The following is a 72089-nucleotide window of genomic DNA, read 5'->3' on the forward strand; positions in this document are numbered from 1 at the left end:
CAGCAAGTCTGGGTGGTACAACACTGTCAACCTGTACAATCCATTGGCGTCTGAATAAAAAGGGACTCTATGGTAGGATACCCAGGAAGACCCCACTTCTAACCCAGAGACATAAAAATTCCAGGCTGGAGTTTGCCAAAACTTCCTGAGAAAGCCAAAAACATTTTTGGAAGAATGTTCCAAATGAACATTCAAATGAGACAAAAATACAGCTTTTGGGAAAAGGCATCAAGAAAGAGTTTAAAGGGAAAAAAACGAGGCCTTCAAATAAAAAAACACGGTCCCCACAGTCAAACATGGCAGAGGTTCCCTGATGTTTTAAGGTTGCTTTGGTGCCTCTGGCACTGGACTGCTGGACCGTGTGCATGGCATTATGAAAGTGGCCAACAATGAGTCCCATAGAACACCTTTGGAGAGAGCTGAAAATAACAGTTTAGAGAAGGCACCCTTCAAATCTCAGGGACCTGCAGCAGTTGGCCACAGAAGAATGGTCTAAAATTCCAGCAGAGCATTGCAAGAATCTCATTGATGGATACCGGAAGCGGTTGTTCACAGTTATTTTGTCTAAAGGTTGTGCTACCAAGTATTACGCTGAGGGTGCCAATACTTTTGTCCGACCCATTTTTGAAGTTTTGTGTAAAATGATAATGATTTTTTTTTTTTTAATTCTCTTTTGTGTTTTTTCATTGCAAGCAAAATAAATGAAGATATTACTACTAAAGCATTTGTAATTGCAATCATTTTCTGGGAGAAATTGAGCATTACTTGACAGAATTGCCAATGGGTGCCAATACTTTTGGCCAGCACTGTACCATATCCGGGCCGCACATTAATGCCGTGTCTTCTACTTTGGACCAGTTCTGGCCATAAACTGTTTGCTGATCCGGCATGTCAATTCATACTGAATTTGGCCCATTGTTCAAAAAGACACTGGGGGGGGGTCCATTTGACAAAATTGGGAAATCGAAAATTGCTGTACATCTGACCCATGTCTCCTCCAGTTATATTTTGCTATCTGGGCAGTTTCAAGTATATTAGCATTTATGTGCACGCACGTGGCCCGACTAACTGTTAATCACACAATGGCTGCACTCGTGATCAGTGTCATTTCACCATTATCAGAATGAGAAATGCGTCATTTGCATACTTAAATATTTTGTACAACCATCTTTCACATGTAAGTCATTTCGACTAGGTGTTATTGCTCTCAGTCTTAAAAACCTGTCCTGTTGAGCTGCTTAGACAACAGACAATCTTCAGTGTTTTTATAAACAGAACTGTTTCTTGTAATATAACAATGAAAAATTATTACATTTTCCACTTTGAGTTAACTTTGTTCTTGTAACGTTGTGCCTTTGTTCTCATATAGTGACTTTCATGAAATGTAACAACTTAAAATCTCTCTCAGAAACTTAAATCAAAGATCCGTGCAGCATTATGGTACCTCAAGTCTGGATGTTTTTATTTTGGGGTTAAAATACAGTGTATCGCAAAAGTGAGTACACCCCTCGCATTTCTGCAGATATTTAAGTATATCTTTTCATGGGACAACACTGACAAAATGAAACTTTGACACAATAAAAGGTTGTCTGTGTGCAGCTTATATAATACAGTTAATTTATTTTCCCCTCAAAATAACTGAAAATATAGCCATTAATATCTAAACCCCTGGCAACAAAAGTGAGTACACCCCTTAGTAAATACGTACATCCCTAAATGTCCAAATTGAGTACTGCTTGTCATTTCACCTCCAAAATGTCATGTGACCCGTTACAGGAGTGCTGTCAGCATTGCTGCAGAGATTGAAGAGGTGGGGGGGGTCAGCCTGTTAGTGTTTAGACTATACGCCGCATTCTACATCAAATTGGTGCTCAGGGCTGTCACCCCAGGAGGAAGCCTCTTCTGAAGACGCTACACAAGAAAGCTTGCAAACAGTTTGCGAAGACATGTCAACAAAGCACATGGATTACTGGAACCATGTCCTATGGTCTGATGAGATGGGCGGGCTTTCTTGTGTGCCGTCTTTAGAAGAGGCGTCCCCATGGGGTGACAGCCATGCACACCAATTTGATGTAGAGTACGGCGTATGGTCTGAGCGCTAACAGGCTGACCCCCCACCTCTTCAACCTCTGCAGCAATGCTGACAGCACTCCTGTAAAGAGTCAGATGACATTTTGGAGGGAAAATGACAAGCAGTACTCAATTTGGACATTTAGGGATGTGCATTTTTTCATAGGGGTGTACTCACTTTTGTTGCCAGGGGTTTAGATATTAATGGCTACATTTTGAGTTATTTTGAGGGGAAAATAAATAAACTCTATTATAGAAGCAGCACACAGACTACTTTTCATTGTGTCAAAGTTTCATTTTGTCAGTGTGGTCCCATGAAAAGATATACTTCAATATCCCATATTATTCATTATAATTCACTCTTAGTTCGTATTTTTTAGATTGTGGATCCAATTACCTTAAATAAAAGTGTGGAAATAGATTATTGGGGGGGGGGGGGGGGGGGGTAGTGCGGATTGAAGTAACACATTCTTCCCGGGGTGGCAGGAGGGAAAGGGGGGGTCTGGCTCCCAGATTATGCACCAATTAAACTCCATCCAAAGGACGTTAATAGGGCTTGAAAAGGATTTACACGAGCCTGTCCAGTCAAGTGCTGCGTGCTTTGTGGATGACATCATTTAGATCACCTCACATACCAGCTGACCCCCCCACCCCCCACCCCCCTTCTCCTTCCCGTTGGCTAAAGTAGCTGAGGCTCACTCGCATCAAGTCGCCTACCTGCACCGGCTCAGGCGCTACCTACGTCAACGCCCATCTCTTCTCCTATTGGAAGACAGCTAGTCAACCTCGCCCCCTGGTCCCATCTTCTCCCTCCGTTGCTCTCATCCCTGCCCCTGTTTACTGACTACAACGTGAGCGACGCTCGCCGTATATAATCCCGAGTGTGGCCGCGGAGCATCCTCAGAGGACGCGAGATGGAAAAGGAGCTGTGAGGAAGCAAAACAAGCATTTTTAGGAAGGAAAAAAACGGATTTAAGCGAGGAGTTGGAGCGACGTCACCGTCAGTGACGGTTGGATGCAGAGGACGAGGATGAAACTAGCTTGATTGATTTTGGGGGTAAACACACCGTTTACTCGTTTTATTTTTTTTATCGTTATTTGTGCAGTGAAAGAGGATTTGATTCCTCGAATATGGACGCAAGCTTTAAGCACTGAGGTAAGAAACATTTTATCTTGTTTTAGGATGTGTTTAATACTAAGAAGCGGCAGTCGTGTTAGCATATAACATAACCCCGAGGTTCTTAAAAGGTGCATGGGTTGAGGGCTTATAATTGTTCCACGGTCTTTTACTGCTGTAAAAATGCTATTAGTTTATTCATTTAAGTAGAGTCATGGTAAAAATGAAGCTCATGCTTGTTTCTTAAGCATCTTGTTAATTTTTAAACGGTTAGTACATCTAAGGTACATTTTGTTTGGACTGTCAACAAAAACAGCTCAGAAGAGTTTCATTTCAGAGCTGATATTCAGCTATTTTCCATGATTTTCTTGATTAAACCCCATTTTTTTCTCTGTAGTCACTTAATGTACGTTGAATGGTAGCATAGGCATTAAAATGAACTTCTCATGTGTCCTTTTGGTTTAGCATGAGGCATCACGGTGGAGTAGTCGTTTGTGTCGGGCCAGGACTGCAAAAATTAAATAAATACACAAATAAATAATTAAACGTGTCATTAAAACGCTTATATTTCAATATTTAGCTATTTCCCTTCCATATGAGTATTAAAAAAAAAAAAAAAAAATCTTTATTATATATTGAATATGTTATATTATTTCACCGCATTCCAAAAACATGGATGTTTTGGTCATGACTCGAAAGTGTGAATGCATGTTGTTTGTTTGTCAAATGTATAATACCAGTCTAAGGTAAGCTTCTCTACAGCTGGGATATAACTTGCATAATATAGGCCTGCCACAGGGAGGCAAAAATACTTGTTTTTTTCCCAAATGTAAATAGAAGTTTAAAAAAAAAAAAAAAAAAAAAAAACATTTTATTGAACTGTGCAATAACTCATTCCTGCCGTTGACAGCGATAGACTAGATCTAACTCATTTCAACTTCCACGATCGTCTAGCGCCGTCAATGGCAGCCAGTAAGTTAACATCCAATATCTTCAATATGATTTCCAGCATTTGTCATGCGTTGAAAGGTCCTCATGAACTCACTGCAATAAGGTTGAAGCTTTCTCTTTATCTGTGCCCCTGTGGAGAAATTTGTCTTGGTGCAAGGGACAGCTGCATTCACCAATTCACACAATCATACATCAACATCACATATAAACACCACATACATATTACATTAGTGCAGTACCCCTTGTTAATTCCATCCATCATCATCCCCATTAACTGTTCATGTTCATTAACTTAATTAAGGAATGAGTTTTAAATCTGAAATATTTACAGGTACAGATTTTAGTAGTTCATACGCTTCATACTCATAGTCTCATACACACCGGGTGGTCTGATATGTTTTTTTTTTCTGCAGCAGTAAAATAAAAGAGCCATTATAGAGCCCAATAATGTGCGATTAATGCAGGCCGGAGGCACCAGATGTGTCACCCGTGCTACCTCAATAGAATAATAAGCTTGATATTCATGTATTATTTCATTAATGATATGATTGTGGCTATGTATGACTGGTAGCTCAAATGTGGATGTAAAAATAGCCACACGGATGCCATGGCAACAGTGTGAGCTCCTCTCATAATCACACACATATGGTACACTTATATGCTACACTTATATGCTTTTAATACAACAACATTTGAATAGAGAGGACTAAATCCGTCATGCTGAGAGGATATTATTTTCCGCTGAATTGAGTTGTAACATGTCCTCTTCTCTTTCAAGGCCACCCGTTCCCCAGTTGTTCCCCCATGGCCCTCATACACGAGCCCCGCGCCCCATCTCCGTCTCTCTCTGGCTTCAACACCCCACTCTCCGATCCCCCGTCCTTTCGCCGGCTAGATGCTGAGACGCCTTGCACCCCTGAAATGGACCTGACGCCGACTCAGTGCGTCCTTCGAAACGTCCTCTCAATAGACACGGGTGGCACGGTGGAGCCCGGAAGAGGAGGTGGGGACATGCCAACTCCCGGGCCCCATCAGACGCCTGGCGAGGAACAACAAGAGCACTTTGCCAACAGCGTCCTCAAGCTGCACGAACATGACGGCAGTCCCGCCAGGACAGAGGGAGAGGGGACAGAGACTGATGGCGGCATGGTGCGGCGTGAGGCGGACAACACTAGGTTGCAGTGTCAGTCCAATGGAGGCGGCGGTGGCTTTTTGGAAGGCTTGTTCGGCTGTCTGCGACCTGTTTGGACTATGATCGGGAAGGCCTACTCCACGGAACACAAACATGACCTGGACGGTAGGTCTACTTGATGCCTTGCTTTCCCCTCCACTTCATGATTACGTACCCCCATAAAAGACAGCATTAGATACCCTTTTAATTCCAGTCTGATACTTTGCTAAGATAATTAAATGATAATACTGCCAAGATTCTTTTAATTAAACAGTTGTTAATTAGGGGTACGGAAGCTTTTTCCTATTCATATACAGTATTTTATTAAGTGCTGCAAGGGGCATACAAATTTTAGAAAAACATTATTTCATGGTCATACAAACATGGCCCGAATTACACAAGTTCAGTTTTTAAAGTTTTCAATTAAGTTTCAGTTTAATTACCACTGTAAAACCTATGGAAGGTGGAGTTTATGTATTATATTATAATATATTATGTATTTGTCTTATGTTTGTGTTCAAGATAACTCAAAAATGAAGAAAGGGATTAGCTCTTTGAGTTCTTCTCTAGTTAGAAACATTTCATGGTTAGAAACGTATGATTACTTTCCAAAGTAATGTTACACTTGTGGGATAAAATGGCCATATGATTGTTGGTTGTAACATAAATTTCATAGAAGCTATCAGCTGGCATCAGAATGTATTGTAACAAAGTTGACAGTGTACTTTCCCTACTTAACAAATGCTAACAAAATACACGCGTAATAAGCGTTCATACACAGTGTCCACTAGTTTTGCCCAAGCTACTTAATGTGAGCTATTTAATATCTATATGCTAACCTGAGTTCACAGCAACCTCCGCATCATTTACCTGGCCAGTCCCTGCCAACAGCCTTGTACTTACAGATATAAGAATCATAATCAAAATACCTGGACTAGACTAAATATTTTTATGGTATAATCATGAAAAAGCAATGTTCAATTATAGTCGATTTTATCATTATGTCATAATCGATTTACAAACTATTTGTGACGACGTCACCCACTTAGAACAATATGCTGTGAATTATTTGCCATAAAGAATTACAGAGGACACTGATATGTTTGCAAATTGTTTGACAAAAATATCGATTTTTTTTTTTTTTTTTTTTTTTTTAAATTTGGGAGAAGGTTCTTTTGCGGGGGAAGGGAACACAACCTGTGGAAAATCTTAATTCATTCTATGCCATTGATGGCAATAAATGTTTTAGTGCAATAGTAATGATTAATCGACTTCGATCAATACAGAGATATGTTAAGCACAATCTAATCTAAATCTATTAAAACTCAAAATATTGATGAATATAGATGCCCCATTATTTTAAGAATGGTTCAATTAATATGGTTGAAACGTTTCAGAAAACAAAACTGTCAAAAATAAAAAGAACTATTATAACTGCTTTAGGTTAAATTGAACTGTTAATTTGAAGTGTGTACATAACATTGTATTTATCCTTTCATGCACGAATTGTAATTTTTCTTTAGTCTAACACTTCCAGGGCACCTATTTAACTCACTGGCTGCCATTAACACTAAACCGTGAGCATGCATAGCCAGGCTTCCCGGTTTAAATGAATTGGATGTCTGTTACCGTCGATGGCATGCAGTGAGTTAAATACTATAATAAAAAAAAAACAACAACTTAGTTTAGAGTGTTATTTTGGACCTTAACCATTGTGTATTTCTGTTTCATTCATTTTAATTAAAATTAATTTAGCTTTTAACAACATTGTATTAATTTTATCAATTTATTGATAATTACAAAAATAATTTTAAAAAAATAAAATAATAATTAGTGATTTTAAAAAAATTGAATCGCTGTCCAAAGAATCAATTCTGTATCATTTCATCATGTAATTGATCATTTACACTGCTTACTATTGCTACCCATTGACTTTTAAACCATTTTGACTGTAGCAATGCTGGCAGAGATCATTCTAATGATACGGGATAGTGGTTATAAATCACTGTTCTAGCGAGCTGTAAATACAGTATAAAACTCACGAGCCGCAGCTTTCCCACCCCTGTTGTAAACCAACACTTTCCCTCAGCGCAAGAGAGAGATAGTTGCTCCATCAAAACCTCCACCAGGCTTATTTTCCTCCCTGATAGTTAGCACCCCCCCATACCAACGTCCTCCTGCTCGTGCCCACCCCCATCTTCTTTACTTCATCCAGCCCTCTAATGAATCCGGCCCCCTCTGACGCACTGTTGTTTATGTCTGCAGCCACTACAATAGCGCAGCGCTCCCGTGGGACTCCTCTGCCAAATCTGCCTCATGTATTATGCATGTCCACGCTCTGACCCCTCTGCCTCTCATCTCTATTAACCTGACATACGCACGCGCTCACACACGTGCACGCACACGCGTGCCACCGGAAATAGAAACCGTTTAATAAGCAGCAGCAATAAAGCCGTAGAAGACAAAGTTCGACTTATGAACGTAACGTGACACATCAGATTTATATCTTTCCTTTTCTTTATCACGCACTGCTATTTTATTACCCCCCTTATTTTATATTTGATCCCTTCGCCTACCCTTCCATTGTCTCCTTTTTTATCCCGAGCGGTTATCACTCCCAATCCATCTGCACCTCACGGCCCTCACCCGCAACCAAAAAAATATACAAGCGTGACGCTCAGCCAAGGTCAAATGAGACAATTTGGATCATCACACACTACCTCATGAATTTTGCCTTTAGGACCCACACTAACTGGTATGTTAACGTACAGATTTATTTCAGTAGTTGTATTATTACATTCTTTTGATTTTTTTCCTTATCTTTAAAAAAGTCATTTTCTTTCCACTCTTTGTAGATAATTTATATGACTTTTGAATTTGTTGCATTTTCCAAAATATTGCAATTTATCGATGACATGTGCAGTGTTTTAGTGCAAATGTGAGATTTATGCCACAGCTACCCCAATATTAACCCTTTCATGCAAATCTGTTGTTTTTTTTTCTTAAATGTTTTTATTCCGTTCATATAGAAGAGTGGTCTCAAACATGCGGCCCAGGGGCCAATCGTGGCTCGTGGGACAACAATTTGTGACCCCCATATGACATCAATTTGTTGTATTATTGTTGCCTACATTGATTTTGCGATGGGGATTAAGAAATGCATGAATGATTTTAATTTTAAGTATTTAATTGAAGATCTGTTTTGGGGGGAAAATCCATTTAAATAGACATACAGAACAAGTAACTACAAAAAAAAAGAAGACGCAAATAAAAAAAAGTCATGAGTATATAAACAGTATACTCTACTGTATATAGTAGTCTGTGTGCAGCTTGTATAATAGAGTTAATTTACTTTCCACTCAAAATATAGCCATTAATATCTAAACCCTTGGCAACAAAAGTGAGTACACCCCTTAGAAACTACGTACATTCCTAAATGTCCAAATTGAGTACTGCTTGTCATGTTCCCTCCAAAATGTCGTGTGACTCATTACTGGAGTGCTGTCGGCATTGCTGCAGAGATTGACAAGAAAGCCCTCCCGTCTCATCAGACTATAGGACATGATTCCAGTAATCCATGTGCTTTGTTGACATGTCTTCAGCAAACTGTTTGCGGGCTTTCTTGTGTACCGTCTTCAGAAGAGGCTTCCTCCTGGGGTGACAGCCATTCACAACAATTCGATGTAGAGTGCTGCATATGGTCTGAGCACTAACAGGCTGAACCCCCCACCTCTTCGATCTCTGCAGCAATGCTAACAGCACTCCTGTAACAAGTAACATGAAATTTTGGAGGGAAAATGACAAGCAGTACTCAATTTGGACATTTAAGAATGTAGTTTCTCAGGGGTGTACTCACCTTTGTTGCCAGAGGTTTGGATATTAATGGCTACTGTATATTTTGAGTTATTTTGAGGGGAAAATAAATTAACTCTGTTATATAAGCTGTGTGGACTACTTTTCATTGTGTCAAAGTGTCATTTTGTCAGTGTTGGCCCATGAAAAGATATACTTAAATATCTTCAGAAATGCGAGGGGTGTACTCACTTTTGTGATACACTGTAGATGCGAAATGACAGACAAATGATAGACTTGCCGGCGTTAGTAAACAGCCGCCATCTTAAAGCAGTAGACTTCTCACGAAGGCTCTTTTGTAGAGAAGTTTCCTAGCGAACCAAGTAACTTTTTATCTAAAATACTCCTAAATCGGCAAAATCTTGACTTGAATCTATCTTTAAATGATGAAACAGTTTTAAAACTTTCACTTGTCGAAAGTAGACAGAAGGGAACTAATGCAATAACGGGAGCAATTTTAACAACTTTAACGGTTGATGCACAACATTAAATGACTTCCAAACATAGCAAAGATTACAGTTTTTTTTTTTTTTTTTTTTTTTTTTTTTTCCATTTAAAAAAAAAAAAAAACATGAAAGGTAACACCAGTTACTATGCCAAGTAACTAATTACTCTTACATTCTGGTAACTGAGTTACTAACTCAATTACTTTTTGGGAGAAGTAATTTGTAACTGTAATTAATTACTTTTTAAAAGTAAGATTAACAACACTGGTCGTCATCTCCTGTTCGTTAAAAGAATTAAAGAACCTGTAAAATGGAAAATTGAGTTTTGTTTTTCCTTCAGCGTCTATTGTTTTCAATAAGTGTTTTCATTATCAATTTACCTTTTTTAACAACTACCACAACAAACACTCTGTTACCTACGATGGAAGTGAATGAGTTAAGCGATTCATAACTTTTGAATAGACGTGTACTGTCCCTAAAAGGGTCAACTCACTGGCTGCTATTGACAGTGAAAGACGTCCAATCCATTGTCTATCGGCTTCAATGGTAGTGAATACATTTAAAATGTGAAGCACAATGTTAAATTTTCAAATAATGACTACTTAAATTCTTGAACAAAACAAATCAATTGTATTGATGAAAAGGTGATTATTTTCTGACTCAGTCGGCAAATTTGAGCATGCAGCTGCATCTCAAATAAGTACAATATTGAGGCTTTCAATTTTGTTCAATTCAAAAAGTTGCTGATTGTAGTTTACAAAAACTTCCTATTCATCATTAAAATTAAATTAGAACATCAAGAAAGGTACAACTAATGTGATTTTTTTTTTATACAGCAATAAGGAGTAAAATTGGTCTTTTGGAAAGTCTTCAGGTGTTTTAATGATTCTGTATTATATATGAGTTGCACTTTATGAACTGAATTAGTTGTTTAAAAAAAAGTACTTTTCTACCGCTATTTAATTTATTGACATCCACTTCAAATTCTTCATTCCAACCAAACATTTCAATGTCAAAAGCTGGTGGCTCGTTTTATGCCAGCTTCTCTAATAAATGTGGTGAGCATTTCTATGGAAATCAGTGAAGTAATTTTAAGTAATAGCCTCTTTGGCAGAGGTGTTTAACAAAAAAAAAAAAAAAAAAGCAATAAATGGACGGGTTTAGAGTGCCAAAGCTCTGCTCTGAAGAGAAAAGCAGCAAAATAACCCTTTATTGATTTGAAAGACTGGCCTGGATTTCTTCCATTTAACACACAAAACAGACCAGTGGCAATCTATAACGCACGCCCTCAACGTAGAGACATTAAACGTCTCATTAGCAATGGAGAACATTAATCATTCATACCATTCTTATTAATATGATAAATGCGTCTGAATCTTCAGCCGACCCTTCAGGGGAACCCCATTACTTTTTTTCTGTCTATTCCCCTTCTGTATACATGTAATATCAGAGCTCTCAAATCCTCTCCCTCCCCCTTCCTGAGTCTCGCACCCCGATTTCGCGTCAGCCCCACAAAGGGTACTAAGGAGGATTTGGGAGGCTGAAAGAGAATTACACGGAGGAGATTAAGAGCTCCCGCACTGACTACAAGATAGTTATGTTTAGTTTGAACTAGTGTTGGGCTGCCAAAATATCACAATATCCCCGCTAGAGGCGTGCAAAATTCCCGATTCTCAGATTATTCGCGATTCGGCTGTGGAAGATTCGAAAACGATTCACAAACATCCAAATTCCAATTATTGAATTATACCAGGTAAAGCGGAACTAAAACACAGTCAGAGCGATCTTCGGGATGCAATGAGGAACGGACCGAGAGTAAATATCATGTTCAACTCATGCCGCTAGATTAAAAAACAATGATACCTGACGCGGCCGACAGCCGCTACAAACAACGCTCAGTTGCTAGTTGCTACAAACATACGGCCACAATAATGCCCCGGTAGATATCAAATATATATAGAACTAGATGCGAAATGACAGACGATGGCGGCGTTAGAACATGTATAGAGAGCTAGATGCGAAATGACAGACTTGCCGGCGTTAGTAAGCAGCCGCCATCTTAAAGCAGTAGACTTCTCTGGAAGGCTCTGTTGTAGCGAACCTGATAAACTTTTTATCTAAAATACTGTACTCCTAAATTGGCAAAATCTTGACTTGAATCTATCTTTAAATGATGAAGCAGTTTTAAAATTTTCACATGTTGAAAGTAGACAGAAGGGAAATTATGGAATAACTGGAGCAATTTTAACAATTTTAACGGTTGATTCACAACATTAAATTAATTGAATGTAGTTTAAAGCTGCTGATACAGAGTGGGGACTTGAGTATTTTATTTACTGATTTTACCTGTTAACTTGATACTGAAGTGCTAGTTTGGTTTAGCCTGAGTGGATTTTTGAACAATTTTGGAACTAATGTACGAAACAGTAAAAGCAGCTAATAGCTGGGGGGGTGCATCAGTAATTGATTTATAATCAAATCGTAGCCTATGAATCGTAATCGAATCGTTAGGTGCCCAAAGATTCCCACCTTTAACCCCTGCCTCCCATATCATCCTATCCCTATTATTTTTGCGATTTTTCTGGTAGTTTAAAGATCCCTGCAATGGAATCTTAAGTCAGTAGTGAGTCATTAAACTTTTTATTCATGTATAGTTAATATTAACATAAAATTAGCCTTCCTCTCGCAACAATCTCTCTCATGGTTAGTATACAGTATGAAACTGCAAAACAAGGTAAATAATAAATGAGATAAATGAAAAAATAACTATGGAAAAATATAATAAATTCATTCAATAATATAACTGTTGCTCACGAATTAGGGCCTTTTATGGTGGAATACAACATAAAAGAAAGAATATAAACTGTCCCTTCGAGAATAATACAGTAATGCACACTAGATTGTAGGACGGTAACCATGGCCATGCTTGTGTGCGCGCCTTGGTCAATAGGAGGCAGTGGCACTTTGCAGAGAGGTACTGACCGTAGCATACAGTTGCAGATGAATAAATTCGTTGATATAGCTCATTTTTGGCTATTTACAAAGAGCATATGCCTATGAGTGTTGCTATGCGTTTGTGCAAGAATATTCCTTGTTGTGAGGGTTCAAATCCGGGACACAATGCTAATATGTGCCAGTGTTTGAATGGCGTCTTCTATTTTATAATAGCATTAAGTTTACCAGAACAGGGAAAACAAAGTCTTCTTCATCATTAATTTTCCGTACTGCCTCTCCTCACGAGGTATTTTAATGCGCACTATGTGTAGTTTTCTTTGTTATGTGTGTACTTAGTTTTACAGTTGACCTCCACTAGAATGGAGTATATAAGATGAACACAACTAGGGATACTATTCGTAGTGGCTGCATTTCCGCCACGCTCGTTGGATTAAATATGTCAAGGCAGATTACCAATATCTAAAAACAAAAACAAAAAAAATAAAATAAAAAATGTCGATAATAATCTTGATCCTACCGCTCAGGCCTAGTTTGAACCGCAAAAGAACAAAAGCACTTCTTACTGTAATGTTGCCTACAAAACATGTTTTTGGCAGGATGGATGAGCTTAACTGTTTGAATTATGATGCGATAAATACACTAACTGTCAAGATCACAAGTACATCCTCTTTTCAGAAGCGTGGGAAGTCCCCTTCGAGGAAATATCGGATCTACAGTGGGTAGGCAGTGGCGCCCAGGGTGCCGTCTTCCTGGGCAAGCTGCACGGACAGGAAGTGGCCGTGAAGAAAGTTCGGAACATCAAGGAAACGGACATCAAGCACCTCCGAAAGCTCAAACACCCCAACATCATTACTTTCAAGTAAGTCGACTTTTGTTGATCATTTGAGATATTATTATTATTATTAATTGAGACAGCTCCTCAAATGTTCAGAATTGCTTGTTTTAAATCATTGGTTCCCAATGACAAGCATCTATATCGAACCTAACTTCCCACAGAGGGATCTGTACGCAAGCGCCATGTTACTGCATCCTCATGGAGTACTGTGCCCAAGGCCAACTGTATGAGGTGCTGCGAGCGGGTAGGCAGATCACGCCATCGCTCCTCATGGACTGGGCCATGGGCGTCGCCGGCGGGATGAACTACCTTCACCTCCACAAGATCATCCACAGAGACCTCAAATCGCCAAAGTGAGCACCGTAGACCATCTGGAATGGGGCAGTGCTGACAAACACTGCACTGATGTTGATTTGTGTTTCAGTATTCTTATCACGTATGACGACGCGGTGAAGATCTCTGATTTTGGCACGTCTAAGGAGTTGAGCGACAAGAGCACCAAGATGTCCTTTGCTGGTACGGTGGCCTGGATGGCCCCCGAGGTCATACGGAACGAACCCGTCTCTGAGAAGGTGGACATTTGGTATGTAGACTCTCTGAACCTTTTTAGTCATTTTTTTTTAAATATACAAAAATTAAAGCAAGGTGGTCTAATAATTTTTCATGTCAGCAAAAATATTATTAAATCCCACTTTTCTTAGAGCATAGGATGCAATTTAATGCAATTTACAGCTAAAATGTAAAGCACAGCGTAAATAGTGTGATTTATATGCGCTGATTAGTCAATTTAGGGCTCTAGGCGAGGTCAACTGGAGAGCTAAATATGGAAAGAAAATTACATATTTTGTGCACTAAAACACCAAAATACCAATTCATTTTTCGAGCATTACCCAGTGTTAAGTAGACTGATTGCAAAAACAGTCTGTATTTAATTTGATATCAAAATAATCGGTTGTAGCAGTCCTGTTACAATTTTTTTTTCCCCAAGACACTGTAGCAATACTATATTATTAAAACTAAAATTTACCAAGTCAATTTATAAAATACAATCCATCCATATAATGTACATCTATACCCTGGGAAAAGACAGCTTTATTCTTTTTAAAAATCTGACTACTGTACATCCATCCATTTTTTAAGAGCCACTGGACTTGAAGCTACTACTGTACAGCAAGAGGGATCTTATTTCAAGAAAATCTATCACAAGATCTCATTACAAGAAATTCTATAGGCTCCCTGCCATGTTTGATGGTGTGCCCTGTGCTAAACCCTCAGTTCTCCCACTACTCATCCCATCTCTCCCTCTCTGTCGTAAAAAAGAGCACTTGCTAATTTAATAATTGATTTGCCAGATGCTGCAGTGCTCAGGAGGGGCAGGAGTAACCTTCCAATCCTGCGGCTGCTTTGGCCCGGGGCCAGCAGTGCATTAGCCGAGAGGTGAAAACAGGATTAAAAAGCTTTTCCGTTCAGAATGAGAGAGCATCGTCCGTGCATACCATAGAGTGGCTCTTAAATGTATGTAAATCACTCAATCACTGGGCAATTGATTGTAAGCATGCACACTTATATCAAATGCTGCAGTAGGTGATGCAAGGCCACGTGTACATTTCATAGTTGATCATTTTCTCAATGCGACTTAAATTATACTAGTAGAGAGCATTGTCCATATTAAAGTAGGAGGACAGCTGTCTATTGGCGCCCAACGCACCCCGAGCAAATGCAGATTAGAATTCCATTTTAAGACTGGTAAATGCAAATCTAAGAGTGTCGCATTTAGAAACCATTTTGCAGTCTGTTATGTTTGATAAAATAATCAACTCCAATGTTTTATTTAGTGTGATGAATACAAACAAAACCATGCCAAACATGCAATGTGCGCAAAAACAATACAGATCTTTGTTTTTTATTAACTGCCATTGACAACGATAGACAGCCAATCCATTTGAACTGGGTTGGCTAGCAGCGAGTGGGCCAACAAAACCCATGAATGGAGGGAACTTGTTCCAGACGGTTCTTGCACAGGGTCAAAATGTGATAAGATGCCCCCAATGTGTGTGTTTTATGGAAAGTAAAATTTTTTGGGGATATTTTTCCAAGTGATTTACTAATAAACTCTCACCTCAGAAAAAGCTCACTAGATAGTATTCATCCTAAAATTGTGTTTAAACATGATTTTATTTTTAAAGTAATCCCATTGTAAGAATTGACGAATTGGTGGGTGGGGCTAATTTCCATAAATTGTTAAAATTATTTTGACTAAAGAATAGTTGTTACAGACTTTTAAAAGGCAAACTTGCCTCATTATGATCTTGAATTTACTCAGGAAGGAAAAAAATATGCCAGCAGTTTGCAATTTCTTTGCGAATTTCAATTATCTGTGCAGTATTGGAAAGCGTGTCAAAAACACAATAAGGACCGTTTCAAGTCAAATTTTCAAATGTAATTCACATAAGCCACATTCATTCTTGTCCAACTAATGTTGTTTTTGCCTGCTGCTTCCAGTAAGTCACCACTAGGGGAAGCCAAGCACACATAGCAAAACCAAAGAAAGACTGTAGAGTCCGGAGTTACAATAGTGACATCTTGAGGACGGCTGAACAATACCGTAACGGCCCGAATATAAGACGGCCCTGATTATAAGACGACCCCCTTTTTCAAGACTCAAGTTTGAAAAAAAAAAGACTTTTTGAACACCAAATTAATGTTTATACAGAAAATAGTTACAGTACATCTGAAACAAATCTGAACATTTAAATATGTAAACTATAGTGCAATCACATTCGTAAATGAATGGCTTGTGGTTTTTGAAATGTAAATAAACCAATTTATTGTGATAAAACAACAAAATTGCAATAAATGCATTAACCATCAAAGTGAAGTGAACTGTAACTGTAGTCTTAAAACAAATCTGAATAAGGAAAAACATTGCGATAAAATAATGCAAACTGGTTAAACTTGAGAGTAGCTGAGATCTGTAATGACAGAACATCGCTTCAATGATATCTGGCGCCATCTAGCGTCATGAATGGGTATAATGTCTAGACCATGAATATAAGACGACCCCCACTTTTTCAGTCTTATTTCAATGCAAAAAACACTTATATTCGGGCCAATACGGTATATCAGTTTAGGAAGAAATCAAACTTAAAAAGTAGTCAACTTAAAATCAAGGGACAAAACACTCCCCTTGTCAGGCCCTTAACTAACGTGTAGAAATACCACCTAAAACAAATGATGCAATACAATAAATGCCTGCCGAATAAGACACACTAAAACATGGGCAAAAGAATATGTGTAAATGTTTCTCCGTGAGGTTTTGAAAAATAAACATCGTTGTGAAAATGCACTCCTCTGGGAAGGAACTTCCTCATATTCAAGTTCAAAGACTGATATTTATATACAAGTTAAAAATAACTCTGTGAGAAATTCATAGCAAAGGTAATTGAAAATTCATATAATTTAAAAAATGATTGAGAAGTTAAGAAATTAATATAAACTATGTAATTTTTTTTACCCTGCCTATTAAAAGAATCGGAATCGAGAATTTTGGGGAACCGGAATCAAAACGTGAAATCGGAATCAGAACCCCAACCGTTCAAATTCAAACGATGCTCAACCCTATCGGGCACAAAAACAAAGCCCTTAGCTTTTTTTTTTTTTTTTTTTTTTTTTTAAACTCTAACGAGCTACAGTGCGCATTGTACAAGTAGTTTGATTATTCAAGCAGAGACTGAGATGAAGTGTGAGATGTCAACGTTACAAATGTAAACACACCATCTGGATGCTGCGAGTGAGTGATGCTCTTGGCTCCTTAGCTATGTTGTCACCATGGCAACAGAAGGAAGGCGCCAACAACATACTCTCTGTAGATCCCTCACCTTCCCGCGGGGGCTCATCAATGACAACAATGACTTGTAAAATATTTTGGCCATACTAGAGAAATATTTCATCATTTTTTTATTGAAGTGGTTTCAGAATTTAAAATTTCGTCATCTAAAAGGTTTAACCGGCTCAAGCTAGATAGTGTTCATTATAGATAAGCCTCACAGGAAAGCAGGATGCATTTCCTTTAAGTTTAAAGCGTGAATTCTAAGTAATGCCACCTTTCATCTGTTCCCGTCACATCTTTTAGAAAAAAAAATATGCATCATGTGTGTGCAGGTCTTTCGGCGTTGTGCTTTGGGAGATGCTGACAGGAGAGGTGCCCTACAAGGACGTGGACTCCTCCGCTATCATCTGGGGAGTGGGCAACAACAGCTTGCAGCTGCCCGTACCTGACAGCTGCCCCGACAGCTTCAAACTGCTCTTGAGGCAGAGCTGGTGAGCAGAAGGGAGATAAGACAAATAAAGTGTTTTTTAGATAATGCGAAAAGTAGTCACCCATGAAAAAAGAGGCAATTTTCCTCTTGCTGCATTGGTAATTCGTGTCTCCAAACAGGAATTGCAAACCAAGAAACAGACCCTCGTTCCGACAGATTCTCCTGCATCTTGATATTGCTTCGGCGGACATTTTGTCGACTCCGCAAGAAACCTACTTCCAATCACAAGTATGAGTCTTTTAATGCATTCCCTGTGTGAAAGCCAATTTGATGATTTAAAGCAGGGGTCCCCAAACTTTTTCTTGTGGGGGCCACAAAACTTTTCCCTTCTCTGATGAGGGGCTGGGGCCGTTATGTAACAAACAAAGTGAGATGATTGCCGGAGTGCCTAAATGTAAAAATGTATTGTTTTTCAGAAAGCCACAATCAAATAACCCTTTTTGGATTCTTCACGGAACAAATGTAAATAAAATAATAATAAATAATAATAATACCTGAAAAAGAGGGTTAATTTGACTGGGGATCCCTCTGTAGGTGTGTGGTATAAAGCTGGCGACGCTATGGAGTTGTGACTCCGATCAGAGAATCGACAGGGGACGTTTAGGATTTATTTGTTTCCTTTAATGATGATGATATTGTTCAGGGGGCCGGACCAAATGTGGAGGCGGGCCATATCCGGCCCGCAGGCCGTAGTTGGGGACCCCTGATTTAAAGGGACGGACAACACCTAGTGTAAATGACCTTCATGTGAGAGACGGTTGCTTAAATTATTTAAGTACACAAGTTGTAAATTTCTTAGACCTATGGTAACGAAAATGTTTAAACAAAATTTCATTCTTTAGTCAACAGCAGTAAAACATGGTATGGTTTCTGACCAGAAAAACAAGGAAAAATTATTTTGTGAAAAGAAATATGTCAAGTTGGGGGGTACGTGCGAGAAAAGGAGGCAAGGGGTGCTTGTGCAAAACTCCAAAAAAAATTTCCCAAAGTGCAACCAAAGTCAAAGTGCCAAATAAACTTTCTCATCCAAAGCATGGAGCAGGGCATGGAACAGACCTGACATCGACGAAAAACAGACAAAGACTTGACACAAACATGCACAGACGTGATAATGGGACTAGACACATCTGGTTTAGCACGAAAGGTAGACAGTAGAGGGATGCTGGTTGGCCAGACGAACATGGAGAAGCCAGACAACAGGTGAAATTAAAAAGGCAATCACAAAGACAAGACAAGAAAAGAGGTACATCAAGGAATTAAACCAAAATCATTAAACCAAAATCATTATAAAACCTTAAAGCAACACTTTTCAACCTTTATAGAATATCTTCATAACATTTGTGAGGATATGTCGACTGGCAACTGGTTGGCAACTGTATCGTTTTCGCCGGCATTAATTAAGTTTGAGGAGCGTGGCAGGGATCCTGCAACACAAAAAAACTACAAATGGGCTGACTGCTTTACGGCATACCTCACTACGCCTTTCCCCATTAGTTATAAAGACGGAAATCGTTGTGAACGCTTTCACGCAAATTTTGCAAAGATGGCAGAACAACAAAATAGACGAAACGTTTTGTCCGAGGAGACAAAAAAAAAAGAAAAATGGAGGCTACCAGGATAAAAGGACACTGGAGAATAAACATTAGTCCAGCTTTTACTCGCTGGCGTGACACCCCCCTCTCCCCATGGGCGGAGGGCTGTTGGGGAATACGATACAAAATCAAACGTTTATTTTCAACATCGTCATATGATATTGTTTTGCCACAACTGGATTCATTACATTATCACTATTCATCTTTCTTTTAGCCGCTGGAAAAAGAAATGTCGTCCAATCCAACTTCAGGGGACCGAGAAATCAGAATTTTACGATACTCTGCGCCGGTCCTCATGGGAAATGCAGTCTTGCTTCAGATAAAACAATACCGCTTTTATCCACCTGTGCCGCTAAAATTGAAAGTTAAAGTTCCCTAGTGTTGCTTTAACACGATGTTTTTTGTCGACAATGATCATGTTTCCAAGCCATTGAAGGCGATGCTCGTCCAATCCATTCTGACTGGGAGGGCAGGCAGCTATCTATCGCTGTTAAGGGAAGCCAATGAGTTACTAAGAAGTGAGCCAAAATTTCCCCCAAAAAACCCTAATTATTTAAATAATTTATATATTTTATTTTATTTTTTATTACCACAATTATATATACAAACATAAACAGGCTTTTTACAATACCATTTGTAACAAGAAACAATAGTTAACACGCTATATCACAATTCACAAAATCTTACTTGTTTGCCATGTTTGCATTCAGACACACACACGCACCCACTCTCTCACGATCACAGGGCTTTACAAAGAAATATTAAATCTCTCAAACAATGACACCAAATTGAGGATTTTTGCTTATTAATCAGTTTAAGAAACCTATACCAAAGAAGAAACCCATTCATCCAATGTTTAGGAAGTGACAAAATGGTCACTTATAGTCGAGACGGACTGGATGTAGATCACTGTCAATGGCAGCCAAAGAGTTAATCGGAAGTGAAACGAATTTGCCCCCAAATCAACAGATAGTGACCTGAAATTTACAGGAGGTGACCCGAAATCAGCCGGAAGTGATCCTAAACTGTCCCAAAATCAACAGGAAGTGATAAAATGGTGATTTAAAGTCCAAATTTTTTGTTATGCCTATTGTCCTTAATGGCAGTGAATGAGTTAAATACGTTGTCAAATATTTCTTTCTACACTTTAGTGGTACAAAAAAAATGGCAGGGTATCAGTATCTAGCTATACCGTATAATACACGTTCCCCTATTTTGTTTATTAGGATTCCTCTGTCCGACTAGCGAGTTCGACGTAAGATGATTTTGCAGGCTGAAGGCCCGCCAAGTTGTCACTCATGTAGTTGTTCTTGTGGACATAAAAATTTTCATAAAGTCCAACTCCTTCATCGTATGTGAACCGATCAATTTGTAATTTGGTAACTATGTAGCATGAGCTAGTATCAATCGGTCTTCGAAGCCCGATTTTATTTTTTAGTACCAGGGCTGATTAATTAATTGCAGATTTATTTTTTCTGTAGCTTACGAGTTAGCCAGTAGAGGGCATGTGCGCTTTTTGTCACAGCCTTCAGCCTGTAGTGTGCTGTAGCAGACTCGTGTGTACTCCCAAAGCAGCTCCTCAGCTAATAACATAGCGCTCAATCCAAACAAAATCATATTAATGAGAAGTATCTATTTTCTACAATTTTTGTTAGCCTCCTTATTAGTTTAAAATCCATGTGGTAACCCCAGAAATAGCATTTCAGCTAATTAGAACACATCCCACCTAATTCCACCAACAAATAGCAGCTCAATTAAAAGTGACTTGCTGATTTTTTTTCCAGTGGAGCTCCCTTTAATAATTTGCCGTCAAAGGCGTGACATTTTTTTCCAGTCTGGTGCGGCTTGAGCGGGGCCCCCCTCGGCTCTCATGGGACCCCCGCTAATGATTGAGCTTTTCCTTTGAGCCCTCCATCACATCAGTGTTGTTTCTTTGTGTTTGTCACGTCACACTCACTGATTCCCGGCCAACCTCCGTCATTTTGAGCCACTCGAGCGTGTCGGAGAGATGCATGCACGTTCCCCGGATTCCCATTTCCTTTAAAGGTCACGCCGCAATACCTCCATCAAGCACTTCCAACGTATTCTTAATTCCTGTCCGTACCCCCCCTCGTACTGCCACGGTTTTTCTCCTCTCTGCCCCACAATGGATTTTTCTGGTGACGTCGGGAAGAAGAATTTGCTGCTGCTGGAGTGTATTGATTTCTTTAATGGTGTGGAGCAGAGACCGTGCAAAGAAAGGGCCTGGCGATATTGAAGAGTGCACATGCAGTCCATTAGCTTAATAAGAAGAGCATCACTCTTGCACAAAAGCGCACACACGCACGACCTCCACACTATGACAGGTATCAAATAATGGCTGTCACGACTGACTATGCATGTGTTCGCGGCGTGTCAGTTCATGTTCATGTTTGCTCCCTGAGTATTGATCGTCATTAATCGCACGAATGGCTTTTGCAGATGATTCCGAAGAGCCCAATGTTGTTGTAATGCGTCAAGCAGTTTAAGTGTTGCGTTCAGAAAAGATCGTTGTGTTTTAATTGTTTTTTTTTGTGTGTGTGTGGTTGTTTGCTTTTAGGCCGAGTGGAGAGATGAGGTCAGGCATCACTTTGAGAAGATCAAGTCAGAGGGCACGTGTCTTCACCGGTTGGATGAGGAGCTCATCAAACGCCGCAGGGAGGAACTGAGGTCAGATCAACCACAAGATGGAAATACAAGCAAAAATTCAAAAATTCCTGGAATTTGAATTGGAATACTTCCCATGGATCGTAACGTAAATTTAAATGAGGTATAGACAGAGATATATTTAAATATAATTTTATATAATATATATAAAAAGGCACTAAGATTCTATATACCTATATATAGGTATATAGAATCTTAGTGCCTTTTTGCCCAGCAGTATTGTTTCTGCCAGCCCTTTTTTAATTTTCATCTTAGTCTACATTAATACTTATTAGTCTTAGTCATATTTTAGTCATATTTTAGTCATCTCAAAATGTGTTTGTCTTCGTCTAGTTTTTGTCAACAAAAACTCAAGACTAATTTCATTTAGTTTTAGTCGATGTACACTAAAAAAATTTTCATATGTAATTTTTTTTTTTTAATTCATCCAAAAATAAATAAGTAAATAAAGGTTTCCAACTATTTCGAATGAATATTGACAGGAAAGCACATATTGTAACGTCTACAAGGACAACGCCAACTTGGTGTTAATTCACACACACAGCAGGAAAACAGTACATTATTTTCAAACAATTATACCCACCTGGACGCCATGAAATTTAAGAAAAAAAAAAGTCTGAGATTTTAAGAGGATGCTCGCTGTTAGCATTAGCCTACTGCTAACACAAACGCGAATGCTATGCTAACACTACAAGTTACACTTAGTGTGTGACGATCACTACAATTGCATATTCTCTCTTTCCAAGATGGGGGGGGGGGCAGCACGTCACATGAGTGACACAAAAAGACTGCTACGATGCAGGCTAACTTCACATAAAATGTCACACATTGCGAACAAATGACAGAAACTATCAGGCATTTTCGTCTTGTCAGACAAAAATTGGTATTAGTCTCCGTATGTTGTGGTCTCCCAAAACACGTTTGCAGCTTGTTATCATCTCGTCATAATCATGAAAAAAATTGTTCATTGATGAAATATTTTCGTTATAGTCATCGTTAAGGGAAAACAAGTGTTCCCTCGTCATGCTTTAAGAATGCAGTTTAAGTCAATTTAAAGAAGAAAACTAAAACCATAAAAAATTAATAATTCGATGTAAAAAAATTGCAGTATAATCTTGTTTTCTGAGATACACATTTTAAAAAACAAATATTGCGCAATGCAAAAATATTGCATAGTAATATTTTTAACTAAGGGTTTATATAACTAGCACTTAAAAATAGCCCAAAAGTAACAATGTTTAGCAAAATAATAGCTTTCATGCCTTTGTTTAGACAACTGCAGACACAGGATGCCAACAATAGGTGCAATGTGACATGCTGTACTGCACTGCTGCCAAAGTGTTTGAATATGTGAACCAGTAAACTTTGACAAACTATTGTTGACAACGATAAAGAAAAATGTATATAACTATGCAAATGACTGAAACCCAGTGTTGTTTTTGGCAGCCTTTTAAATTTTCATCATAGTCATAGTCTTTTGGACGAAAACTTTTTCGTCTTAAAGCCTGAGTTATGCCGCGAGTCATATTTTAGTCATTTAAAAATCTTCATGTAGTTTTAGTCGACAATTACTAATAATGTTTTCGTCTATAAACTTCAAAAAAAATTTCATTAATGAATTAATAAATAAAAGGTTTCCAACTATTTTGTATGGACGTTGACAGACGAGCACAGTCAGCACACAATTGTGGAGTTTACAAGGACATCACCATCTTTGTTATGATAATACACACTATTTTAAAAGTTTTCCAAGACTTTACGAAGACACTCACCGATCACCGCGCTAAACGCTAATGCTAACGCGAACGTTGTGCTAACGTGAATGCTATGCTAATGCTGCAAGTTAGTTTAGTGTGTGATGATCACACAGCATAGACCTTAAAAAGGCTAAAGCAACATGGCATAGCCAATATAAGAAAACAAAACTTACCAAGAAGCACCCAACACATGTGTTTCACAAAAGGAGCCTGGAATGGGCACACGCTTACTTTCCGGCCGGTGAGTAAAGCCATGTGTGTAGGGCGAGGGGTGAGAGGAGACTGCTAAGATGCGTGCTAACTACATATACAATATGAAAATATCACATATTGTGAATTTATAACGGAAACTATGGCGAATTTTTATCTCGTTCTCGTCTCGTCAGACAACTGGCAACCATCTCGTTATATTTTAGTCTTCAAGACACGTTTTTAGCTCATCATTGTGACGTCATCATCATGAAAAAATTGTTTGTTGACGAAAAATTTTCGTTATCGTCCCTTTGACGAAAACAACACTGCTGAAAACCTAAGCTGGAATTGAGTTAAACTTTTTAAACTACTCTACTTTAAACTAAAGAAGGAATCTGTATAAAATGCCACTGATATAGGAATACAAAAAAATGCTGATTGCGCGAAAACTAAAGTATACATTAGAGGGGAAAAAACGATGGCAGACTTGAAATCAGTGACTTAAAATTAGTAACTGATGCCACAGAAAATGTTGAAAAAATTGTTGGCCAGTTTTATTGTACAATCATGATACTAACATCGACTGCCATTATAAAAGATAGAAAACAAGTCTTTTAATAATTATTATAGAGTGATCAAAAAGTAATAAAAATGACAAATAAGATTTTAATCTAAAAATTGTTTTTTTAAAATTGCCATTAAACATTAAATAACAGCTGAATGTTATAAAACACCTTTTAAAGATTATATTAAAGAGACTAATTAAGATATATATTTGAAAATTATTATGAATTAAAATGCTATTTCAATAAAGAAAAACGGCCTCCACCCCGAAATTTAAACAAAAAAAACCCAAAAAATTTTTAAATCTTACGTTCATATAAAAGGCAGAATTGTTGCTGTTCTTGTCAAGTCAATCATGAAGATAATCACTGACAACAGTGTTAACTATTAACATGTCAATTTGTAATTCAATTTCTGTCCATTTTCTCTCCGCACAGACATGCGCTTGACATCCGGGAGCACTACGAGAGGAAACTGGAGCGAGCCAACAATCTCTACATGGAGCTCAACGCCATCATGCTGCAGTTGGAACTCAAGGAGAAAGAGCTGCTCAAGTACGAAAGCTCAGCTCGCTTCCAGACGACACTGACGTCAGCGCGTTGAACGACCCGCGCCGTCTCCTATTGCTGTCAAGTGAATATTTACTATTTGTGTAACGTCAGGAGGGAGCAGTCGCTGGACAAGAAGTACCCGGGCTGCTTCAAGCACCACAGCTCCAGACAATCGGCCTCCTCCAACTCCATGGAGAAACTCATGAAGAAACGCAACGTGCCTCAGAAGCTGCCCGCGCACAGCAAGAGGTCAGTTAAGTACGTATCTTTGCGCCATTATTTTAGTTCTAATGTCAAATTGTAACCAGCGTAATGATAATTACTTGATTAACATTTACAGGTTATCCCTTAAAGTAGCATTTCAAGAAGTCAAATACTGTTGAAAAATAAGTGAAGCTAAAATAAAGATACGTTGTAGAGAACACTAAAGTTTGCAGAGTGATACTGACACCTTGTGGTATTTTACAGGTGTTGTGGGTTAATGTGGTCATATCAATAAAAGTTGAACAGAAAAAAAAAAACGATCAGCTTTACATCCAAGAAATTTTCTCATTAAATATGATTTTTTTTCTCAACAGTATACTAGTATTCATTTTAATGAAATATACTGCTTTCTTTTAAGGAAATTAAATCTCGGGGCTTTGTTTTGCTGTATTACATTTTATTGTCATAAGGTTTTTTAATACAATATACTTTTTAAAATTTACAACTTTAGTCTCACTAAAATTAAGCTTTATTAGCTTGACTTTTTACCCCAAAAATGAAACTTTTTCCCCCTTGAAGTCTAATCTCAAAAATATACTTTATCCTTGTAATGTACAGTGATCCCTCGCTTCTTCGCGCTTCAAACTTTACGCTCTCAGTCTATAGCAGATTTTTTTCCAATGAAAAACATAAATAAATAAATACAGATGAGCTGTCCCGATCCTATCAAGTAGTCTCACTCTCCCTCCTGCTGCTCTTTTCTTGGTCAGGAAGTGCACTGGAGATGCTTATTAAAGTTAACGATGATTGACAGACGTTAAGGTTTGGTCTTGCCAGAGATGCTCGGAAGCGGAAACTTCAAAGCGCCACATGCGTCAATCATCGTTTAGCTTGTTAAACAGTTGCTGTGGCAACTCATTATGTGTAGGTTAGCCTATTTCCAATGCTAATACATTAAAGGCCAAAAAAAATTGGGGGGGTCACTACTTTGCGGTTTTTCACTTATCGAGACGGCTTCTGGTCCCAATTAACCACGAAAAATGAGGGATCACTGTATTGCGAGTTTAAATTTTCCAAAAAATTTTTGGGGGGCAAAGAAAATAGTAACAAAATTTAGTCTCATAGTTTTGATTTGGCACAGTTTCTCTAACAAATATGCAATTTGATTTTAATCTTCCAAAATTAAGTTTCTAATCCAAAAAAAGCAATTTTTGCTAGAAAAATGCGGGAATATTTGTATGCTATTATGACTTGAATCTTGAAACTTTTTATCTAACCTTGAAAAATAAAGTATGGCTATTTATCTAAAAAAATTTTACTCAGGATTTTTATGTGCTTTTAGCTTTTGTTGAATGAAGTGTGTCCTTTTTGTTCCCTGGAGGCCGGACATACTGAAGTCAGAAGTGATCCTTCCCAAACTGGACTCGTCCATGACTCAGGTGACCATCCCCACCAAGGGCTCCACATCGCCGGGCCGCTCTCGCCGAGGCAAGCCTCGCTACAGGAAGGCGGGCAAAGGCGGCGGAAACGAGTTGGCTCAGCTCAAGGCCACACTGTCCTCGTCATTGGCCGCCATCAGTGCTGGCACCGGCAAGCAGCGCCTGGACCCCGGCGCCGCACTCAGGGGCCTGCGTCACGACTTGCTGCTCAAGAAGATGTCGTCCTCCAGCCCTGACCTCATCTCCACCACGCTGGAAGCGGAGGAGCGCCGCAAGGGCCGGCCCGGACCCGGCCTGGACCGGGCGGGCAGCCGGAGCGCCTCGGCCGGGCTAGAGGAAGACGGCCCGGACCCTGGCCCCGACACTGGCGGGGAAGAACTGGCGGAAACGCCCCCGCGCAGTGACACGCCCAGCGAAGACGCCGCCTCCGTCCCGTTCGTTAGCAGCCCCGACTCGCCCTGCGGCAGGGGGGCGGCGGCTGCGAGGCCCCCGTCCACCGGATCGCCCCGCGTTCCACAGGACGGCGAGGAAAAGGAGGAGGGTGTCGTCATCACGCGTTCGCCTAGAAGTCAGCGACTCACGCCGTCGGCGCTGCTCTACAGGGCGGCCGTCACGCGTAGTCAGGTAATGCACATACTCACTGACAGATGACAAATAATCCATTGGAACGAGTAGGTCTAGCAGTGAATGATCATGTTTCTGTGCCATTAACAATGATACAAGTCCAAATCTATTCTGGCAGCGATCATTTGCTTTTTGATCATCACTTTTGAGGCTTTTAACCCTCTATAGGGCAGTAATTAAAAAGAAATCTATTTATAGTGTTATTGGGGGCCATAACCAAATTTTATTTCTGTTTTTATTCATTTTAATATTATTATTTAGTTTTATTAGCATTTTGTTCATTAGTATTATTTATCATTGTGTATATTAAATTCTTTTTTTTTTTAAGATAATTTATAATGTATATGTACTATATGTATACATATATATGTATACATATATATTTTAAAAAATACATATATATATATATGTATATATACACATATATACACACTACATAATGAGTAGTGTACATAATAAAAAAATCCCTTATGATACACTACGGTTCAAAAGTTTGGATTCGCTCTGACCCCAAACTTTTGAACCGTAGTGTACACACACAAGTCATTTAAAATAATATATGCAATTTGTATCATAACCAAAATCATAATGTAAAATATTATAATACAATATTAATAATAAAGAATAATGAATAAAGTGTATGATAAATATTGTCTTATATATACAGTATATTTCAATAAGTATTTATTTATATTTTACATAAAACAAACGGGAAAAACATTTGTTTTTTTTATGTTTCTTATTCAAGTTTACTCAAAACAAAATTTAAATAAAAAACAAAAATGGGGGGTAGTTTTTATGGCATTTTTATTTCTTACTTTTTTTTTTTTTTTTTTTTTATGTAAAAAAAACCACACAAAAAAAACAGTGAAAGCAGCTGATTATCGTGGGCCAAAATCTGCTTTTGCTATGGAAAGTAATGATAGTTACATCATATTCAATCCCAACTTTTTATAGCACAGCTTCTGGTTCAAATTCACATTTAAAGCTAAAATGTAAAGCCCTGTGTAATGTCACAGCAAACACGAGCCGATTAGTTACACAAAACTAATCCACTTTCAAAATAATTGTTTGTGGCAACCCTACTACCTCAATTTAACGTTGACACAGATTAGTCTTTATACTTGAACTGAGTGGGCTAAATCCAATTTGGGCATTTTGGAGTCGAGTTGTTGTAAGTACAACTTGGAATGACCAGACATTTTGTTCACCTTTTTCTCCACAGAGGCGCGGCGTGTCCTCCGAAGAGGAAGAAGGCGAGGTGGACAGCGAAGTGGAGCTGCCAACAAGATGGTGAGCCATTTTGAACACGTCTGATGCTTGAGTTAGGAACAAAGTCCTTCTGACCTCAAGTGTTGATAGCATTGCCCTCTTTCACGTTTTTTTTCTTTATCAGGAGGCCGGCAAGTATGAGCAAGTGCCAGTCGCTGTCCACGTTCAGCTCGGAGAACCTTTCCGTGTCGGACGGCGAGGAAGGCAACACCACAGAACGCTCGCACAGCGGCACTCCCGATGCAGTCAGCACCAACACGGACGAGCGTCTGGACGACAAGAGTGACGACCTCCTCTCACAAGGATCCGAAATACCCGCCGACCCCTCCGACCCGGCTCGCCGCGCCGCCTCCGACGGTCTCTCTGAGAAGGAAGCCGCCGTGCGACGCGTCCGGACGCAGCTAGCCGGACACGAGCTCAACGACGACGTAAGTTTACTGCTCGTTTAACAATTAACAGGAAACTCACTCATCAGCAGTTTTGGATGTAACGCATCACTTTAATATTACAGGGTATTCGCAGGATCTTAACCCTCATATTGTTGGGGTCAGAATTGACCCTTTTTTAAAATTTCATATGCAAAAATCAACGGTACTTTTCACATACCCAAACTTTTAACGGGTCAGTCTTGACCCGAAAACAATATACTACAAAGGTTTAGTATTTTCAGGCCAAGTTAATTTACAGATCAAATTAAATTTACAAGCAAAAATATGGGCTGATTTCTAACACAAGACTAAAAGTCTAAAAAAAAGTCTTAAATCCAGTACAGTAGTACCTCACATACAAAGTTAATTCCTTCCAGGACCTTGTTTGAAAGTCGAAATGGTCGTATGTCGAGCGGGATTTTCCCATAAGAATACATTATAATTCCATTAATTCGTTCCACAGCCTGAAAACCTACGTATACTAAATTCTTAATAAATACTGATGTTACTATTGCAAATATCAATTACAAAGACCAAAACAAATTTTGAATAAAAATTTGAATAATAATAGTAATAATAATAATAAGACCTGTAATAATAGTAATAATAATAATAATAAGACTTGTAATAATTTAACAAACCGGGTTCTTATGTGGCCGAAAGTGTTTTTGTGGTGTACCTGAATACTTACCGAGGCTGACTTGACGGAGTGAGTCTTACTTTCACTTTGTTTACGTGCTGCGGGGGACACTAGGCTGTTGTGCTGCACAAGTTGATGGAATAAATGATTAGAAACCTGACGAAGCTGGCGATTCCTTAGGCGATGTCACCACGATAATAATTGCCTCCTTAACTTATAAAGACTGGCAAACGGAGGAGGAACGCCTTGAAAGACCATCTACGGCTGTATTGTTGAGCCATATTACGGATGCGCATCCCACGCTCATATTTTTCCATCATATCCATTTTCATGTCAATAGTAAGCATCACCTTTTCATTTTTTTCACCACCTGCACTAACATTCTTGGACCCAAGGGCGGACTGGTAATCTGTAGCTTCTGGAAGATCACAGAACGGTCGCCGGCCGTCCAGAGCACAGGCGGCCGCCATACATACATCACTGTTTTTATCCCCCCTATCCTCTATGATTATCTACAGTTCGCATCCAATCCGACAGGTGGCAGCAATGCGCCTGGCTATTAACCGCCAATCTGATTGGAGGAGAACGAAGAAAGCACAGAGTAGCCTATTTTGGTAAAGCCTTACTCCTTGTGGAAGCAAAATAGCGACGAGCATGGATAAACAATATGGATGGTGGTGGCAAAAAAAGAAAAGAGAAGGGTGGCGCAGAGAAGGTTAGAGAAAAAAAACTGAAGAAATTCGAGAGCGAAGCATTGAAATGTCATAATATGACACACATGTTCGCAAGAAGCAGTCTGGGTACAACGGCCACGCCGGCTAGCAACAGCCTAGCCCCCGGCGATGGTGAGAGTGGGAGCGGCAGCCACTCACGTGCAGCCGGTGCAGGGAGAGACAACAGACGAGGGAGAGGGTAATGATGAGCTGGTGGAAGTTCCCCAGACAAGCGCAGGGCAAGTAAGTAGGGATGAAGAGGGTTACTTGCTAGGTATATTGGCAATTGTTATCCACAGGTAGCTACATTTTAAATGAAATAAATGGCAATTAAAGGGTTAATGCTAGCTAGTCCATGTCCCCGTTTGCAATCGTGTCAAGTTACAGTATGCTACTCCTACTATCCCTCTCCTAAGAAAAAATATTTTAGCTGTAAAACGACGTATGCACACGCAGCAGCAATATTAATTCAGAAGAAATATAACAAAATATTAATAAAATGAATGGTCTTACATGATAGTTTGGGTAGTTAAATTGATATGATATATATTTTTAATCATTTATATATTGTTTTGTTTACTTGTTAGTAGGGCTGTAGCTATCGATTATTTTAGTGGTCGATTAATCGATGAACTAGTTCGTTCGAATGATCGAGTAATCGGATGAGGAACACGAAAAATTATAATACCTGAGCCTCAAATGGTATAAAAAGATAAATAAGGATCTATGTACAATAAACGAACTGTTGGCTAACTTACATAGAAGAGGTCCACTAGCTTAAATGCTATAAAACGTTTAAAAAAAAAAAAAAAATTATACATTGCTCTTAACAAATGGTTCAGACACATACTGTATTCCCACAAAAAAAAAACGGTTTAATATACCCATGAACTAAATTACGAATGCATTAAAAAAAACATTTGCACAAAAAAAACTTGGCTTATGTTGGTTTTAACATGGAGCAGCTGGATTCAGCTGAGTGAAATGAGGCAGACAAGAGGGCAGTGTATCCACCCAAATTAATAAAACTGAATGCAAACACTGTCAAAACAAACCATGACGACGCCACTTTTATTAAACGAATACTCGAAGCAGCAAAATTTAATTCGAATCTTTTTTTCTAATCGATTACTCGGGTTAATCGATTAATCGTTGCAGCACTACTGGTTAGTACTTTCCAATGAAGGTTATGTATACAGTATTTGTCTTGAAATGTTTATTGTATTTTCATTGAAATTGAAATTGTTAATTTCTCAGTGAGTATTCAAGTTAAAATGTATAATAATGCAATGTGTAGTTTGCATAGCCGCTTCATTTTTCTCTCAAAGTGCACGAAATTGATGCATTTTACAATAAAATGTGAAAAAAAAAAAAAAAAAAAAATTCTCCCGGACCCCGTAGGGCTGAGTCAAAGTCCAGGGCTGCTTTTTAGTCCCAGTCCGCCCCTGCTTGGAACCCATGTTGATTTCTGTCACAACAAAATCTGGTGTGTGTCAGTCTTGCGGGAAAACAAAGTAACTGCGGTGCTGTCATAGATCATCGTATTTTGAGCATGTCGTCTGATGTAGAAAAAGATGGCGAGTCAAATTTGACCTCGGATGTCGAAAAGATCATGTGTCGAAGCAATCGTATGTCAAGGTACCACTGTATTGTCATTATTATTACTATTATTATTCTGATTTTTAATCATAATTTATTTGTTTTGCTCTGTGTAATTGCTATTTGTAATAGTACCTGCAGCATTTTATTAAGGATTTAGTGAAGGTTTTCGGGCTGTGGAACGAATTAATGGAATTATAATGTATTCTTATGGGAAAATCCTGCTCGACATAATGACCATTTCTACTTACAAACAAGGTCTTGGAAGGAATTAACTTCGTATATAGAGGTACCACTGTAATTCTGGGCCTCCAATTTTCCTTTAAATGTTTCTGCTTCTGCTTCTGAAAAAAGTCATAATATTAGTTTTACAAGCTCGTTACTTGCATGACATTGCTAGTACAGCTATCACCACAATTTTTTTCTTTTTTTTAAACAATATTTTCCAGTGTATATTGGACGACCGAGTATAATGGCCAAACAAAGAAAGGGGGGAAAAATGGGACTACAAGAATAAAGTCGTAATATTACAAGATTAAAGTCATAATACTGCGAGAAAAAAATTGTTATTTTACACGAGATTAAAGTAATAGATGTCGTAATATTATTTTATATTATTATTATTTGAAATCTTAGCTAAAAGTAAATTAGCCATACTGCATACATATTATTTAATGTAAGATACGTAATAGAACTTTTTTTTCATAATATTACAACGCATGATTCTATTTTAATACTTCGTCGTAGCTCCCAATTCATTAATTCATTTTAACGAAAGCGATTCAGGGCTTCGTAAAGTAGCATAGTAACATAGCAGGTAATTTAGCTAAATTAGCCGTACTGCAGCTGTGAGCAGCTACGCACTTTACATACATGTACCTTCGTTGGGTGCACGACAAAGCATTAGTATAAATTCTTCTAGTGATTATAGTTTGATGTTAATGAAGCAAAATAATAAGGATTTCCTTATTTGTTAAACCGATTGTAAAACACAAGATGCGCTCAATATTGTTGGTTTCAACGGAGGCGGCAACGCGCTACGTAAAGTACGTAGCTGATTATTCAGCTACATTAGCCCGACATTAGCCCCTAATACTCTGTCGTACAACCCGCATAAAGGCAACTTCAATTTAAAAAAAATGTCGTTATATGGACTTACGATCCGCCAGCTTGTTGTCTCCTGTCGTCTTCCAAAATTATACCTGAGTGACAGCGCTTCAGGTGTTCATTCACGGCCGACTTGCTGCCGTGGTATGCAAGCTTGGCATTGAAGAGACTGCACACGACAGTGTACCCTCCTTTGTTTCGTTGAGAGAAGTCCATGCTTTGGTCACTCTGGTATGCTTTTTTGGCCTTGTGCCGATTTCGAAGCTGGAATCCCAAGCGTTCGCCATTCTCAACTTTCCATGCATATATTTTTTTAACCCTTTATTAACAGTCGACGGGATGCAGTGTTTCCCCTAGGATTTTTTGAAGCTGTGGTGGTGGGCTGCATCGGAGTCGGACAGCCTCACCATGTCGTGCCACAGCGAATTTTTTTTTCTTCATTTTTTCCCCCAAGAAGAACCATAACAAAGATATATTTGAAATATTTCATTAGCCAGGCTAATGTTGTACCTCTCAGCTACAGTACATGTATGTAAAATGCGTAGCTGATTACAGCTACGTTACCCGATGTACTAATGCGACTTTTTTTCTCGTGGCAATAGTACGACTTACATCTCATAGTGACTCAGGGTTGGCAACCCAAACTGTTGAAAGAGCCATATTTGACCCCCAAAAAAACACAAAAAAAACTGATACAGTATGTCTGGAGCCACAAAAAATTAAAAGCCTTTTACAAGCCTTATAATTATCGATACTAGCTATATTAGCCTACTATAGAAATACGTAATTAGCCTTCATGATTAAATGTTTGTTTTCCCTGCAGTGGATCCTATAGAGAATGACGCACCACGTGACTACTCTGTTGTACTATGCCACCACAAGTTTAACTTCATTACAATATTAATGAATTGAAAGAATGTTTGTGTCATGTTTGTCCTCCTAGAAATCCTATTAAAACAAAAAAATATATTTCCCTCCCCCATCTTTTTCCATTTTAAAAAAAAAAAAAAAAAAAAAAAGCTCCGAAGCATCGCTAAAGAGCCGCATGCGGCCCGAGAGCCGCGGGTTGCAGACCACCGTCGTAGTCCTCCTTTTTCCTTTTATTTGACCCTCATAAGTACTACATTACCACAACAATAACAGTCCTTCTGTCAACTGACCCATTTAGAGCACTGGGGGAATTCTAATAGCCGTGTAAAGAGTTTTACTTGATTCGGTGAGAAGGTGAATAGTTTTTTCCCCGTTGTTCGTAAACTAAATTTCCACACAAAGGCACGTCGAGGTACCATTAACTTAGCAAGGAGAGGTATGAGAGTCATTTTTCGAGTGTCCCAGAGCTCGCGAAATTTGGGTGGGGGGGCGCATTTATCAAAGTTTCGTCAGCCGTAATTGTCTGAAGTTGGCGCGCCGGTGTTGTGCCGAAAAATAGCCACTCCACGTGAAATGTCCCCCCTGACGGGAGCGCCCACACGTCACTCGTACAAACAGCCTTTTCTTACCAATCGATGGACACAGAAACGACGTTCTTGTACCGTGAATATGTATCATTTTACTCTGCTTGAACTGATAAATCGTTTACTGTGACCAACGCTCTGAAAATAGAGCAAGGCTTTATTTTGGGCCCCGCCTCTCCGCAGTCTCTCAGCGCAAGTTGGTCAAAGTTTGCTTTCCGTCCAAGACGGCCGTCCACCGCTCACTTTCGCCGAAAAGTCCGATCCAAATTATTGTAATGCCCCGGATATGGGCAAGAAGGAGAGAAGTCTGTATTTGCTTACCCACTTTATTGTGGTAACAATAATAAAGAAAAACATGCGACCGCTATCTCTCGCTATCTCGCTCGTTCTCCCATTCTTCCTACTCGTTCCCCTTGCGTCTCTTAAGGGGGGGCCTGCATAGTTACGAACATTAGGCTACAATACACAATGAATAGGTGTCCGCTGAACTCCTCCCACTCGGCTGCCGCTAGTTTGAAGCGGCCTTAAAAAATTTTTTTTTTATTTAAATAAATAAATAAAATACATCTCATTTGCCAGGCGTGGCGGCTTTCATTTTAGTGTGGCGGTGCGCCACAATCTGTTGAATATAGGGGAATCCCTGGGATGGTGTGCTCATCGACGCATTTACATCATCTATTACGTCGACTAGTCGGGACATCGCTAGTATACTTATAATATTTATATAGACAAATGATACCATTTACAGTAGCAGTAGAGAGTTGGGGTTAGGGACAAACGTTTACGTCTTCCTGGGGGGAAGCGTAACAAAAAATAATTGAGAAGCACTGAACTAACCCAAACACCGCTCATCACCAAGTATTACTTTTGTGCTTTTAGGTTCTCTATGATGACTCAGACTGCGACAGCGCCGAGCTGGACCAACCGGGCTGCGTGGAGCCCAGCCAGAACTGGTGAAATGAAAAAACGGCCCAAACCGGATCAAAGATAGGCTTTGTCGATCACCTCGTCAACACGCACTGGTGTGCACTACAAATGTGGACTTGAGCAAATTGAACAAAGTATATGTGGTTTCTCACTGTGTCACGTTATCACGACAAAATCCCATCAGGTTTTTTTTGTTCTAATCATGCACTCTTGCATCTATTTATTCATGTATTTATTTATTTATTTATTGCGTTCAAAAATGTTTACATAGTGTCATCGTGGATTACGTTGCCATTTTCTACGTGTACAGAAAGAAAACACACTCGTGTAAAAAGAACAAAAAATTTTAACGCGTGATATTGTATCGTTTGGGAAAAAAAGGTGCTGACGTTTCTACTTGTTGACCACATGAAGCTTTTTTTTTTTTCTCGTTTTGTCAGATGAATGTAATCCTTGCTTGCGCATCCCAATGCGTGGGAATAAAAGCGGAAGAGTTTTGTGAACAAAGAAGAAGCAATATGTCCGTTTGTCTTTAGCAGCATTTACTGGACTATTTCTCTGGATGTATATACTTTTTTTCTAAATTGTTTAAAAAATAAGCATGCTTCTGATATATAGATATTGCATATTTAAGGTTTCGGTGGCAGTTTTGTAAGGAGGACCATTGAATGCGTAAAATAAAGATGGCAGATTTTTGGCAAAATGAGATGTACATTTTTATTTCTGGTCAAGCCGAAATAGGTTTTAGATCAGTCAATCATTTTCTTCCTCAAAATCATTGTTCTTTTGATTAAATTCTTTTGATTAGATTCTTCTTGGCTGCTAGACATGCATGCCTCCCACTCAAAATAAATTGGATGCCTAGCATCATCAACGGGACTGAAAGATGAACATTCACAGCCAGTCCTCTCAGTTAAAATGAATTGGATCGCTTAATCAAAAATATTAAGTCATTCTTTCAATAAAGTTTATTGAAAGAATGACTTTATATTTTTTGAATAAAGGATTAAATCGATCAATGGAGAGGTTCCCGTAGCGATGCTGACCTCTGGTGGTCGAGATAAGAAACGATTATTTGTGCCTAATACAAAGCAAAAGTCAAAATAATACGCGCTCGGATCTATAAATATGCAAATCACGATTTTATTCTGAACTCTTATAACAGAAAATGACACAACTCATAGGTGCTGCCTTTATGGGACGAATATGATGTCAGTTATACCCAGGTAACCTACAGACTGCCGATCAGTGAATGTCTGAACACCAGAGAAGGCAACAGGTATATCAGATTTAGGCTGCGAGGCAAAACAAAATTGCGGATTAAGTTCCTCACTCAAATGGTGATGTGTTGGAAAGACAGAGCAGGCTGCAGGCTAACATCTTGAACCGAGCCGACCATTAGATTTGGCGTTTTCATTGAGAGATTAAACAGTATGTCAATCGGAACAAAGCGACCAAGATATCCATATGGATGTGTCATTTATCACAGTGTTTTTCAGCCAGTGTGTTGCGGCACACTAGTGTGCCATGAGAGATCGTCAGGTGTGCCGCGAGAAATTATCCAATATCGCATTGTTTCTTTTTTTTACGTTATCAGGCGGAGGTGCAGTAGGAAGGAGGGAGTAGGAAGAAAGTTCTTGGTCGTGTGCAGATGACTGAGGTATTGCTCGTGTCGCGTTCAAGAACCGCTCGGATTTCTAGACACCAGCCACCTTGCTGTCCGCGACAATGTGGACCCCAGCACGTCTACTGTATTTGATTAGACCTGTCAAGTGTCTATATACACACAAGTGCCCCTTCTATTTTATCCATATGTGATGACCGCCAATCCTCCCCCTGTGTTTTATTCCTACACATTGAGGACAGCAAGGTGGCTGATGGCTAGAAATCCGAGCAGTTCTTGAACGTTCTTGAGTTCAGTTCTTGAGCTCTCCAACAGCGCCAAGGTGCCACGCAAGCTTAAAAGTCATCTCCAAACGAAACACCCATCGCTTCAAAACAAGTTGATGGACTATTTTGTTCGCCTTTGTGAAAAAGAGAAACAGGCAATTTTTTTTTTTTTTTTCTTAGAAAAACTACAAAGGTAAATTAGAAAGCTCTCAAAGCCAGTTACCTTGTTACTGAACTTGTTGCTTAATTTAAAAAGTCCCATTTGGCAGAGAAATTAATACTACCTGCCTACAAAGTAATTTTCAGCAAGATGCACGGCCCTGATGCAGTTCAAGACATAGTTAAAGTCCCCCTGTCTTATAATTCTGAGCTTTTCAAGCCGAACTGCTATAAAAAATAAAACCAGAGTGAGACTGAGAGCTGTTGAAGAAGATTATCGGCTTTGTGTTCATCTAAACAGACTCAAGTTTCGCACTGTGTAAATATAAATACAGAGAAATTATTTTTTTTCATTAAATACACTGTACAGAAAGTAATTTTGGAACATTTTTGATCTGTGGTGTGCTGTGAGATTTTTTCCAATGTAAAAACGTGTCGTGACACAGAAAAGGTTGAAAAACACTGATTTATCATACTGACCAGTGTTGTTTTTGGCAGCCATTTTAATTGTTGTATTAATCTTAGTCTTTTGGACAAAAATACTTATTAGTCTTAGTCATAATTAAGTCATTTCCAAATGTTTTCATCTCCATCAAGTTTTAGTCAACGAAATGTCAAACAGTCGACAAGTACTCAAAATTTTTTCGTCTTTAAAATTCAAAGGTTTTTGTCCAAAAATGAATAAAGGTTTCCAACCATTTCGTATCTACATACTACATAGACAGATGAGCACATATTGTAGCGTCTACAAGGACAATACCAACTTTGGGGTTAGGCATGTGCCGGTATGAGATTCTGACGGTATGATAATTTTAAACCAAAATATCACAGTGTTACAATTACAGTTCTAAAATGTGCTACTTTGAGATATCTGGGGTTTAAAAAAAGAAAAAAAAATCCATTGAACAGGATTTTTATTTTTCAAAACATACCAGCAAACTGGAACATAAATATAATGTTAAATTAAAATAAATGGGAAAAAAAAATCCAAATAAAATAAATGCAGTCCTTTAGATGAGCCTAAACCCACAGCCACAGTTCAACAGTATTACCATCAGAACAAATACAATTGAATTATTTTCCATAAAAAGCACATGTGTATGACTTGTATCATGTTTACATTATACACACACTCTCTTTCTCAACACAGACAGTTGCCAGAGAGAAAAAAACACCACGTTTTACCACCGGTAGCCACACTAAACACTAGGAGTGGGAACCTCGTGTTACCTCACGATACGATACGATTTGCGATACAGACCTCACGATAACGATGATCTGATGATATGGTGATACAACGATTATCGATAGACTGGTCAGGAAATCATTCTAGGATATTCTACAAACAACTAATACAAAGAAAAACAAGCTTCTGCTGTGAATTGGAATGATGCATTTTTGGGACATAAAAAATAGCAAATACCGCTGGGAGAAGTGTTCCGAGCATGTCCCACCGGCGGGAGGCCCCGGGGACGATCCAGGACACGCTGAATAGACTATGTCTCTCGGCTGGCCTGGGAACGCCTTGGGATCCCGCTTGAAGAGCTGGTTGAAGTGGCTGGGGTGAGGAAAGTCTTGGCTTCCCCCTTAAAGCTGCTGCCCTTCCGACCCGACCCTGGATTAAGCGAAAGTGGATGGATGGATGGATGGATGGATGGATGGATGGATGGATGGATGGATGGATGGATGGATGGATGGATGGATGGATGGATGGATGGATGGATGGATGGATGGATGGATGGATGGATGGATGGATGGATGGATGGATGGATGGAAATACCATTGGGACGATATGACAGAAAATTTAGTGGTTTGAAACCTTGACGTTTTCATACCACGGTATACCTTAAAACCGGTAATCGGCACATGTCTATTTGGGATGATAATACACACTCAGCAGGAAAAGCTGTGCATTATTTTCACTTAAACCTATCTAGAAGCCACGAACTGTATGTAAAAATGGTCTTGCATTGTGTATATTTCCTGGAAGTGGAAACCACAACTGGGGGGACATGTGCATATCAGTGGCTGAGACAGGTTAAGCCTCTCAGGGCAGCCGATCGTGAGACTCGCTCTCCTGAAAGTGGCGACAATTTGACTGGCGAAAAAGTCATAAAAGTCAAACCGACTTGACAGAACCGATGTGACTTGGGGTGCCACGCAGTTCAGTTTCTTGATTTCATTTTCCACCACACATTTTTTATACACTCCTGTTCACTCGGCATTGAGGTCGGAGGGGCCAGTCCCTCCGCTGGCTGAGCTCATCTCCATACAATCCACGATGGCAGGACCACCAAAGGGCAATGAATTGAAGCATATTAATGCGACGAACGTTTGAAGTGTCCAAAATCAATAGGTGAATGCACCATCAGCTCATCACAGCTCGTTCATGTCAAGCAAGCTGGCCGAGTCCACATTTAAGATGGCGGATTGGCGGGAAGTCAGATGTACTCATCAAAAGAGCCAGATATGGCTCGCGAGACTTAGGTTCCTGACCCCTGCTCTAGACTTCTTGACCAGAGGGTCATTGTCTTGCTGAAAGACCCAGTGACGACCCATCTTCAGCTTTCGGGCAGAGGGCAACACATTCTGATTTAAAATGTCCTGGTATTTCAAAGCATTCATGATGCCATGCACCCTAACAAGGTTCCCAGGGCCTCTGGAAGCGAAACAGCCCAACAACATCACTGACCCACCCCCATACTTCACAGTGGGTATGAGGTGCTTTTCAGCATGCGCATCTTTCGTGGCACACCAGACCCACTTATAGTGTTTGTTGCCAAAAAGCTCAATCTTGGTCTCACACAAAAATACACACGGTCCCAGTTGAAGCCTGGGACCGTGTGCTTTGGTCAGATGAGACCAAGATTGAGCTTTTCAGCAAGACAATGACCCTAAACATATGGCCAAATCTACACAGAAATGGTTCACCAGACACAAAATCAAGCTCATACCATGGCCATCTCAGTCCCCAGACCTTGTTTTGTTGGCAAAAGGGGGTTGTACAAAGTATAAACACCAGGGGTGCTAATAATTGTGACACACATTATTTGATGTCGAATAATTTTTTCTTTATGTGGGATTTTTTTCCCCACTGAATGAATGCACTTGTACTGAAGGTTGGATTATTCTCTTTTTTTCTATTAAGGTCCCATATTATTTGAATTTAAAAAAATATTAGAAGCTAAAAAACACATCTTTTCCAGGGGTGCCAATAATTATGGAGGGCACTGCATTATAATGGAATTTTGGCTTCACATTATCGGTTATCGACTGGAAGGTGGAGGAAATGACTGGTTATCAGTATCGGCAGAAAAATGCATTATCGTGCAAAACTAATATTTTCGTTACCATCATTGTTAACGAAAACAACACTGATACTAACAAATTTATACTACAGAGACCAGACTATAATAAGTCACTGACAACATTTCTGACATTAGTGCACTCTTCGCTAATCAATGTCAGCACACTGTTAGCGCGCAGCACGTAAGCGTCGATCGACTCAAACATAGGTGTAAAGAAGCAAAACGAAAATAGGCACACACTCTTTAATCACATTTTTACCGGTTTTGTGGCCATAGACATCAGATTCATTTGGACTGGGACTGATCGCAGTCAGCCCCTACCAGTCCGGTCAAATGCAAACAATTCAAAATTAGTATTACGACAGCAAGAAGGAAGCGGATTGCTCATCAACTATTTGGGATTGTTCCTCTTTTCATTCGTCACGTCATGTTCCTGTAATGTTTCCTATTATAATTCTTATAATTCTTGTCATTTTTGGTCTTTTGGTTGTGATTTGCAGTTTTAGGGAGAAATATTGGAACTGTGAAATATGTTGAGGACGGTTCTCCATATCGAGGATTGTTCAACAAGTTCTGGAAAAAAAAAAAAAAAAAAAAGATTAAACACACAACTAATAGATATGATGAAATCCAACTGGGGTGACGTTTTTCAGTGGGTTTTGCATATACGTTATCAAAAGAGGAAATGAAAAGAATCTTAAACTGGACTTATCCAGTCCAAATGATCATGCAGGGATTGATTCTTATTTTTCTGCTTCAATTTGAAGGTAATCTACTTTCGTCTTTATTATTCCTTTATTATAATTTCAAGGTGAAAGTTTATAATGTCAGGGTCGGAAGGGCTTTGGTAGCCAAAATGTTTGAAGTCTTTTGGGTGGTTTGAATTCTGGGGCGTAAGTTTGGTCTCAACATTAATAGGGACGATATAACAGCATAACCTGCATGTACTTTTTGCTGGGGACTGGACATTAATAAGACTAAACAGATTTGGGTGAATGGGGTTTAGGGCTTCATTTCTCTGGACAAATAATTGGCACCCTCAGCCTAACACTTGGAAGCACAACCTTTAGACGAAATAACTGCGAACAACCGCTTCTGGTATCCATCAATGAGTTTCTTACAATGTTCTGCTGGAATTTTAGACCATTCTTCTTTGGCCAACTGCTCCAGGTCTCTGAGATTTAAGGGCGGGGGCTTCTTCAAACTGCCATTTTCAGATCTCTCCACAGGTTTTCTATGGGACTCAGGTCTGGACTCATTACTGGCCACTTTAGAAGTCTCCAGCGCTTTCTCTCAAACCATTTCCTAGTGCTTTTTGAAGTGTGTTTTGGGTCATTGTCCTGCTGGAAGACCCATGATCTCTGAGGAAGACCCGACTTTCTCACACTGGGCCCTACATTATACTGCAAAAATTGTTGGTAGTCTTCAGACTTCATACCATGCACACGATCAAGCAGTCCAGTGCCAGAGGCAGCAAAACAACCCCAAAACATCAGGGAACCGCCGCCATGTTTGATGTGGGGACTGTGTTCTTTTCATTGAAGTCCTCATTTTTTTTCCTGTAAACTCAATGTTGATGCTTTGTCCCAAAAACCTCTACGTTTGTCTCATCTGACCAGAGAACATTCTTCCAAAACATTTTGGGCTTTCTCATGTACGTTATGGCAAACTCAAGCCTGGATTTTTTATGTCTCTGGGTCAGAGGTGGGTCTTCCTCGGTATCCTACCATAGAGTCCATCTTCATTCAGACGCCGATGGATTACGGGTTGACACTGTTGTACCCTCGGACTGCAGGACAGCTTGAACTTGTTTGGATGTTTGTCGAGGTTCTTTAGCCACCATCCGCACAATCTTTTGTTGAAATCTCTCATCAATTTTTCTTTTCAGTCCACATCTAGAGAGATTAGCCAGAGTGCCATGGGCTTTACACTTATTGATGACAATGCGCACGGTAGACGCAGGAACATTCAGGTCTTTTGAGATGGACTTGTAGCCTTGAGATTGCCCATGTTTCCTCACAATTTTGCTTGTCAAGTCCTCAGACAGTTCTTTGGTCTTCTTTCTTTTCTCCATGCTCAATGTGGTTCACGCCAGGACACAGTACAGAGGTTGAGTCAACTTTAATCCATTTTAACTGGCTGCAAGTGTGATTTAGTTACTGCCATCACCTGTTGTGTGCCGCAGGTAAGTAACAGGTGCTGTTAATTACACAAATTAGAGAAACATCACATGATTTTTCAAAGGGTGCCAATACTTTTGTCTGGCCCATTTTTGGAGTTATTATGATTCCATTTTTTTTTCAATTCTCTTTTCGTATTTTTTCATTGCAAGCAAAATAAATGAAGATATTACTACCAAAGCATTTGTAATTGCAATCATTTTCTGGGAGAAATTGAGCATTAACTGACAGAATTGCAGGGGTGCCAATAATTTTGGCCAGCACTGTATATAACTGAACTCATTGTATAATGCAAATAAGGTCCCCTAAAAGACAATTTGAGCATCCTGAAAAGTTGCTAGTGGTATGTCCCTACTAGGGGTGTGACAAAATATCGAAATGGTGATATATCGTGAGACTTTGTATCACAAATGTTTATCGATATGCTCCTGCCAAGAATCGAGATATCGTTTTAAAAAAGTGTCAATGTCTAAAAAATACATAAATAAAAAGAAACCAACAAGTTGCTACCAAAATCTTCCACCATAATAGTGTCTCAGTTAACGCTAAGGCTGCATTGACAATGCACGACGCCGAATCCATTTAGACTGGAAACTAGGGTTGTTCCGATCATGTTTTTTTGCTCCCGATCCGATCCCGATCGTTTTAGTTTGAGTATCTGCCGATCCCGCTATTTCCCAATCCGATTGCTTTTTTTTTTTTGCTCCCGATTCAATTCCAATCATTCCGGATAATTTTTCCCAATCATATACATTTTGGCAATGCATTAAGAAAAAAATGAATAAAACTCGGACGAATATATACATTCAACATACAGTACATAAGTACTGTATTTGTTTATTATGACAATAAATCCTCAAGATGGCATTTACATTATTAACATTCTTTCTGTGATAGGGATCCACGGATAGAAAGACTTGTAATTCTTAAAGGATAAATGTGACTTTGTATATTGTGACTAAATATTGCCATCTAGTGTATTTGTTGAGCTTTCAGTAAATGATACTGTAGCAATGTAACTGTTCTGCCCAAATGCATGATGGGAAGTGCAACCATGACTGTGCGTAGTGACACCAATTGATATATCTTCTCTGCGTTGAGAAATAACATATGGTGTTAAGAAAAAGATCAACTACTACCTTTCTTCTCCACATTGCTTCCCACGATATTTTTTATTGTTGAGAGGGGGCTTTTAAGGCTTTAGTCAATTAAATAAAGGCTCCAAAGACTGCCTAAATTCACTCAACTTACACTGCCTTTTAGCTCTTTACATAGATAAAACGGCGCCTTTATAGATTGAACGCGACAATGCGTGAGTGGGTCGTGCAGCGCATCGTTAATTGCATTAAATATTTTAACGTGATTAATTTTTAAAAAATTAATTACCGCCGTTAACACGATAAATTTAACAGTCCTACCTTAAGCCAAAACTAAAGACTCTGGATGAGTGTAAGACATTTTGTCTGTAACGTGGAATACAATTAGAAAATGATTTAATTAAAAAATATATATATATTTTAAAAAATCATGTCCGATATTTTTTTGGCCGATTCCGATACTTTGAAAATGACATGATCGGACCCGATCGATCGGCTACCGGAAACGAAAAGAGCATTCACAGTCATTCTGTCCGATTTTCAGGGCATTTACAGATCATTTCCTGTTGAGTTTGAGTCACTGCCTACTCTTTTGGGTTATTACCAGGTCACTTCCTGTTCTGTACCTCAAAATAAACAGGAAGTGGCACGTAAAATACCCCAAAATCAACAGGAAGTAACTGAAAATCAACAGGTAAATGACCTTAAATAGCCCAAAATTGCCTCATTGCCTGGCATTGGCCGCCACCGACGGTCATTCCAATTTACAGCAGAAGCTTGTTTTTCTGTTTATTAGTTGTTTGTAGAATATTCTAGAATGATTTCCTGACCAATGACCACTCCTAGTCCCTACTGTCCCTATGCAAGCCTACCGTCAATTGCAGCCAATGAGTGCTCTGTAAAAAAAAAAAAAAAGTCATAATTTTTGCATGGAAAGGTTAAAAGAATATCAACCGAATGAAGGTTATTAAGTAAAGCTAAATATTATCAGAAATACCATCCCAGTGAGCTAAGCTATATTGCTCGTGATATGCTAACAGCATTAGCAGCTAGCTACAGCTATGACACCAATGTGTGTGTAACGATCCTTGTTTCCCTACGCTGGTGTCTCGCAGCCATTAGCGGAAAAGACGTGTTTGTGTACGCCGGAGTGGGCAACGTGGTCACCGTGCCCTGCAAGCTGTCATCCTGCTCCAATATAAACTGGTGGTACAGTAAGTACCACTACAGTCGATATGTAAAGGAAGTGAAAGACGGCTATGTGCTAACCAGCTCAATAAGAAGTCATCGCCTGAGCCTGAAGGACGGCTGCTCGCTGCTCATCAAACCGGTGATGGCCGAAGATGCTGGTTACTTTACATGTGAACCAGATGAACCGAGCCAAAGGATTTTCTTGATAGTGATGACACGTGAGTAGCTAGCCATAACTTATTCAGAGACAGAGATGTGGTGTGATCCTTCCTTGTCACAGGGAAGAATGTCAAAGGCTGCTCTACTCTCAACACGCACTGTTAACCTGTTATTGTGGTTGCTTTCCAAACATTTGGTCTCACCCGTTGACTTCCAGCTTCTTCCTTGCAGTGACGAGGTCACCTCCTCGGTGGGACTCAGGTGCGACGGGAGAAGGTGAAGCATACCTCAGGTGTTCTTTCAGCTGCCCGTATTATCAAGATTGTCCTTCCGGGAAGTTCCGCTGGTTGGACGAGGAAGGCAGGCAACTTTACCCAGAACGCAAGAGAAAGGAGCAGTCCCGCTACGAGTCGTTTTTGAAAGTACGTCCTACCAACCGGCACAGCACGTACACCTGCCAATATGTGAACCAGACCATAATAATAGTCCATGCCCAGTATTCGCCCATTGCCGTGGCAGTGAACGGCAGCAGCCCTGAAGTAACACCACCCAGCCACATGCAACTCATCAACATTGTTCGATTGATCGCCGCCGTTTTGATGCTCGTCATCATTAGCGCACTCGCCATTGAAGTCAGGGTGAAGTCCAGAAGAAACGCAGGCCAGCCTATTGACAGCTGATAATGAGGGCAGTTGCTTCCTACCCCAGATTGCAAGATTTCTGTTGAAGGCAATCTTTTGAAAATGAAGAATGTTAGAAAAAAGATGAAAATTGAGATTCAAATTGTTGCGAAATGTCTAAAACTGGGAGAAGGCAGTCCCACTAACCAAAGCGGAAAGGACATTTGGACTGAATCACCAAAACGATATAAAGGAGTGCATGATTGTTGAACTGCTGATGAAAATGGACACCAGTAAAATGTACAGCTTGTTCTGTATTTTTAACCTTAATTCATGTATTATTTTGTCTTCTATTTCTTTGTCTTTTAGGTTTTGGTCTTCTACTTCTTCAGATTTTTTAAAGAATCCCTTTTGTGAGTAAAAGGCTAGAGAATGGTGCTCTATGTGAAGGACTCAGGGTTTCTGCAGATTTCAACAAGCCAAATTTACTTTTTAAAGACCATATTGAATACAATTTAAGACCTATTTCCCATCAATATCGGGGGGAAAATACAAAAGACTTGAAGGAAAATCACTTTCAAATTGCAATAGAAAATGCTCTACCTAACTGAAAACAGTAGGATTTTTTCTGTTGTGAATCAAGACCTGTAACTCTACAGCCACTGGCCACTTACCCATGGATGCAAGTACAGTGGTACCTCTACATACGAAGTTAATTTCAGTTAATTTCTTTTTTGTAAGTCGAAATGGTCGTATATCGAGCTGGATTTTCCCATAAGAATACGTTATAATTAGAGATGTGATGCCGATCGATCGGGTCCGATCATGTCATTTTTTTTTTTTTTAATTAAATCGTTTTCTAATTGTATTTAACGTTACAGACATAAAATATTACACTCATCCAGAGTCTTTAGTTTAGGCTTAAGGTAGGGTTGTCAAATTTATCCCGTTAACGGCGGTAATAAAAATTTTTTTAATTAATCACGTTAAAATATTTAATGCAATTAACGCATGCGCTGCACGACTCACTCACGCATTGTTGCGTTCAATCTATAAAGGCGCCGTTTTACCTATGTAAAGAGCTAAAAGGCAGTGTAAAATGAGTAGAGTGAATTTTGGCAGCCTTTGGAGCCTTTTTTTTAATTGGCTAAAGCCTTAAAATCCCTCCTCAACAGTTAAAAATATCATGGGAAGCAATGTGGGGAAGAAAGGTAGTAATTGATCTTTTTCTTAACGCCCTATGTAATTTCCCAACGCAGAGAAGATATATCAATTGGTACCACTACACACAGTCAGGGTTGCACTTCCCATCATGCATTTGGGCAGAACAGTTACATGGCTACAGTATCATTCACTGAAAGCTCAACAAATACACTAGATGGCAATATTTAGTCACAATATACAAAGTCACATTTATCCTTTAAGAATCACAAGTCTTTCTATCCGTGGATCCCTATCACAGAAAGAATGTTAATAATGTAAATGCCATCTTGAGGATTTATTGTGATAATACACAAATACAGTACTTATGTACTGTACGTTGAATGTATATATTCGTCCGAGTTTTGTTCATTTTTTTCTTAATGCATTGCCAAAATGTATATGATTGGGAAAAATTATCAGGTATGAATGGAATTGAATCGGGAGCAAAAAAAAAAGCAGTCGGATCGGGAAATAGCGGGATCGGCAGATACTCAAACTAAAACGATCGGGATCGGATCGGGAGCAAAAAAACATGATCGGAACAACCCTAGTTATAATACCATTAATGCATTCCATAGCCCAAAAAAACCTACACTAAATCCTTAATACATACTGCTGGTACTATTACAAATAGCCAGATCTGGCTCTTTTGACGGCTGCATATGGTTCGCAGACAAATCTTTAATTGTTCAAAAAAAAAAGTTTCAATATACTCCTTTGAGCATTGCGCGGAACAACAAAGTTCAACGGTCATATGCTAGTGTTGTGCAGCAATGAGCAGACATGACTTTTGCTCATATGTTAACTTTTTTAATGCTCCGACAACACTCGCACAATTCGCACTAGATATCGTGCATGTGGAAGAAGCCTTACGAGGTGTTAGGGTGCCTGGGGGCTGCCCTGCGGACAAGTTATCCGTCCCAGTTGCTCAGCGTGCAGGAGTGCCAAAGTGGAGCCACTCTTCGAAGTTTGCATGCCACCCGGGTGTGTCCCGTACGTTCTTCCTCGTTTCCCAGAGGTTTTGGTGGCCGGGCATGCACAACGATGTCACGGACTATGTCTCTGCTTGTTCCATCTGCACTCGGGGCAAGCCAGTCCATCGTGCTCCAGCTAGCTTACTCCATCCATTGCCTGTTCCAACTCGTCACCAGTAGGTGGATGGCAATGTAGTGTAAAGCGCTTTGAAAGGTGGAAAGGCGGTATACAGGTATAACACCATTTACTATGACCCATAAAGTAACCACATTAAGCCAAAGAAATACATTATCTATATAAACTGTTATTGTAATAATACTGTATAATAAGCCATTACATAATAACATTGAGCCAAAGAAAGACAAAAAAAAGTCAAGTGAGAGAAAAAAAAAAAAAAAGAAATGACGCATAATTCGTCCAAAGAGTATGAGTGCCCTCTAGTGGAGAAAATAGTTCCTAGTTTGAATTGTGAATGGTAAATGGTGTTATACTTATATAGCTCTTTTCCACCTTTCAAGTAGTTCCTTCATAGTTACTATTATAAAAGTAAAAGGATAATTTCTCGGGTATTCCGTGGTCAATCGATGCCAAATAAAAACTGGAAATGAGGTTTGAATCCGCTCTTTCAAATGTCGAATGCTTCATTTTTTATGGTGCTTTAAAGACCCCACGTGATTGAACAGGCTGGCATGCTCACTGAACAGCAAACTTGTGTCAGATTGGTGTAATGGAGTCATGTGATTATTGTTGCGATGTCTGATTGGTGAAATCGGTAGAGCTACTCTTGTCATTGCTGGCAAAAAAATTAATCTAATATTAAGAGGAAACGACTCTTGTGTAGCCCAAAGTAGCGGAGTAAGAGTAGCGTTATTCCTTCACAAATCTACTTAAATAAAAGTAAAAATATGGCTTAGTAAAACTACTCTTAGAAGTGTATTTTTCTCAAAAGTTACTCAAGTAAATGTAACGAAGTGCATGTAACGTGTTACAACCCACCTCTGTCCACGTATAATATGAAAATGTCAAGCATTGTGAACATATGACAGAAACGATGTCGCATTTTTGACTCGTCGTCTCATCAGACGAAAACTGTCATTTGTCTCATTATGTTTTAGTCTCCCGAGCCCCATTTTTAGCTCATTATCATCACGAAAAAAATGTTTGTCGACGAAATATTTTCGTTATCGTCATTGTTGACGAAAGCAACACTGATACTGACATATTTATACGACAGAGTCCAGAATTACAAATCAATGACAAATATTCTGACATTTGTGCACTCTTCGCTAATCAACGTGAGCACACTGTTAGCGCGCTAATAGACTCAAACACAGGTATAAAGAAGCAAAGCAAAAATAGGTACATGCTCTTTAATCACATTTTCACATGTTTTGTGGCCACAGACATCAGATTCATTTGGATTGGGACTGATCACAGTCAGCCCCCACCAGTCCGGTCAAATGCGAACAATTTAAAATTTGTGTATTGCAACAGCAAGAAGGAAGCGGATTTCTCATCAACTATTTGGGATTGTTCCTCTTTTTATTGGTCGCGTCATGTTCCTGGCATTTTTCCTATTATAATTCTTGTCATTTTTGGTCTTCTGATTGTGATTCGGGATTTAAGGGAGAAAGATTGGAATTGTAAAATGGTTGAGGACGGTGCTCTATATATCGAGGATTGTTCAACAAGTTCTTTAAAAAAAAAAGATTGAACGTACAAAAATAGATATGATGAAATCCAACTGGGCTGACGTTTTTCAGTGGGTTTTGCATATTACTATGTCACCAAAAGAGGAAATGAAAAGAATCTAACGCTGGACTTATTCGGTCAAGATGATCATGCAGGGATTGATTCTTATTTTTCTGCTTCAATTTGAAGGTAATCTACTTTTGTCTATATCATTCCTTTATTATAATTTCAAGGTGAAAGTTTATAATGTCAGTGTCGGAAGGACTTTGGTAGTCAACTGATTGAAGTCCTTTGGGTGGTTGTAATCCAAGGGCGTAGGGCACATTCAGCAAGGAAAATGGGTAAAAGTAAGTCTGAACATCATGAAAAAAATATTCACTTAATAATGGTAGGGTCAATTTTATCCTGTACAACATATGGGAAGACAATCTAAATGACCTATTTAACTGAACTTTTTATATAATGCAAATATGGTCGCTTAAAAGTTGGTGGGGACAATTTGAGCATCCTGAAAAGTTGCTAGTGTTATGTCCCTACCAGAGGTGGGTAGAGTAGCCAAACATTTTACTTAAGTACTGTTGTTATAATGATAGTGTAAACAGTGGCGGACTTGGCAATTTTGGGGCCTAAGGCGAACATATCCAGGGGCCCTCTTAATGGGTCAGGGGTTAAAAAGGTGAGAAGGTTGTGGAGGAAATATGTTCTGGTACACTAGGGCTGTCCTAAACGACAAATTTTCTCCTGATTAGTCAGCCGACTAGTTTTACGATTAATCGACTAATCTAATAATTTTCTTTTTTTTACTCATTTAGCAATGACATTTTTGTTGACGCTTACTAATTCACAGAACTATTTTGGAGCACTTAAATTCTTTAATAAAGTACAAATAATCATGTAAATAACAATAATTAATCACAAATAAACAATGAGGTGAAATGCTGACAGCATTTACTAGTGCAAAAGTATGGAAAGTAAACAGAACACTGACTTTGCCTTTCCAACATTATTCAAAACAATTCTTTTAAAAAAATTCTAGCAATATTATTATAGTATACTATACTATTAGTACTAGTATACTATTATATATATATCGGGATGGCGATCGATTGGGTCCGATCACGCCATTTTCAAAGTATCGGAATCGGCAAAAAATATCGGCCATGCCTTTTTAAAATTTTTAATTAAAAAAAAATATTTTTTTAACATAATTAATTTTTTTTTTTTTTTTTTTTTTTTATTACATCGTTTTCTAATTTTATTTAACTTTACAGACATAATATGTTACACTCATCCAGAGTCTTTCGTTTAGGCTTAAGGTAGGGTTATCAAATTTATCCCGATAACGGCGGTAGTTAATTTTTTATAAAATGTATCACGTTAAAATATTTAACGCAATTAATGCATGCGCTGCACGACTCACTCACGCATTGTCGCGCTCAATCTGTAATGGCGCCGTTTTACCTATATAAAGAGATAAAAGGCCGCGTAAAATGAGTAGAGTGAATTTTGGCAGGCTTTGGAGCCTTTCTTTACTTGGCTAAAGCCTTACAATCCCTCTCCCTACGATTAGAAATATCATGGGAAGCAATGTGGGGAAGCAAGGTAGCAATTGATCTTTTTCTTAACACCTTATATTATTTCCCAACGCAGAGAAGATGTATCAATTGGTAGCACTACGCACAGTCATGGTTCCACTTCCCATCATGCATTTGGGCATGGCTACAGTATAATTTATTGAAAGCTCAACAAATACACAAGATGGCAATATTTAGTCACAATATACAAAGTCACAAGTCTTTTTATCCGTGGATCCCTCTCACAGAAAGAATGTTAATAATGTAAATGCCATCTTGAGGATTTATTGTCATAATAAACAAATACAGTACTTATGTACTGTATGTTGAATGTATATATTCGTCCGAGTTTTCTTCATTTTTTTTCTTAATGCATTGCCAAAATGTATATGATCGGGAAAAATTATCGGGAATGATTGGAATTGAATCGGGAGCAAAAAAAAGCAATCGGATCGGGAGATATCGGGATTGGCAGATACTCAAACTAAAACGATCGGGATTGGATCGGGAGCAAAAAAACAACAAACCTAATTATAATTATTCATTGCCAAACATATTTGTCATGAAGAGTGTCATTTGAAAGCTATTCTTAGTGTAGAATCTGTATTATGTAGTATTTACTCAACATATTATAATATTAATTCTGAGGTATGTGGGATAACTCCAGAAATCATTATTTATATGACGAACTTGATGTGCTTTTGCTGTTAACCAGCTGTTGAGTGTTATTGTATGACTGATTGGAACTGTACTACATTGTTTCGCCACAGGGTGTGCTGCCGTGTATTTTATGTTCGGTGTGAAGAAGAAGAAAAAAGTTAAAAGAGCCATTAAAGGCCTGTTCTCAACTTCTCCCTCACTGCACTTTGGCTCTCATGGAGAGCATGTTCACTCATGTGTTCGAAATAAACGATAGCCGACGTGCAAAGTAGCAAGTGAGCTGTAAAAATAGCAAGCTTAGTGGCGTTAAAACCGCGGGAGAGCTAAGTGAAGCTGACGAACAGCTAAGCGATGCTAAACGGCGCTAAATGAGGCTAAGCGACTGATACTCAGTCCGTCGTCGTGGAACAGTCCATTGGAGTGCGTGTGTGGGGGGTAGAGATAATATAAATGCAGCATTCAAATGGCTTTCTTTTTTGTTTTGTTATTTGTTTGTTTGGTATGCTGACATAATTATACATGACAAATAGTTGGGGGTGCTGCTGGCTCCGGTGGCCCAAGCCGTTGCTGGTTGGGGCAAGGGCAGCTGGTTGGGGGCCTAAGGCGATCGTCTACTTCGCCTGAATAGTAGATCCGCCTATGAGTGTACAATAACCCATTACATAACTACATTGAGCCAAAGAAATACAAAAAAATAAATAAATACAATAAACAAAAAAAAAATCATTCAATTCCGGCGAGAGAAAACAAAAGACAGAAATGAAACAATATTCGTCCAAAGCGCATGAGTGCCCTGTAGTGTAGAAAATAGTATCTAGTTTGAATAAAGAATAGTTCCTTCATCGTTACTATTCTGAAATTAAAAGGATCATACCTCCCGTTTTCCATGGTCAATCAGTGCCAAATAAAAACTGCGAGAGGTTTAACGCTGCACTTTAAAGTCATGTTGAGGGCAGCGCTCAATGTCAAATAGAGTGTGGTACCTCGACATACGATCGCTTCGACACACGATCTGTTCGACATCCAACCTCAAATTTGACTCGCAATTTGTTTCTACATCCAACGACATGCTCGAAATACGACGATTTATGACAGCGCCCTAGTTTTTTGTTTTGACGGATTTTCTTGTGAGAGAAATCAACAAGGACTCCAAGGTTAATGCAGGTGGTGAAAAAAGGAAAATAGTGACGCTTACCATTGAAATGAAGATGGAAATGATAAATATGAGCATGGTGTGCGCATCCATAAACTGGCTCAACAATACGGCCGTGGAATGTCTGCGATCTCAACGGTCCTCCTCCAACTTCCGTTCGCAGTCTTTATATGTTAAGGTGATAATTATTATTGCTGTAACATCGCCAAAGAAATCGCCAGCTTCGTCAGTTTTTTAAAAAACATTTACAGTAATTTTCGGACTGTAAGCCGCTACTTTTTTCCCTCATTTTGAATCCTGCGGCTTATAGTCCAGTGCGGCTTATTTCTTGATTTGTTTCAGTCAATAGGTAACACTTTATTTGAGTATGGCGTCATAAAATTGCCATACGACCGTCATAATTATCACATGATTATGACACTATCATGGCCGTTAATGAATGCTTATGACAGATGTCATTTAGTATCATCTGGCAAATTATGTCATCAACACTCCATTTATGTCCAACTCGGATCTTTTGCATCAATTCAAAAGAGAGATAACTTTCTGGATGACACAAAATGACATCTGTCATGATGTCAATGCTCATGGCAGTGTCATGTCATAATTATGATGGTCTTATGACAGTTTTATCGCGCCACTGTCAAAGTTTTACCAAATACTAGAGCTAGCAATTAATGAAACAACTGGAACAGTAACTGAAGAAATAATTAGCACAGAACATGAATTTTTATTATTTACATTTGTAGTGCTACAATGCATGCTAGGAGGCCCATTGGATGACAATAGTGTTGACAGCAGGTGGGAGCAGAGGTTGACTGTCTCCCCCCAAGGGAGCAGTGATGGCCAAATGAAGCTTCTTGAAGCAATGAAGCTTTGCAGCCATTTGGTTCAAAGCTTTATGGTGGTTCATTTGGTCTTATGACAGTCTAATGATGCCGCTGTCAAATAAAGTTTTACCAATTCATATCTTTTGGTGTAAATATCTCATAATACAGTGAGGACAGCTGCAGCTTATTGTCCAGTGCGGCTTATCTATGAACAAATGCTGTTTTCATGTCAAATTTGGTGGGTGGCGGCTTATAGTCAGGTGCGCCTTATAGTCCAGAAATTACTGTATATCAAAACGTGTGCAACACAACACGCCTACTATCCGCCACAGCTGACACCGACAACAGAACATGAAAAGTGTCAGTAAAAACTAATGCACATCTCTCTCTCTCTGTAATGTCAGCCACGCGGTGCGTTCCGGTACATCACGGAAAACACATCCGCCACATTAGAACCAGATTCGTTACATTGTTACAGAAATTATTATTGTTATTATTATTTTTATTTATAATTTGTTTTGTTCTGTGTAACTGCTATTTGTAATAGTACCAGCAGTATTTATTAAGGATTTAGTGTAGGTTTTCAGGCTGTGGAACGAATTAATGGAATTATAATGTATTTTTATGGAAAAATCCTGCTTGACATACAACCATTTCGACTTACAAACAAGGTCCAGGAACAAATTAACTTCATATGTAGAGTAGGGCTGTCAAACGATTAAAATTTTTAATCGAGTTAATTACAGCTTAAAAATAAATTAATCGTAATTAATCGCAATTCAAACCCTCGATAAAATATGCCATATTTTTCTGTAAATTATTGTTGGAATGAAAAGATAAGACACAAGACGGATATATACATTCAACATACGGTACATAAGTGCTGTATTTGTTTATTATAACAAAAAATCAACAAGATGCCATTAACATTATTAACATTCTCTTAAAGCGATCCATGGATAGAAAAACTTGTAGTTCTCAAAAGATAAATGTTAGTACAAGTTATAGAAAATTTATATTTAAACCCCTCTTAATGTTTTCGTTTTATTAAAATTTGTAAAATTTTCAATCAAAAAATGAACTAATAGCTTGCCATTGTTGATGTCATTACACCATGATCACTCCGCCACCCTTAAAATCTTTTGGACCCAAGGGCCAGCAGAGGACGCCAAACAACAAAAAACAGGTAACAAGTAACAAGCGGACATTACACTGCTGTCATTTAAATCCGAGCGACGCATGTGCGTTAATTGCGTCAAATATTTTAAAGTGATTAATTTAAAAAATTAATTACCGCCCGTTAACGCGATAATTTTGACAGCCCTAATGTAGAGGTACCACTGTACTTTATTTTTTTACAGTGCTTGAAAGACGCCACGTGATTGAACAGGCTGGCGTGATCATAGAACAACAAGCTTGCGTTTGATGGGTGTAATGGAGTCATGTGATTATTGTTGCGAAGTCTCATTTATGAAATTAGTAGCGCTACTCTTGGTATCGCTGGCAAACAGAATAATCTAATATGTAGAAAAAAGAGGAAAAATGTTACGTTAAGTAGCGGAGTAAAAGTAGCATTTTTTTCTTCACAAATTACTCAAGTACAGTAAAAGTAAAGCTTAATAAAACTACTCTTAGAAGAACATTTTTCTCAAAAAGTTACCCGAGTAAATGTAACGGAGTACATGTAACACATAACTACCCACCTCTGGTCCCTACTGTCCTTATGCAAACCTACGCCCTTGCTTTAATTTGTTATTTGGCACAAATCAAAATGCCGTCAATTGCAGCCAAAGAGTGATCTGTGAAAAATTTTAAAAATCATAATTCATGCATGAAAGCGTTAAAAGAATATTAACTGAAAGAGAGTTATTACATCAGAGATACTATACCAGTGATCTTAGCTATATTGCTCGTGATATGCTAACAGCATTAGCAGCGAGCTACAGCTATGACACCATTGTGTGTGTAACGGTTCTTCTTTCCCTACGCTGGTATCTTGCAGTCATTAGCGGAAACGACGTGTTTGTGTACGCCGGAGTGGGCGACGTGGCCACTCTACCCTGCAAGCTGTGGTCCTGCTCCAATGTAAGCTGGTGGTACAGTAAGTACAGCTACGGTGGATATCTAAAAGAAGTGCAAGACGGCCATGTGCTAACCAGCTCAACAAGAAGTCATCGCCTGGGCCTGAAGGACGGCTGCTCGCTGCTCATCAAACCGGTGATGGCCGAAGATTATGGTTACTTTACATGTGAACTGGATGAACCGAGTCTAAGGGTTTTCTTGATAGTGATGACACGTGAGTAGCTAGCTATAACTTACTCAATGACAGAGATGTGATTTGACCCCTCTTTGTCAAAGGGAAGAACGTCAAAGGCTACTCTACTCTCAATGACGTACCGCACGCTACACGTCACTTCCGCTCATTAATATTCATGACATTAGTTACTGTTGCTAAGGGGGGGGGACAAGTTCCCATTGTCCCATTGTCCGCAAGAGTAAATTAATGGAAATAGTGTACGAATGAGATGTTAACAGAGCTAAACCTACCAATTCTGTCCGAAAATGATGTCCCTGGTGCCAAATTCACTGGCAAAGATGTAGAACATGCATTTTTATCGACACTTTTTTTCTTACGCCACTTTTTTGTTTCAACCATCTATCCTTTACCACCATATGCCCTGTCTATCTTATATATTTTATCCTCTGTCTTACGTCTCTGACCGTTCTTTTGGTCAATTTACATTGCTATTTTTGTATAGCGATTGCAAATGCTACTCGGTGACAGCCAACAAACACTTTTAATTTTTGCATTAATAACAAATCTTAATTCTATAATTTACACTTCCCCCTTACTAAAGTTGTTTTTTTTTTTTTACAACAGAAAAGGTAACCGTGGCAGTCAGATACCATATTAATCCTTTTCAGGTCATTCATTGTCAGACAGAAGCAGCACGGCAAAACGCCACGCTAAAAGATATGTAAAAAATATCAAAATGGCATACCTCTTTGTCCTCTGAAGGACCATGCCAACCCAACAAAATGTTTACTCCATGGCTTCACCTTTTTGACGTTAAACGTCCGTGCAAGTTGATCCAGTCTTCATTTTTTTCCTCCGAGTTTTTGGTTTCAGAAAATGTATGAAGAAAACATCCTTCATATGTCGTAATGTCTATAGTCGTTTCTACAAGTTCCATATCAGCAGTGCTTGATCGGCATGTTCGTTATTAAAGGATTACCGGAAAAAACTAGCAGAAATATAATGGTTTGTATGCAAGGGCGTGTCTATAATGTCCCACTTCCGCTTTACGATGCAACATCACGGTCTAAAAATAGCATTCGTGCGGTGCGCTATTGAGTCGGGGGTAACACCCTGTTAACCTGTCATTGCGGTCACTTTCCGAACATTTGGTCTCACCCGGTGATTTCTTGCTTCTTCCTTGTAGTGACGTGGTCAACTCCTCGGCAGGACTCGGATGAGGCGGGAGATGGTGAAGCATACCTCAGGTGTTCTTTGAGCTGCCCGTATTATCAAGATTGTCCTTATGGGAGCTTACGGTGGTGGGACGAGAAAGGCAGGACACTTTACCCAGATCGTGAGAGAAAGGTGGAGTCCCGCTATGAGTCCACTTTAAAAGTACTTCCTACCAACCGTCACAGCACATACACCTGCCAATATGTGAAACACAACATAGTGGTAGTCCAGGCCCAGTACTCGCCCATTGCCATGGCAGTGAACGCAAGCGGTCCCAAGGCGACGCCGCCCGGCCACACGCAACTGGTCAACATCGTCCGGGTGATCGCCGCCGTTTTGATGCTCGTCGTCATTAGCGCACTCGCTATTGAAGTCAGGGTGAAGTCCAGAAGAAACGCGGGCCGGACTACCGACAGCCAATAATGAGGGCAGTCGTTTCCTACCCCAGATTTACAGCAGGATTTAGGAATGGCTTGATTGATTCGTTTTCAAACGCCTTTTTTGCAATTGCTCTTTTTGTGTTTAGCAAGCTTTCTGTTGATGGAAATCTTTTGAAAATGAAGAATGTTAGAAAAAGGATGAAACCGGGATTCTAATTGTTGCGAAATGTCTAAAACTGGGAGAAGGCAGTCCCACAAACCAAAGCTGAAAGGACATTTGGACAGAGTCACCAAAATGATATAACGAAGTACATGATTGTTAAACTGCAGATGAAAATTACACCAGTAAAATGTACTGATTGTACTGTATTTTTCACCTTAATTCATGTAATATTTTGTCTTCCAATTCTTTGTCGTTTAGGTTTTGGTCTTCTACTTCTTCAGATTCTTTTAAGAACCCTTCTTGTGTGTCTGGGTTTTAGTGGGGAACAGGGATGTATGCAAGGATGTGTGAGGGGGCATCATATGTACTGAGTGCTTATAGTAACAGCATTTTCATTATTGAATTGGGTTCTTAGCTGTGTCCAACCCCAATCTAGAGAAGTGTACTTAGTCAGGCCTCTACCTTTAGACCTGTCCAACTTGGAAGTCCCACCTGAGGACTAACCTCCTGCTGGTATAGTTTTGTCAAGAGTCGAGAATCTGCATTGGACAAGGTGTCAAGAGTCAAGAATCTGCATTGGACAAGGTGATGATGCTGGATCTTTTGTTTGGTGCTGTTCCAGTGAGATTTACAAAGACAACTGTCTGAAGAAAACATCAAAATTCCCTCAGTGCTTGATGATATGGGGCTGCATTTCAGGCAAAGGCACTGGGGACATGGCTGTGGTTAAATCTTCAATTAATTCACAGGTTTACAATGAAATTCTAGACAGCTTTCTTATCCCTTCAATTGAAAATGTTTGTCATTTTCCAAGATGACAATGCATAATGCCACAGAGGTAAAACAGTTTCAGTATTCCTTGGAGAAAGACTCATCCATTCATTGTCATGGCCTGCAAACAGCCCAGATCTCAACCCTATTGAAAACCTGTGGTGGAATTTGAAAAAAATGGTCCACAGCAAGGCTCCGACCTGCAAGGATGATCTGGCAACTGCAATCGAAGAGAGTTGGCACCAAATGGATGAAGAATACTCATCAAGTCCATGCCTCAGAGACTGCAAGCTGTCATAAAAGCCAGAGGTGGTGCTACTAAATACTAGAGATGTTTTGATTGTTATTTCTTTGTTTCTCATGATTCCATTTTTTTCCCCTCAGAATGGAGTGATTCCATATATATTTCGCTGCACTTGCTCTATAAAAGTAACATTTACTGACCACCACAATGTTTTTTTTATTCATTTCTTTTAGTGTTTCTGAATGCTAGAGAGACAAACTTTTGAACTAATTCATTATTTTTTCAAACTTTTTATCAGAATTTGTTCTACATGATAAAATGTCTGAGTGAGTGCTCATCCAAGACTGGTGATTCCATACTTTTTGCTAGGGGTTGTCTATAGTCTTCGTGTCCCCTTTTCGGCAGATTTTTTTTTCTCCACTACTGCAGATTAATATAGCAATTTGTAATGTATTCATTTTGTGAGTATATTAAAAATGCGCTTTCTGAACTTGTAAAATTTTGATGTGAGGGGGCAAAACATTTATTTGAGGGAGCACTGCCCACTATTGCCCCTGCGTAGAACCAGCGTCGGAGGGGAAGTTGGTTGGAATTGTAAAAGGCTGGCGGAGGTGCTCTATGTGAAGGATTCAGGGTCTCTGCAGGTTTCAACAAGCCAAATGTAAGACTTTTTTACGACCATATTGAATACAATGTAAGAATTTCGGGGGAAAAAAATACAAAAAAAAAAAAAAGAATACAAAAGACTCAAAGTAATATTGGAAGCCCAGATACTTGCTAAGTATATGAATTTATTCACAGCTCTTTAACATTGCAATACAAAATGCTTAACCTAACTGAAAATACTACAAATTTCTCTGTTGTGAAGCAAGACTTGTAACTCTACAGTCAATGGCCACTTACCCATGGATGCAAGTAGCCTAATTTTCGGACTATAAAGCGCAACTGACTATAAGCCGCCACCTACTGGCATTTGTTTATAGATAAGCCGCACCGGACTATAGACCCCAATCGCGTGACGTCACAACTCCGCCCCCCTAATTGGTGCCGCCATATTGCCCGTCAGCTCATCGTGTTTACATATTACCGCTACGTACATTCCTCCTATTACTGCGTGTTTTTTTTGCTTGTCTAAGGAATCACCGCCTAGTAAACGAACCCAAAAATCTTCCAACGGTGACGCTCAGCTGACCAAATGTCGGTTTATATTCGGGCCGGTGCCAATTTTGGGTACCCAACTCCTCATCGTGACATGAACTGGAGTATGATTGGAAATTTTGTGGTCTCAGGATGAGCTCTGACGCACGGGACGGGACCGGACGGGAGGAAACATCAGTTTGGGCATCAAATATGGATCTGGCGACTGGATTGACCGAAGCTTTTCCAAATAACGGCTTTTATGCAACTCATCCAATGAGTTTATAGCGTCTGAAAGCACCGGGGCTTCCATAATTAGCAAGTAAACCCACCTTTAGAATCTACGATCAATGACAATACCGACACACAATGACGGACAATATGGCGGCACAATACAACAATCACGTCTATAGACCCTACTCACGTGACGTCACAGTCACGCCCCCGCGCCATGTTGTCCGTCTACTCGTCATGTTAATGCATTAGCGCTTCGTAAATTCCTCCTATTATGGCGTGTTTTTTCTGCTCGTTAACATTAACAATCAAAATGGTGAAGTCGTGTGTGGCGGTCGGTTGCAAAAACAGAGAAGATAGACGGAGAGACTTGGAAGTTTTACCGTATTCCGAGAGACCCGGAGAGGAGAGCGAGATGGACTGCTGCAATTCGACGAGAAAACTGGGCTCCAAACGACTACCACAGATTATGTAGTAGTCATTTCATATCTGGTAAGATGTATTTAATATATATTTAGAGGGTTTTGGGCTGACAACCACAATTAAGATCATTGCTAGGCTAATTGCTGACAACATACACTCAGACGTTGTGAATGAACTACCTGAAAATATATAAGGGGATAATAAGACAGTTGTCATACAATAATTTACAATTTCACTATTGAGGTCAAAAGCCAAAAAATAAATTCAACTAGGGACAATCTGGAGTAGTGCTATCGCACTTCATATTTATTACATATTATATATGTATGTAGTGAGAGTGCTATCGCTAAACCATATAAACATTAAAAGCCCTAACTCCATTGACAAATGACATTAAATACATTAGACTTGACAGTGGATGTTAGCAACAACAAAAGATTTTGAATTGAAAATTTCGTAACTCACCTTCCCGAGCACAAAATAGATTCCTGCCGAATTTTCGTGGACGAGGACCTGTTTCACCCAACCAGCAACGAAGTATTTATAAGCCTCCAAGCCAAGTTTTTCAAACTTTCGTGAGAATAGGCTGATTTTGTGTGGACAAGATAGTTGTAAATATCAGGATAGCAGATGTCAGGCAAAGACGGCGAAGACAGCGGGTCGAAAAACATCGATTTAGGCATCAAATATGGATCTGGCGAATGGATAAACTGAAGCTTTTCCACATAACGCCTTTTATGCAACGCATCCAATGAGTTTACAGCGTCAGATAACACCGGGGCTTCCGTGAATTGCTCTATAACTTGCACGACGAATTGAAAACAATGAGGTCTAAAAAATACGGACAATATGGCGGCCGGATACAGCGACACGTCATTTTGTGACGTAGGTGAATATGGGATATTTACACCAAATGATATTAACAGTTAACACTTTGACAGCGCGGTCATAAGACTAAAAAAGTCTAAAAACCGTCATAATTATGACATGACACTGTCATGATTCATGAGCAAACTATCTCACTATTGAATGGACATAAAAAATCCTAGCTGGACATAAACAGAGTTAGTGACAAAATTGGAAAGGTGGTCTTGGCTTGTCACAGTCTAAATAAAACTAAATTTGCATGAAATGAAATTCAAAAACAAATCGCTGCTTTTGATGGGTTCATATAAATAAGTTAGGAAAAAACACCATTAACAGGTGCATATAAAAAATGAGAAGATATTCAAAAACAAATTTAAACTTGTAAATGCCCAATACAATTTTAGTGAGAGGGTGGCAGCGAATGAATGTTCATTCACTGCCAGCAAACCAACTTCAAAAGGATTGGATGTCTATTGCTGTCAATGAATTAATGTAGGGCGCACTCATGAACACACTGGATTGTATTGCATTCAGGTACAACTCCAAAATGTAGGACAAAAGGCTTGACGATGTATGGATACTCTAAATGGACAACTGTTTTAAAAACATTCACTTGTGACCACATATACCGTAGCTTAAAGAGCATACGACGGGAGAAAAAATAAATAGCATTATTATGTGAATTAGAATCATATTTTGAGCCGATTTGACTATATACAACAATTTAGCAAAGCGCAGATGACGAGAAATTATTCTTTTAATCTGCCGTTTAGCCACGCCTACCATAATAGGGCTTTAGCGTCCCCAACAGGTGGATGACGTCAGCGGGACAATGGGCTCTTCGGTTTTACTTTTCAGCCCATTGAGGGGGAATTATTCGGAACGAGGAAAACGCAAAGAAGAGACCCGCAAAATTTCATTGTTTCAGTCTCTCTACTCCAATATTTTTACTGGATATTCTTTTTATCCGAGTATTTTTCCCCAATAGCTAAATAAGTGGCTTGAGAAGGACCAGTCAGCCCGTCGAGGGGAAACTATTGACAACGAGGAAAACGCGACGAAGAGAGCTGCAAAATGTCATTGTTTCAGTCTCGTTACTTCAATATTTTTACAGGATATTCTTTTTATCCAAGTATTTTCCCCAATTGCTAAATAAATGGCATGGTCATGACAAATAAGTCTAGTGCTAAATAGAATATGAAATAATAAAAATGCACTTATTCAGGACGACATGGCAAAATTACTCCATAATGGTCAAAACTGTCGACTTCACCTTTACTGTCGCACCTCCCGAACGATATGACACCTAAATCGGACATATGTCATTTCCCTTTCCCGGCTTCGGAGAATGTAAACAAAACAAGAGGCGTGACAGCTAGCCGACATGCTAACCCGAACCGAGTGATGATTCAAAGTCTTCAAAGCGGAAAATCACACAGAACTAGCTCGGATGTTTTGACATGACGACTGGGTTGTCGAATGTCTTCGCCGGAGAGCAATTTACAGCTCGTTCCCCGGAGGAGGGTGGCTGCAGTTGTTGTTGTGCAGCTAACATGCAGCTAATGTGCACGAGGAGAGCTTTATACATGCCTATCAATGATCAAACGTAAGTAGTCCTTAAAGAAAGTTTGTAGCGTTTACTTTGTAATCGCTGTATCCGCGGCTATTTTTGACTCAGAGTTGCCATTTCTGATCGGTCGGAAAATTTGACAGAACACCGGGCACATGAGCACAATAAGCCAAATATAGTGCTCTCCCGGCGGATGGATGTGCGACAAGCCGCCGGTGTTGTACCGAAAAATAGCCGCCCCGCATGCATGGCAGCCACAAAATGCAAGCCACCTACATATTAAAATGATCCCAGTATTTGACATAATACAAAACACAATGTTTGCTCACTTCCTCTTAAGCCCAATGGTCCCACAGTAGTAGGGCTTGTTTTGGCCAATATCCACGGTGAATGGGAACCATTTGAAACTCCAAAAAGGCGCACACGCCTCTCCCTCATACAGCAAAATTTTTCTGCAGCCGTTTGGCTGGCGTGATGCGAAAAATAAACGTATTAATCCGCAAAATCAGCTGAATCCTTAGTCTTCATACACAACAGTACGGCTGTACAGCGAAGAGGACGCCTTCACCCGTACACGTCACAGCGCCCTCCTCCTCAATGCAAGACCGAAGCCAGAAGTCACTCATTTTCATGGCGCGGGATTCAAAAAACTAAATATAGTGATCGCTTCCACACACATCCAAGCGGTCCATATCATTCATGAGCATAAAATACCGTGTGAATTATGAAATAAACATGTTTTTTCCTGTCACATGCACTTTAAATTTTTGGCTCCCATTGATGGTGAAAGACGTCCAATCCATTTGCGGAAGCGATGGGCTGATTGCTTCCAGCCCCTGAGCTCCCAGTTGAAATGGATTTGACGCCTTTTGCGGTCAAAAGGTTTTAAATACTGTATATATATTTTTTTTAAATCCTCCCTCCAACTACAACCCATACTCTGTACCTAGGCTGGCCTGGCAGTGAATAAATTAAGCTAATGTTAAATTTAGAATAGATGCCCACTGAAGTGACCACTGTACCCGACAGGGTTATGGGCCATTTACATGCTGACACTGCAACACAAAGACAACGGTTGTGTTGTGGAATGGCCTCGTTTTACACGGTGACGACAAAAACTGAAGGCAAAGGCGTAAACTTTTGATTCCGGCCTCCAAAGCAGAATGATTCGATTGAAGGGCTTGCTCCGCAACCATATAAATGGAGCGCTCTCACTCCAATGACTTCAGCACTCGCACACGTCACTTTGGGCATGCGCACAACCGTTACTAAACATTCAAAACGGTAAAAATGGCATAACGTTAGCTTTACTTCACAGTTTTTATATTTTTAATGTATTTGATGTTCGCATTTTTGTGCCTTTTGGAGCAAAAGAAAAAAAAACGTGGACGCCATTACTTGGAGTGGGCAGGTATGTAGTCTTCCGGGCTGAGGTGGTTGTTGTCAAGGAAGTGCATGCATGCTGTCGCCTTGTAAAACTGCACTGCCCCCTAGGGCCTGGCATGAATACTACATTGTTACCACACAGAATTGCGACATAGTTCAAATGGAGACGGAACGATATAAATGCAAACAGTAAATTTGTTGTATTCTTGGAGCGTCACCATGTAAACGGCCCTGACCAAGTAACATGAATCTTTTGTGTTGGGAGCTTGTCATTCAGGGGTGCAAAATGATCAAAACTCTTACAGCACCCTCTGGTATGTATGTACTACAAAACTGAACGATAACTTGATTCAAATTCTCTAATATGTGATGATCACTACAAATCACAAGAAGCTGAACCTGTGTTTAGAACATTTCACATCTTTATTACAATTCTTTTTAAACAAATTTGTGGCACCCAAGATCTACAGTCTCAGAGAAAGAATAACGTGCACAAAATGTCTTTTTTCCTGCAAATGATAATCATTGTAAAAATCGAGAAGTGAGCAAAGCAAAGAGCAGGAAACTAGTGTTAGCTCGCAACCCCTTCTTCGTTTTCATTAGGTTTTCTTCTAAACGGTCTCATGCCACTGCTTGCGAGCATCCCTCCCCCCCTCCCGTCCTTTGGTGGTTAAAAAAAATATTTTTCCATTTAAAAACAAATATTCCAACTTAATTTTTTTCGTATATAGCAGTTTATACAACCCAAAAAAAAAAGCTTTCCCCGCTCAAAAAACCCTGACAAAAAATGACTTCCCAGCCCGGTAAAACAAAAATGATCCCAAGGAGGGGAATGACACCAAATGGGAACACAAACATGCCTATCACGCAACAGTGATTGTTTGTGCGTGTGTATAGCTACTCTCTGGTGTGTAACAAAATACATTTTTAGGGGAATAAAAGAGTGGCTATTCTTTTTGATCCTTTGTCTTTTTTCCCCAAAAAGATCACTACACTGTACACAACTAAATCTAAATTTTCATCTGCGGCTGCACTGTAACATGAAAGCTGGAAAAAAAAAGGTTCAAAACAAAAATATATACTTAAAAGAAAAAAAAACATCCGATTTAAACCCCCATCTCAAAAAAAAACAGGGTATTAAAATCCTAGTTCAGGGGTGGACTAAAAATAAAAAATAAATAATCACTGAGGCGGTGGGTGAAGTGATGCTAATGAGAAAGGAAGGACGAGGTGTTACATAGGTGGAATATAGCTTTCTGTTGTTGTTGGTGAGATGTAGTGCAGACTGGAAGTCTCATCAGTTGGCTGCCAGTCCAGTGGCCTCCGAGGAAAGCCTGAAGCGGGACAAATACACAAAGAAGACACACAAAATGCTTGGTTGGACAGCAACACATTTTTTTCCCTGCCAGGATTTCTTGTCGCCAATCACAGTTGAGAACGAAGGAGTTGAAAGGTGTACAGTGTCAATGTCATAGGATTACAGTTGCGTGTTGACAACGTCATCGGGTAGGGAGTAGAGCTGGGAATCTTTGGGCACCTAACGATTCGATTACGATTACGATTCAGAGGCTCCGATTCAATTATAAAACGATTATTGATGCACCCCCTCCTTTTTTTTTTCTTTTTAATGTTTTGTACATTAGTTCCAAAATTGTTCAAAAATACTCTCAGTCTAAACCACACTACTATTTCAGTATCAAGTTAACATATAGCAGTAAGCAAATATACAAAAATAACATTAAATAAAAAACTCCAGTCCCCATTCTGTATCAGCAGCTTTAAACTACATTCAATTAATTTAATGTTGTGAATCAACCGTTAAATTTTTTTAAATTGCTCCCGTTATTCCATAATTTCCCTTTTGTCTACTTTCGACATGTGAAAGTTTTCAAACTATTTTAAAGCTAGATTCAAGTCAACATTTTACCGATTTAGGAGTATTTTAGATAAAAAGTTAATTAGGTTTGCTTGGAAGGTTCGCTACAACAGCCTTGCAGGGAAGTGTACTGCTTTAAGATGGCGGCCGTTGATAACGCCCGCATCTAGCTTTTTGTAGATGTGCTGCTAACACTACCAAATCTATAATGCATCTAGTCCTATATAAATGATATCCACCGTAACATTATGTGGATGTACTTTGAAGCAGCTTTTCGGCAGCAGTTAGGTATGTTGTTGTGTTTTTTTAATCTCGTTGCATGAGTTGAGCTAGAGCCGTGAGTTGAGCATTGGCATTACCCGAGGGGCCGGGTAATGGGAAGCATGATGTTTAGCTACTCTCGCTCCGTTCCGTCCCGAAGACCGCGCGGCGCACTGAGTGTTGTGTACTTCCGCTTTACTTCGCATATTTCAATAATCGGAATTTGGATGTTTGTGAATCGTTCTCGAATCTTCCACGGCCGAATCGCGAATAATCTAAGAATCGGAAATTTTGCACACCTCTAGTAGGGAGTATGCCAAATGTCGATAAGCGCATACGGTAAAACAAAACCCAGAAAAAAGGATGGGAAACAGTGTGGGAACAAAGTAAAATGAGCAAAATATCACTTCAACTGCACGAGTTTTGAGGTTTCTGAAAAATCTTGGGAACAGTCAAGCCTAAGAAACGAGTGCGTATTTGTGAAAGTGAAATTAAATATGGTCACATTTCAACTCAAAATCATGATATTTCTACAGAGCTTTACAAGCCTGGCGGGCCACTGGTGTGGCTTTTGCAAGGTTTTTTGAAGGAAACCCCTTATGTTTGAAAATTGGGTGCACTCATTTTTCATTATACTGAAAAGTGTGGTTGGTTTAAAAAAAAAAAAAAAAAAAATCGCTGAAAAATATCTTGAAAACTGTCAGTTTTTAGATGATGACAGGGTTGTGGTGAAAGGTTTGGTAAAGTCCGTCAGTGTGGATGAAGGTGAGTGGATTAGATTAATGCAAATTGTTGCTAAGGATAGGAATAGACATCCAAAACATTTAAAATGGGTGGGCAAAGTGACATCTGGCATATAGTGGTTTTATTGAGGGGAGTGTGGGTTTTACTTTAATATGAGCCACCTAGAAATATAATGGGCTAACGCCACTTGTTATTTTCAAAAAACCTGAGAACTATAAAAGGCCTACTCCAATTTTTAAGTGGTGTGCATTGTTGTTGAGAGCATGTCTATTTTTCGGATGAATACTGGCAAAGCTGGGCCAACTCCCATTAAACCAGTAAGATTCACCACCCTTCATTAAACATTTCAATTAACGAATGTTTGCCAAAAACTAACATGAAGGAAACCACTTATTTTTTGTCAAAACAAGTATTGGGCCAAATATGATGGAATGAACTCTTTCCCATGCCAACAATCGATCACTTTTACTTTCTTCCCCCATGTAATACTCGTCAGCTCCCATTTTACACTGGTTGAATTATATTCATGCAAAATATTTAGAGATGCACCGAGTATTTTCGGCCAAAATGTGACTAAAAATCTGGTTTTGGTGCAAGCAAATAGCTCGGTCGCGTGCACTTCTCTTGCTACCCGAGGCAACATGTCTAGTGAATGCGGGTGTGTTGGCTTGGCGGAGTTCTTCACACTTACATCGGAACAGCACATATCACATGGGAGTCTTGGCTGCATATACGTAGTACTTCAAAAAGGACTAGCTTCCTTCGTCATTCACTTTCCATCAGTAGATCTACTCCATTTCCCCCTTTGAACAGCTAACTAGAGTAGGTCTGTCAAAATTATCGCGTTAACGGGCGGTAATTTTTTGAATTAATCACGTTAAATTATTTGACGCAATTAATGCACATGCCCCGCTAAAACAGATTAAAATGACAGCACAGTGTAATGTCCGCTTGTTACTCGTTTTTGGCGTTTTGTCGCCCTCTGCTGGCCCTTGGGTCCAACTGATTTTATGGGTTTCAGCACCATGAGTGAGCATGGTGTAATTATTGACATCAACAATGGCGAGCTACTAGTTTATTTTTTGATTGAAATTTTTACAAATTTTAATAAAACGAAAACATTAAGAGGGGTTTAAATATAAAATTTCTATAACTTGTACTAACATTTATCTTTTAAGAATTACAAGTCTTTCTATCCATGGATCGCTTTAAGAGAATGTTAATGTTAATGCCATCTTGTTGATTTATTGTTATAATAAACAAATACAGTACTTATGTACCATATGTTCAATGTATATGTCTTGTGTCTTATCTTTCTATTCCAACAATTATTTACAGAAAAATATGGCATATTTTATAGATGGTTTGAATTGCGATTAATTACGATTAATTAATTTTTAAGCTGTAATTAACTCGATTACAATTTTTAATCATTTGACAGCCCAAAACTAGAGATGAATACCTACGATGCAGCTCTAATTATGCCACTCACTCTTTGAAATCAAAAAGTCGCGAGACCAGAGTGAAACCCTCAAAAATAAACTATTGGGAGTGCGTTAGCACACGTTTCACCGAGGTTTATTCAGAGCCAGTGTATTTTGTAGCGACTTCAACTTGACCCGTGTTGGAAAATTAAAAAAAACTACTACTTGGATGTAGAAATAAAGAAGCAGCCTTACCAGTGAGAGTGCTGCAGCGCATGTTCTCGGTAAACAAAAGTACAGATGTCAGTATGATAAAGCAAAGAAGCTACTTTTCATTTAAAAAAACAAAAAAACAACCACCTCACTTTACCTCGAGTAGGATAGGCTTTTCTGCGAGTCATAAACTGAACCTGTACGTTTAATGTACAGTGGGCCCAAGTTAAACGTATACATTTCATTTGAATTTACATTGCCTGTTCTGCAGGTCATACATTAGGCTTGATCGATATCGGAAAAAAAACTTCTCATTGCAATTATTGGGGGGTTTGCGATATTAAAACTACAAGAATTTTCAACAGAACTGAATAGCTCTGTATGAAATAGGCCTGAACAATTTTGGAAAAAATTAACATTGCAATATATGTTGCCAAGGCTCCACACTTTTGCATTGATTGCACTGGTGCGCTTTTTTTCTTCAGGTGTACTTGCACAAAATGTAGGTGCACCCACATTTTTCATTGCATCACCTTTAACGCCATCACTCTCCATAAAATACAGTGGTATGATAAAGTATAAACCTTTTGGAATTTCTCACATTTCTGCATAAAATCACCATCAAATAAGATCTGATCTTCGTCGAAATCACATGAAAAAACAGTGACTGCTTTAACGAAAACACCCCAATCATTTTTAGGTTTTCATATTTTAATGAGGATAGTATGCAAACAATGACAGAAGGGGGAAAAATAAGTGAACCATCACATTTACTATTTTGTGCCCCCCCCCCCCCCTTGGCAGCTATAATTTCAACCAGACGCTTCCTGTGGCAGCAGATCAGTCTGCCACATCGATCAGGACTAATATTGGCCTATTTTCTGCAAAACTGCTGTAGTTCACTCAGATTGCTGGGATGTCTGGCATGAATGCCTGTCTTTAGGTCATGCCACAGCATCTCAATGGGGTTCAAGTCTGGACTTTGACTTGGCCCCTCCAGAATGTGTATTTTGTTGTTCTGAAACCATTCTGAAGTTGATTTACTTCTGTGTTTTAGATCATTGTCTTGTTGCAGCATCCATCCTCTTTTTAGCTTCAATTGTCTGACTGAAAGCCTCTGGTTTTCCTGAAAAAACATCCTGACAAACTTTTGAATTCATTTTTACATTAATGATTGCAAGTTGACCAGGCCCTAAGGGAGCAAAACAGCCCCAAATCATGATACTTCCTCCACCATGCTTTACAGAGATGAGATGTTGATGTTGGTGAGATGTTCCATTTTTTTCCTCCACACAACGTTGTGTGTTACTCCCAAACAATTCAACTTAGGTTTCATCAGTTCACAAAATATTTTGCCAAAACTTCAATGGAGTGTCCAAGTGTCTTTTTGCGAACATTAAAAGAGCAACAATGTTTGTTTGTTTTTTTAAACAGAAGTGGCTTAATCCGCAGAATCATTCCATGAATGCCATTCTTGGCCATGGTTTTGCATATAGTTGATGTGTGCAGAGATATTGGACTGTACCAATGATTTCTGTAAGTCTTTTGCAGACACTCTAGGGTTCTTTTTTACCTCTGAGTATTCTGCACTGAACTCCTGGCATCATCTTTGGTGGATGGCCACTACTTGGGAAAGAAGCAACCGTGCCATTTGTAGACAACTTCTCTGACTGTCGATTGATGAACATCCAGACTTTTAGAGATGGTTTTGTATCCTTTCCCAGCTTTATAGAACTCAACAATCCTTGATCACAAGTCTTCAGACAGCTACTTTGACTGAGCCGTGATATGCATCAGACAATGCTTCTCATCAAGACATTTCTTACCAGGTGTGTGTTTTATAGTGGGCAGGGCAGCTTTAAACCACTCATCAGTGATTGGGAAAACATCCGACTTAAATTGTTTGGTGAAAATTGGATTCAATTGTTCTTTGAAGTCCCCTTATGCATATCCCCCCCCTTCTGTCATTGCATGCTGTGCTCATTAAAATATGAAAACCTATGTTTGGGTGGTTTTAGTTAATACAGACACTATTTTCAACTGTGTGATTTTGACAAAGATCAGATCACAATGTGATTTTATGCAGAAATGTGAGAAATTCCAAAAGGTTCAGATACTTTTTCATAAACCCGTAAATATAATCCATTCATTCATATTCCTCACGAAGGTCGCGGGGGTGCTGGAGCCTATGACAGCCAACTCCAGGCAGAGGGCAGGGTACACCCTGAACTGGTTGCCAGTCGCAGGGCACATATAGAATACGGACAATTTGTAGTATTCGATCTGCAGAAACCCCGAGAAAATCCACGCAGGCATGGGAAGAACATGCAGACTCCACACAGGAAGGCTAGAGCCGTGATTGAACCCACAATCGCAGAACTCTGAGGTGGACATGTTAACCTGTGTGCCACCGAGTCCACTCAGCCTCTCAGGCCCCCATCCTCCTCAGTAGTACGACTAAACCTTTTCATGGTCACAAGTGCAGATGGCGTTTGGTATTTAAAGTTAATGATGATTGACAGGTTTGTAGCTTTGATCTGGCCATAGACAGCTCGGAAACTTATTAAGTGAGCTGTTCTTGGCAGTGTGAGCGTCACAGCCGAGTAAATTTGTGGCACTGTACGGGCATGAAGTGGAAAAAAATGAGTTTGCTTGTTCAATAAAAATATTGCACGTCCTTGCAATGCAAGTATTGCGCATCCGCACTTCGCGATGTTTAAACGATATATCGTTCAGGCCCATCATACATGGACAAAATTTAATCTAAGT

General features: G+C 39.3%; 4 protein-coding genes across 11 annotated transcripts in view; 3 read left to right on the top strand and 1 right to left on the bottom strand.

Annotated features, from left to right (window-relative positions):
• Positions 1-2844: 2844 nt before the first annotated feature.
• On the top strand, positions 2845-39164 carry LOC130922058 (mitogen-activated protein kinase kinase kinase 12-like). 3 transcript variants are annotated; one of them, XR_009064451.1, is made up of 15 exons: positions 2845-3226; positions 4917-5435; positions 13238-13421; positions 13559-13750; positions 13822-13980; positions 17559-17717; positions 17836-17944; positions 21887-21996; positions 24944-25060; positions 25169-25315; positions 26643-27324; positions 28550-28617; positions 28721-29024; positions 35417-35559; positions 37062-39164. XR_009064451.1 is itself a non-coding variant. In XM_057846554.1 (14 exons), exons 2-14 carry the CDS (start codon positions 4943-4945, stop codon positions 35492-35494), a joined length of 2802 nt encoding a protein of 933 aa, XP_057702537.1. In that variant the 5' UTR covers positions 2845-3226; positions 4917-4942; the 3' UTR covers positions 35495-36157. The 3 variants fall into 3 exon arrangements, 2 of the variants coding, with proteins under 2 accessions (XP_057702537.1, XP_057702538.1); XM_057846554.1 differs by lacking the exon at positions 37062-39164 and having other exon boundaries at positions 35417-36157; XM_057846555.1 differs by lacking the exon at positions 37062-39164 and having other exon boundaries at positions 25169-25306; positions 35417-36157.
• Positions 39165-39254: 90 nt separating this feature from the next.
• On the top strand, positions 39255-46604 carry LOC130922059 (uncharacterized). Of its 2 annotated transcripts, XM_057846557.1 has the most exons (3): positions 39255-41588; positions 45214-45507; positions 45680-46604. In XM_057846557.1, exons 1-3 carry the CDS (start codon positions 41507-41509, stop codon positions 46126-46128), a joined length of 825 nt encoding a protein of 274 aa, XP_057702540.1. In that variant the 5' UTR covers positions 39255-41506; the 3' UTR covers positions 46129-46604. The 2 variants fall into 2 exon arrangements, with proteins under 2 accessions (XP_057702540.1, XP_057702539.1); XM_057846556.1 differs by lacking the exon at positions 39255-41588 and having other exon boundaries at positions 44945-45507.
• A 1323-nt stretch (positions 46605-47927) lies between these two features.
• Positions 47928-59598, top strand: LOC130921202 (uncharacterized). 2 transcript variants are annotated; one of them, XM_057844815.1, is made up of 3 exons: positions 47928-50127; positions 56158-56451; positions 57599-59598. In XM_057844815.1, exons 1-3 carry the CDS (start codon positions 50082-50084, stop codon positions 58048-58050), a joined length of 792 nt encoding a protein of 263 aa, XP_057700798.1. In that variant the 5' UTR covers positions 47928-50081; the 3' UTR covers positions 58051-59598. The 2 variants fall into 2 exon arrangements, with proteins under 2 accessions (XP_057700798.1, XP_057700797.1); XM_057844814.1 differs by lacking the exon at positions 47928-50127 and having other exon boundaries at positions 54817-56451.
• Positions 59599-65202: 5604 nt separating this feature from the next.
• LOC130921979 (poly(rC)-binding protein 2-like) overlaps positions 65203-72089 on the bottom strand; it is a 20255-nt gene continuing 13368 nt past the window's right edge. The window contains exon 13 of one of the 4 annotated variants that reach the window (XM_057846388.1): positions 65203-66136. In XM_057846388.1, the coding sequence (XP_057702371.1) occupies positions 66100-66136 (37 nt within the window). In that variant the 3' untranslated portion in view covers positions 65203-66099. Of the gene's footprint in view, positions 66137-70129 lie in introns of those variants that run through there. The other 3 variants (XM_057846387.1, XM_057846385.1, XM_057846386.1) reach the window with 3 other exon arrangements.

The sequence above is a fragment of the Corythoichthys intestinalis genome, chromosome 9, assembly GCF_030265065.1.
Source record: "Corythoichthys intestinalis isolate RoL2023-P3 chromosome 9, ASM3026506v1, whole genome shotgun sequence".
In the NCBI taxonomy this organism is placed as follows: domain Eukaryota; kingdom Metazoa; phylum Chordata; class Actinopteri; order Syngnathiformes; family Syngnathidae; genus Corythoichthys; species Corythoichthys intestinalis.

What these genes read in the sequence shown, in the direction of transcription:
- LOC130922059 (XM_057846556.1), top strand. Translation starts at nt 45,129, where the DNA reads ATGCTAACAGCATTAGCAGCTAGCTACAGCTATGACACCAATGTGTGT. An exon ending in TTTCTTGATAGTGATGACAC is followed by an intron (nt 45,508 to 45,679) that starts GTGAGTAGCTAG and finishes TCTTCCTTGCAG; the next exon opens with TGACGAGGTCACCTCCTCGG.
- LOC130921202 (XM_057844814.1), top strand. Translation starts at nt 55,983, where the DNA reads ATGCATGAAAGCGTTAAAAGAATATTAACTGAAAGAGAGTTATTACAT. An exon ending in TTTCTTGATAGTGATGACAC is followed by an intron (nt 56,452 to 57,598) that starts GTGAGTAGCTAG and finishes TCTTCCTTGTAG; the next exon opens with TGACGTGGTCAACTCCTCGG.
- LOC130922058 (XM_057846554.1), top strand. Translation starts at nt 4,943, where the DNA reads ATGGCCCTCATACACGAGCCCCGCGCCCCATCTCCGTCTCTCTCTGGC. An exon ending in CACAGCAAGAGGTCAGTTAA is followed by an intron (nt 25,316 to 26,642) that starts GTACGTATCTTT and finishes TGTTCCCTGGAG; the next exon opens with GCCGGACATACTGAAGTCAG. An exon ending in GTGGAGCTGCCAACAAGATG is followed by an intron (nt 28,618 to 28,720) that starts GTGAGCCATTTT and finishes TTTCTTTATCAG; the next exon opens with GAGGCCGGCAAGTATGAGCA.